This window comes from Pteropus medius, unplaced genomic scaffold, assembly GCF_902729225.1.
Source record: "Pteropus medius unplaced genomic scaffold, Ma_sr-lr_union100, whole genome shotgun sequence".
Classification (NCBI taxonomy): Eukaryota; Metazoa; Chordata; class Mammalia; order Chiroptera; family Pteropodidae; genus Pteropus; species Pteropus medius.
Genome location: NW_024346150.1, coordinates 1,181,993 through 1,254,081, shown reverse-complemented (window position 1 = coordinate 1,254,081; position 72,089 = coordinate 1,181,993). Strand labels below are relative to the sequence as shown.

Here is a 72,089-nt window from a genome sequence, read left to right as displayed (position 1 = left end):
AGCTCCTCCATGTGACTACTGTTGGTCCAGCCCACATTTAAAGAGAGAGGCCAGAGGAAACCAGAGCAGCAGGAAACAGCCAGGGAAGGCAATCACCACAACCCTGTCTCATGGCCTCGTTCCCATGCCATCATTTCCAGCCATATTTCAATCTTAACAAAAACCTCCATTCTCTGAATCGTTTCTTAATTATTGAGGGTTGGAGGCAACAAGGAAGCAAAAAAGAGGAAATCAAGAATGGGAAACAAGCAGGATGGGTGGGGAGAAATCTCATCACACATGTGAACTAGCCATAAGGAGGAAATATCAGAAGGAACTCACTGGAGGCGAGCAGACTAGTGTGGGAAACTAATCATTTCTGCCTAATAATAAAAGCCTCACAGCAATGGGAGGATAGCCCTAGCCAAGAGGCTTTGCAAGCGTGTAAGAGATGTTGGTGTACTGGAAGACACTATCATCTAAAGAGAGTGGAATGTATTCCTTCTTAAGACAGAAGGGCACCATCCCAATCTAGGCATCCAATGCCTAGTATATAGGAAAGTTTAGGTATTATGTCTATCTTCCTCCCACCTTTATTAGAAAAATTGACACTAAAAAGGACGCATATTTCATGGCAAAAAGTGAGGAACATACTAATTACTCGCATATCTCTTGGTTTAAAAAGTACTATCATAATGGAAAAGAAATATTAAAGAACTGGGTTCATTCAAACAGTTAATTACATGACCTTCAAATAAAAGATTATCTTTAGATACCTTACGGAGACCTTAAAAAGCTCTCTCAATTGTTAGGACACACAGGTGCTGAAAAAAGTAAGTCTAAATACTGGGAAACCATATACGTTGAATAAAAGTAGGAAAATAACCAACGGAGATAATAGTAAAACAGGATTATGTCAAACAGGAAATAACAGGAATGATGATGAGATCAACTCCTAGAGAGAACCAGAATATGAGACTAGAGTGGTGGCACTTGAGATGCCTGGGCAATTAATTAGTTTGAAAACCCAAGAGGAAAAGTGGGTAAGACAAGTGAGAGTGATGCAGAGGCAAAGAAAACCGAGATGTAATGCACTAATGAAAAAACATCTGAATATTTATTGCAATAGCAAGCGCTTGAGTTTACAAAGCGCTCTTAAACCTACACTGAAGAAAATAACTATGACACAACCAGATAGCAAGAAGCGGGACTGAGGAGAAAACTGAGTCCCAAGAATCTGACACCAAAACGTTCCAGAATAAAAAGAAGTAGAGTTGAACTATGCCTCCGGGTAAGCCGGGAAAGGCTAAAGAGCGCAGAACTTGGGCTCTGAAAGGTCCGGTCCCAGGACTAGCGAGCGACAGGCGTGAAAACGGAGAGACGGTCAGGATGGGGAGCGTCAGCGCGGCGCGAGAGCTCCAGCGGACAGGCAGGAAGGGACCGAGGTGGGAGAGAAAGCCACACCCTCCAGGGCAGAAACCCGAACGGGGGAAGGGATGGCGCCCCCTGGGGCTAGGTGGGGCCGGGCCGACTAGAACCGGAGTAGGCAAGAAGCACAAGGCAACCCGCACGCGGGAGGAATGAGGGCGCCCGGGCCTGGGCATACTGAGGACGCATAAAGCCGGCGAGAAAAGCTCGGCCCGGTCCTCACGGGTGGACACCGGGGCAGTATAAAGGGGGTTGGGGAAAAGAAGAGCAGAACCCAGGACTAGACAGCGCAAACCGCAGCGCCCAGGCCCTGGAACAGGAAGGCTAAAGAGAGGGTGCCAATTACCGCTGCTGTTCTCTCTGGACTCGGGACCCGCAGCCGCCGCCGCCGCTCGTTACCTGCCAATGTGCCTCTTACAAAGCGGCGGCGGCGGCAGACACGGCCCGGCCGTCACGTGACCTCTACGTCACGGGCGAAGGCGGAGTCAGCACGCGTTGCTCTTGCGAGGCTCACCTGCTCGCCCACCGAGCGCGTCGCTTATTCTAGCCACTCCTAACACCCACCCTGCGAGGCCAGCAGTGCTGACGCACGGTATAGAGCAAATAAGGAAGATTCTACAGGATTTCTCGTACTCGGAGTTATCAAGAAAGTACTATCCACCGCATCCAGAATGTCCACAACTGCAGCTCGTTGTCGCGCTGTGATGACCTCACAAGGCACCACAAGTCGCTTCCCGACTGCCGCCTTGCTCGCGTCACGTGATGTGGTCCAACCACTGAAGGCAACAAACGTTGCGCGAGAAGACTACGGTTCCCAGCCTGCTGTACAGCAAAGGGATCCAGCAGCGCAGCCTTTCCCTCGTGGGTTCATAGGCGGTGCATCTAAAACTTAGTGCCGATGGAAGGCCCAGACGGCAAGTGGACAGGGTTAACATCTGAGACTAATCCCAGTGGGTGCCGCCTGCCAGGTGGTTGAGCATGGTTCTTGTTGCGAGATGTAGTCCAGGCGAGAGAGTGGGTTTCCACACCCACATTCCCGGGCTCGCGCTCCGCCCCGCCTGCTGCGCGGGAAAACGCCAACGGCTCGCCGCGGTACCCGCAACACGGAGAGGGCTTCAAAAAGGACCTGCACAGGGCTAGGGGGCCGCGCGGCTTCCGTCTAGTTAAATGTGGGGTCGAATTCTGCATTCCTTAGCCCCTTCTGCGTGAAAAGATTAACATTAATTGAAGATATCAGCCGTTTATATGACCGTTTTTACTAACTCACATAATAAACCGTTTGAGGGAGGGATTGTCCCGGTTTTAAGGATGAAGAACGGCTTAAAGAGGTTCAGTTGTTACCTACCTCAAGAGACCCAAACCAGATTTTCTATCTCAAAATGAGTAAGCCTCTCGAAAAGATTTCATCTGCTTCAACTACAGGAATTAAGCATAAAGGAGAAAATGGCTTGTAGACGTACAATGTTTTAGAGTTTAAAGTATTTTCTCATTTACTGGCCTGTTTGATCCTCAAAGGCAGTATCCCAGACAGATTAGAAACATGGACTCTGGAGTCTGGCAGGCCTTACCTCAATTCGAGTTTTCCTTTGTGATAACACTGCTTCACCAGGTTATGAAAATTAAATGAGATTGTGTAAAGTACCTGATCGACTGGAGAAATCTTCAATAAATATTCGTAATTATTTTCACACCCTGTATACCCTTTGGGCATAACAGGTCTAAGTAAGGTGGGAAGGGAATTAACATGTAGTGCTCTTTGTGCAGGGCTCTATGCTAATTGCTATAGTTATTAGCATAGTTGCTATGCATAGTAACTTGCTAGTTACTAATAGACTAGTTGTAGGTTAAATTATGTGAGGAAGAACAATTGAAACCTTAACAGCCTTGCTCAGTTCTAGGGAGGCCTTTGTTATTCATCTAAATTAATCAAAGAATGCTCAGGCTGTGCCTTAAACAAATAGAATTTATCATGCCCATTCATGTGTAGATGTGTGTTTCTCCCCTTTTGACAGTGAGCTAGGATTGTGTCCAGTACAGTCTTCCCACTGTATTCCTGCTTTATAGATATGTGTGGAAGAGTTAGAAACTACCCTTGAGAGGCAAAAAATTAATGGAATGCACAATTCTGAAAGGATATATACAAACATTTCTTAGGAGTGGGAAAGATGGTTTGTGATTCAGGGTGCTAGTCAAAAGGGACTATAATCTATAACGTTATTTTTTACATGAAAAAGGTACTGCTGTTTTAATTAAAGATTAACTTTAAGGAAGTGGTTCCATAATGTAGCAGATAGCACATCTGCTTTACACGAAGAAGGTCCTGGGTTCAGCCCCAGTGGAGCCACAGTCCATGGTCTGCTGCCATGCCACCCTGAAAAAGCCTGATGTCTGATCTCAGAAGTTAAGCAGGGTCGGGCCTGGTTAGAACTTGGATGGGAGACCACCCAAGAAGACCAGGTGCTGTAGGCATAAATAAAAAAAATTTTTAAAAGATTAAGAAGAGACTTAAGACAGTGTGTTAGCTGTGTGACCTTGTATAAGCTATGTCACCTATCCAATTTCCTCTTCTGTTATTATATTTTTTTAAATCTGTCTTTTCTGAGCCGGGCATACTGTTCTGGGTACTTTCATTAAATTATCATTTATCAAGGGAGAAGTCCTACCTAGGACCTAGAATCAGAAAAAAAATAGTGGCATCAAAGTCCTAAAACCTCACCGATTGCCACCTAGATGCAATAGAACCATCCTCTCACAATAGTTTCCCCCAAGGGATATCACTAACACCCTTTTTCACCCAGCCTGACTCTGAGACATTGACTCTGAAAATGATTTCACATCATGTGACTGCAAAGAACATCATTCCTTTCACCATTTTTTTATTCGCTTAAGTGCTCTTGGCTGGACTAAAGTGAGAGCATAATGTGATGGAAAATACACTGGAGAAATTCTCAGAAGCCTGGGTTTTTAAGCCTATACACAGGTAGGAGGGTAAAATCAATCATTCTTAGATGAGACTCATCTCAGAATCAGTAATAAGTGGCCGAGATTTAGGAAAAGAATTAAGATGTATTAACTTCAAAGCAGAATTTTCACAACCAAGATAAAGCTGATCAAGGTTGAAGTCTAATCTACTCAATTATAGTAAAATGAATGATCATAATCAAATGCATTATGCCTTGTCTAAGGAATGTGATAATTGAGAGGGAATGGTTTGTGTTTGCATCGAATCTTAAAAAAAAAAAAAGTGAAACTTAAGCAAAAAGGTACACTGTGCCAAGAAAAGAGTGGCCTGGCCAGCACATGGAAGGAACATTTTGGTCCCTTTGGCAGATCTCTGCTTTAGCCATAAAGATCACCCAAAATTCCCCAATTTATGTTCTGTGTAATCAACCAATCACTTTCTAATTAGAACTTGGCTTCTCATCAAGATTTTCCTCCAGAGGCATGAATGCGTTGTTGACCACAAGACCATATGCTATTTTGCTTGGCTAAAAATTAGTACAGTGACAATTTCGACAATGACAATTTGGAATATATCATCGGTTCCTGAGATATGTTTATTCCCAAAGCCTGCTGAGCTGTGGGGCATGCTGACCTTTGGAAGCAGTAAACAAACAAATGATACTGCCACTGTATGAGGTGTGTGGAATAGCCAAAAAGACTCCCTAGTAACACTGTTGTGCCTCATTTCTTTGAAAGTCCACTTTCCTCCTAACTCTACTAATAGCTTTTATTTTCGAAGCCTGTTTCTTCATCTCTATAAAAAAGCTAAATTCTGCTTATTTTATAAGGCATTGTCAAGTTTATGCAAGAAGTTGCATATTAAAGTCCTCAGAAAATAATCATACTCTAAGAATTATAAAGAACTATTATTACCAGGAAGAACTTTATTTGGTTACATCAATAGTTGTATAGCTCTAGTCAGTGGTTAAGGTTTAAGTTCTAGAGGAATCCAGGAAGGCCTAGATTCTAGAACAAGGGTCAGCAAACTACAACCCGTGGGCCAAATCCACCTCTTATTTTTCTACAACCCACTAGCTAAGAATGGGTCTTACAATATTAAATGGCTAGAAGAAAAATCAAAATAATATATAATGACACACAAAACATGAAATTCAAATTTTAGGATCTATCAAATTCTATCGAAACTCAGCCATGCTTATTCATTTATGTATTGTCTATGACTGCTTTCGCACTATAATAGCAGAGTTGAATATTTGCAAAAGAAATGAGGTGGCCCAGAAACCTAAAATATTTACATTCCAGCCTTTTACACAAGTTTGTGAACCCCTGTTCTAGACGATTCTAAGTGTGTGACCTTAGGCAAGATACTTAATCTCATCCTGTTTAGTTTTCTCTTCTGCAAAATGGGGATAATAATAACCACATCAAAGAATTGTCTAAGAGATTAAGAGTTCAACTATCGAATTGGGCTTTTGTTTTTTGTTTTTATCCTTTTTGACAAATACTGAAATTTCTGTGATATTCTGAAATTTCACTGAAATTACCAGATAAATGAACATACCAACAATTCCTAAAAGAGGGAATATAGTTAATCAACAAACATGGAAACATGTTTGGCCTCACTCACAAATTTTTAAATGAAAGTTACAGCAATATTATGCATTTTGCCTATCAATAAAGAGAAAAAATGATGACATAGGAAAATACTTGCTTTATACTGTTAGGTATAAAAAGCCAAAATCAAATTGTTGAGTGAATATAACTATATAAGAACATTATGTGTAAGAAAGAAAAGTTATGAAAATATGTCAAAAATATGGCCATGTGTAGGTAATGAAATTATAGGTGACATTTTTCAATTTTCACTCCTGTATTTTCAAATTGTCTTTAATACTCAGTTCTTTCTTTTGCGATTTAAGAAAATGTTTAAACAAAATATTTAGAGGTGAGATATTGAAAGCTGCATACTTTAATAGAGTAATCCAAGATATATGAATATAACTTATCAAGAAAGATTGAATTTCTAAGATGGTGTTATGGGCCAAGTCATGTTCCCCTCAAATTCATATGCTGAAGTCTTAACCCCTAGTACTACAGAAGGTAACTGTATTTGGAGACAGTGTATTTAAAGAGGTAATTAAGGTTAAATGAGGTCATTGGGATGGACAGTTATCCCATACAACTGAGATCAGGACACAGGGAAACAGAGGAAAGACTATGTAAGGACAAAAGGAGAAGATGGCCACTTACGAACCAAGAAAAGAGGCCTCAGGAAAAAAAAAAAAAAATTCTGCCAACACCTTGACCTGGACGTCTATCCTCCAGAACTGTGAGAAAACAGATTTCTGTTGTTTAAGTCACCCAGTCTGTGGTGGAAGCCTAGCAAATTACTACAAATGAGATATTAAGAGTTCTATTAAGCATGAAGAATAGGGGTTGACAAAGAATTGTCTTCCCTCCCCTTGGAAGAGGTTGTTTTCATTCTAGTAATTCCATAGTTTGGGAAATAAAAAGACCTAGGACCATTACTGTAGAAAGGCCTAGAACCCTACCACTACCTTGTACCCAACCTTCAGTGGTCCTCAAGGTCAAAGACCTCACTTAACACATAGACGTTTCCTTAAAAGACAATTGTATATCTGTCTTTTATAGAGTGAGTGCATTTTTAATGTGTGGAGAAATCATATTTTCAAAATGTCACTTCTGTTCAAACATCAACACTGTACTTGGAAAACAAGTATAAAATTACTTGCCTACTTCTCTTAAAGTCCTCCATAATCTGGTTCATTCTACCTGTCCCACTTTATTTCTCTCTCCTACCCATTGGAGCCCCTCCACTCCTGCAACCCAGGACCTTCATGACTTTGTACCCTCACTAACTCCCCAATGCCTATCTGGACACAACACAGATCTCACCTCTTCTCCAAGCCCACCACTTCAGGGAATCCCAACCTTCGCTAACCCTCCTAAGTCTCAGTGTTTTTATTTCTTCAAATGTGTGGGTCTTGCTATTCAAACAGACTATAAATTAGCAGAAAAAAATCAATCACATCTTGTACGTGTACTAAACGCCCTCATGATCTATTCTTCATGATATTCTGAGAAAGACCTCAGTAAATGCTTATGGTTTAAAAAAAACAACTAATATTTTTGAACACGTGTAAAGTGCCAGGCCCAATGCAAGATGTTTTACCTAACAGTATAATCAAGTATTTTCCTAACAGTATACCTAACAGTATAAAGCAAGTATTTTCCTATGTCACAATTTCTTTCCCATAGCAACTCTGAAGTATTTTTTATCATCATCATCATCACCCCTCAGAAAGAGTTAACACAAAATCTTACTGCTACAAAATTTCAGAGTCATCCCCCACCCCACCCCTAGATCTTTCCTATTCTAAACATGGTACTTTATTTTCTCCAGCATTATTGGTGTTTTTGCTTGTCTCTCCCCACTATTCATACTATAAGTTTCTTGAGACAGGGATTAGGTCTTTTCATGTCTGTATTTCTAGCACCTAGTCAGGATCATAGTAAGCAAACTCAACAAATATTTTAAAAATGAAGAGTGATGCTTTTAATAATTATCTCATAAAATTCTGTTTTGCACTTCTACATTTGCTTACAAGGGAGATGTAGAAACCAATAAAAACCTACTTACATATCCAAATTAGAATTTAGCAAATTCTAGAGATGGAAGGAATAGTAGCCAAGTTTGATCTCAGGTTTATTGTATGTCCACTATGTGCCCAGCTCAGTTCTGGGTGTTGTGAACAATTAAAAAAAAAATCTCTGACAGAGTGCTACACGGAAGTAGGTGATAAACTTCTACTGACAAATGGGAGACAGACTAGGGGTAGGTGGGTGGCCGGATACTCTAGGCAGGCAGGCATTCTAGGCAGGGGAAATTGTGTGAACAACAGGCAGTTGCTCACAGACTAGTTTGGCTGAAGGGAGAGTTCTTTGGAGATCAATGCAGTGGAAGATAAAATTATAGAGATAGCATTCAATTGTATAGTGTCTTGAATGCTAGCCTAAGAAATTTATTTCCTCCTGTTACTAATCCTTGCTAAAATGCTCTTTCAGGAGGAACTGGAAAGTCAATAGGATCTTTAGAAGCAGCAAAGTCTCCTTGAGGAATTAAGACCCTGAGGAATTAAGCTCTAATGGTGGAATGACAGGTGGAGGAGTAGATATTTTAGATGAGGAAGCCACCCCCTCAGATCTTCTGCTGATATGGTGCCAGTTCTGCAAACTTGATGGTGGGCCAGCTGTGGTAGCTAAAGAAAGAATATTTTCATTGAGCGCTCACTTGCATATGATTCTTAAATTACCGAGTAAACTTAAACACAACTTTTTTGTTGAGCTTCCAAGAACATACACATGTACCCATGGTAGTTGCAAGGAGAAATCTGCTCTGATGAGGATGAGTATGATTCCCAGCCTGCCTGAGGAAGAAAGTGCCCCTCCTACAGAACTCTAGGGAGAGGAGGGGACTTAACAACCTGTCAGCCCAGACCTTCCCTGCATTCCCTCAGCCAAACACTAATCTTCCAGCAGTTTGGGCCCTGTTCTGAGACAAAGATAGTTCATCATGGCCTTTTGCAGGGACAGAATGGCTACATCTGTTGGCTTCTTAAACAGATGCCTTTGGGATGAAGGTATTGTGCCTTTTGCCACAATGCTTCTCAACATTTCTCTTGCTGGGCTCTGCTCTAGCGAAAATTGTAAAGTAGGTCATGGATCTGGGAAATGGCTTGTGAGCTCATCCTTAGCTTCCCAGCAGGCAAGGAAATATTATCCTTATTTTAAAGAAGAGGATCTGAGGCCCAGAGAGATTAGCTGTTATGCTTTCCTCTCCCTACGCTGCCCCTTTGATAAACAATTATTGTTGCTTACTAAATAAATGCTTGAGACTATATTAGGCGATGGGAGACAATCAGATTCTGTCTTCAAGGCTTTCATAATCTAGCAGGGAAACAGATATGTCAATTCTTTATTTCTCCAGCTTTATTGAAATGTAATTGACATTTAGCATTATGTGAATTTAAGGTATACAATGTGATGATTTGATACATATATATATATATATGTATATATTACTAAATGTTTACCATAATAAGGTTAGTTAATAAATCCTTCACCTCACATAATTATCATTTTGTTGTTGTTGTTATGGTGAGAACATTAAAGCTCTATTGTAATAGCAACTTTCCAGTATACAATACAATATTGTTAACTATAGTTATGTAATGCTATACTTTAGATCCCTGGAAGTTACTCATCTTATGATTGAAAGTTATACCCTTTGACCAACATCTCCCCAATGTAAATTCTTTAAGTGTATGGAAAAAGAGAATTAATTATGCCAGAGGGGATGGGGCACCAGCTAAAAGCTTAGAGAGGAGAAACTATGCAAACAGGATGTGAAAAGATGGAGATTTCTCTAGGTCAGGAAGGAGCGGGGCATTTCTGGTGGGGACTCTAGCTTGAGCAAAAGTCTGTAGACAGGATAGTGCAGAGCAAGTTCAAGGGAAGATTAATAGTTTGGTGAGGCCGGACATAGGGATATAGAATAAAGTGATAGAAATTAAGCTAGAAACATGAAGGGCCTAGATAAAATTTAGAATTTTATCTTGAAGGCTAGAAGACATGGCAAGAATATATAAGCAGAAATGTGTTTTAAGAAAGTAATAATTGTGATGGCATTGTGGAGAACGAACGAAGTGTTAATGTTATGGACATTCCCACTTCTCATACCTAATCTGGAGATTTCAGACCTCCCTGACCAATTTATCCTCTCTATCCAACCTGCTTCCAGATTTCTTTAGACAAGGCATAAGAGTCTGACAAAAGCTCAAATAGTATCTATCCCTGTCTTACTCCCCACACAGCTGCAAATTAATTTAGTCTGGCTTTTTAGGTGGCAAGGAACTAAATCCACTAAAATTACCTTCATTCATTTATTCAACATTAATTTATTGAGTACAAATTATGTGCCAGGAATTATTTTCATAATTAATAGGAGCTTATAGTCTAGTAAGGAAACCAAGGTATCCTGGAGCTAGATCTGTAGCTGGCTCATGAGAGTCAATTACTATATTTTCAAGAATTTTGCAATCTATCAAAAATTAAACTACATAAATTTAAAATTATGTAACATAGTAAAAATAAAGGTAGTAAACACTCAAATTCATTGCCTTCTAATAATTTTATTATTATCTATGCTATTGTATTCGAATGATGGAAAAACTATATAATGATGTGCTAATGTGCATTTCTTCCTAACTTATGCTTAGTGACATCATGTTGGTAGCTTCAAATAGGCAATGGTGGGAAATAGGCTATTTATGCTACAGAAATCAGCAAATGCTACAGGAAATCAGGGCTTATTTTATTCATTGTATTTTTTAAAGTGATGGAGAAATGTTAATAATGAAAATTATGCTTACAAGTGTGTCATAGCTCTAACTGTTATATTATGAATACCACAAAAATTAAATATTTTTCCAGCATTTGGAAGCTGTTATTCAATTCAGCAAGGAAGTTACTCTCTTCCTTAGTGAATGAGTGAATTTCCTACACTTTCACCTTACTCTATTGTATAAGAAATATATACATTTGGTCTCTGCTTCCTGGCACAGAGCTCCTAAAACCTTTATAAGAGGGGGAAGAAAAAAATAAAACCTTCGTAATTTTCTAAGTAATAAGAGTCCCTTTTGTTATTTATAACAAGCCCTTCCTCTCTCATCTGAGTTTATGCTAATGAGATGACATAAGGTGGGATCCCTACTCAGCTCAGGTTAGGGCTAGTCATCAGAAAGACTCAGTGATTAGAGGATTGGAACACTCAGCCCCACCCACCAACCTCAGGGAAGATTTGATGAGCTTCTGGGTTGCTGAATGCATCCATCTGCCAGGTAGGTGGCGCACCCTAGTCCCACTCCTATACTTCAGGATCCTTCTGAACCTCATCCTGTCTATCTCTTCATCTTGATGTTTATCTGTATCCTTTATAATATCCTTTATAATAAACTGATAAACATAAGTAAATGTTCGCCTGAGCAATTCTAACAAATGATTGAACCCAAGGAGGGGGTAATGGGGACCTCTAATTTACAGCCAGTCAGTCAGAAGTACAAGTGACAACCTGGACTTATAATTGGCATCTGAAGTGGGGGCAGTCTTTCAGAACTGAGCCCTTAACCTATGGGAATGACACTACCTCCAGGTAGATAGTGTCAGAATTTAGTTAAATTATAGGGCGCCCAGTCTGATTCACCTGAGAATTTGAGAATTGTTTGGTGGTGTTGGAAAACACTCCATCTATAAATAAAAATATCAATCAACATTTATGTTAGAACTGCATTTGTTACTTGGTTGTAGTGATAGAATGGTTATGGATATAAGAGTTCAAATAGCAACAAAAGCATTCAGTGAGAGTATGGAATTTATAATAGAGTATATCTTGTTGTTATTTGTAAATTGTGTTTTATACATCCTTTTATTAGTAAAATTTACAAATAAAATTCAGACTTTTCATAGAACTAGTTTTTAAACATTTTACCAGCACACTCACTGGGAGAAACAGATAATAAACAGATATACTATAATGCGAGGTCTTAAGGACTTAGGAAGAAATAATAAAGCAGAGTGTAGAGTCAGAGTGTCAGGGGACTGTGCTATTTTGGATGGGCAGTTAGGGAAGGTCTCTATAATAAGAACAACAGAGCAGAGACCTGAATGAACTGAGGGAGTGAGCCATATAAAGAAAGAGTGCCTCAGATAGGGGAACTGGCAAGGACAAAGGCTGCGAGGTAGAATTGCTTGTGTGTTCGCAGAATAGCAAAGAGGCTGTTTTGGCCGGATCCTGGTAAGCCAGTGGGGAGAAGTAGATTGAGATCCAAAAGATGGAGAGCTGAAAGTAGCCTCTAAGTACTCCTCCTTTCTCTACAGTATTTACCATATGAGGAAACAGGCTCAGAGAAGTTAAATAACTTGTTAAGGTCCCACAGACAAGTCACAGAGCTAGGTTAGGTGGTGATTCACATATCTGTGGTACCTGTGTTACCTTTTGGGGTCCCAGAAAGAAACAGATGAATAATTGAGGAGAGTTTAATAAAGGAAAAGAGATAAGAGATGGTGCAAAACCCCAGGACTAGTGAGAGTGGGAAAACTTGATCACTACTAAATCTGAGGGGACAACAGGGAGGGAGCAAAGATTATATGGAAAGGGCCACCTGACAGGGGTCTGCAGAGACTCTGCTTTTAAGAGGATGAGGTGTGTGCAAGGCAATAAATAATCTCACATCCCTCTTCTCCCTCCTTTTAGTCTCCATTGGCTGAACTTAACCAGAAACCAGAGGACAAGGAAGCTTGGCGATAAGATACAAAACAGAGGAACTGGGCAGGGAAGAAAGCAGATCTGGGGGAATACAAGGAAACATACCTATGATCATTTTATTTACTGACATTTCAAACCATGTGGTTTATGCCCCATAATTTGGCCTTAAAGTATGCAACACAGTGAGCTGCTGGGAACATGATATAAGAGGAGTCAAGAAAACTTTAAGGCACCGAGCTGTTATATACTGATGGAAGCAGAAGACCAGATGGGTAGATGGAAGTTTCCAGAGGCTGTTCTGCTCTGCTTCTCAGCCTAAAACTGACTCCACGCAGCTCTTCTAGAGACTGGGACTACAGCTCAGGCTCTGCCCTGAAGGAAACTAAGTCTAGTCTACAGAGGATGAGGCCTGACCATAGATGACTTTTCCAGGAGAAATTATTTCAGCCCAGAGAGATTCAAATGGTTGACTATGGTGATGGGCAGGGAAGACTTCTCCAAGGGGGCGACTTCCTGGAGGGTCAAAAGAGTAACAGTAGGAGAGGCAAGAGAAGGACTGGGGTCTTTGTGTCCTGAGATCTGTGAGGAGATAGTTTGGTGGAAGCTCAGGCATAAAGTTACCTCTCCAGGAATCTCCTGACTTCGCAGTTCCTTTTGGCAATATCCTGTCTCCTCCTCCCACACCCCTTCACCTCCCTTCCCTGAAGCCAGAGGAGTCTGGGGTGGAGTCAGGTCTCTTAAAAGCAAGTTAAACTAGTTCCTGGACTTGCCTGCTAAAGAATAGACAGAAAACTGCTGTCCCCACAGCCAGCTACAGATGGTGCAGATAGAGACTCGGGGAGGCGAAAGATCTCAGCAAAAACACAAATCAGACGGACCTGACACAGATGGACCCAAAATGGAACTATAGTTTCTGGGATCTTGATTGCAGGGCAAAGCTAATGCTCATCACCCCCTAACCCTGGTCAGCAGTGGCCAATTTTGCCTGAGAGGGTGTTTCCTGCAAGTACCAACGCCTCTTTCCTTGAGATCTTACTCTAATTTTACCAGCTCAGCTCCTAGTAGCATTCTTAGTGTTCTTTGAGAAGCTGTCTCCCAACAACATCTCAGGGAGCCCAGCTTTCAGCTTCTCTCTAGGGTTGCTTCAGTCCTGAGTCCAGGGGAAAGCCCACACAATGCTTCCACCTCCAGTGTGGGCAGCCTACCTAAGCTTTTCACCTCTCTGTGCTTAGAAGGGGAGGCTGCAACCAGGAGACGTAAAGAGGCTCCTGGTTCCTGCTTGGGTAAAGGCCTGGCTGTATACTTGAGGGCTTGGAGCTTTTTAAAGTTTATTCCAGCTAGTCCCCATGCTCCTGGCTGCCCCAATAGTCACGATTATTTAGACTGAGTTTAAGTGAGGATCTGCCATCTCTCTGGGACTGTAAAATCTCAACAGATGGCTCAGCCTGTTAAGCAGTGAGAATGCTTTACAGTTGTGCTTCATTTAGAAGCACCTTCACATCCTTTATGGCAGAAGTTCACCATCAGCCCAGAGAGAGTCAAACAGTTAAACAGGTGGTTAATGATTACAGAGGATTTAACTAGGAACATCAAACTCAGATCCAGTACTCTTTCTCCAAGCTGTCTCCTACCTCTTTCAACGAATACTCAGCTTATTGAATTTAGAGGTCCAATGGCAACGTCCTGTTTATTCCTTGCACAGCAAAGTCTATCCAGCTTTAAACAACACACAGGCACACATACTTTTGAGAAGTTGTGTGGATATATTTTTGTAAGTCAGATCTTCACATACATGTACAGGCTACCTTGGTTCAAGGGTTGCTACTATGAAAAGTTTATTATAGCAAAAAACAAAAACAAAAACCACCTTCAAGACTAACATTATACTACAGCCGTGCTATCCTGAACAAGCCTGATCTCATCTGATCTTGGAAGCTATGCAGAATCAGGCCTGGTTAGTACTTGTATGGGAGAATACATAGGAAGACCAGGTGCTGTAGGCATAAAAAATAAAAAAAAATAAGGGATTGTAAACTGACAAGGTTCCTTGCAATCTGTGAGGTCAACCAAGGGTTGCCTTGCCTAAAAAAAAAAAAAAAAAAGACTGACATTATAGTTCTGCCTGCCCCTTTCCCCTCCCGCTTTGATCATACTCCAAGTGGAGTTTATTTATGCAGGAGTTGTACCTCTGGAAGCTGGGAACTAAATTCTGGCTCCCCACTTCTGGCTCCCCCTCCTGGGTGTAGGATGCATTCATTGGCCCAAAGAAATTTACTCAGTCTCCCCAGAAGACTCTGGAAGCTCTCAGGACAATCCTGTACCTGCCCATGCTTGGAAAGACCCCAGAAAGCAGGGCTTCTTGAGGAAGAGCTTGATCATGGAAGACTTTCTATAAGAGTTAGGACCTGAGCTACACCTTGAAAGATTTTGACAGGAGGAGTTGGTCATGAGCAATTTCTCTTTTGGTTGAGGGCAATTTTGACAGAGTGCTGTGTGAGTTGAGAAGAATGGATGAGCTGGGTTGACCTAAGCAGAAGGTTTATGCCAAAGAAAAGGGAAGTGAGTAACTTTTGCTGTAGACTTTTTGAACAAAGGAGCAATCAAGATTCTCTGTCTACTCTCCTCCTTTATTATTATTTCTTATTCTCACATGTTGAAGAACAATTGGTTGGGAAGCATTTTAAGTGACACTACTAGAAAATACAGAAAAACAAGATTAAAAGGTACAATCAAAATTCTGCTGCCGAAAGACTCACTACTGACATTCTGGTGATAACATTTAAAATTTTTCTATACCTAAGTATAGATATGTATGAATTTTATGAGATGCTGCTTTAGAAGCTGGCTTATAAACACTTCATTATTTAATAATATATCTTAGCAATCATTCTATGTCAGTACTATAGATTTACCTGTATGTACCATTTAAAAAAGCTTTTATTCTGGAAAATTTCTAACATTACAAAATTAGAGACTAGTATAATGAGCACCCATACACCCACCTACAAACTTCAACATTTATCAACATATTGCTTTAAAATCATCTACATCTCTGGATTGTTTTAAAATAAATCCATAACATCATGTTGTTTCATCTGTAAATAAAATAAAAATACTTTTAAGAGCTAAGGCTCTAAAAAAAACCCAACATAACCACAATATCACTCTTCTACCTAGAAAAAGAAATAATTCTTTACTTTTACTTAATATCCAATCAGTGGTAAATTTTCTGATTATCTTTTTGGTTACATTTTTTTGAATCAGGACGTAAACACCATCTATGCATTACATTTGCATGATATGCCTGTCTCCCATCTCCCTTAAGCTGTAAGTTATTTTTTCTTGCTCTTTGTTGAAAAAGTCATTTTCCCTGGGTTTTTTTTTTGCATCCCTGCTATGCCATTAATATGTTCCTTTATCTACTGTTTTCTGAGAACTGACGGATCTAAAAGCTTGTTCAGATCAAGTTTGATTTTCTGGCAAGAATACTACTTCATAGGTAATGATGTTAACTTCCTGTGGCAATCCATCAAGAGGCACATAATATCTGCTAGTTTCTTTTTTTTTGTGATAAGACTGATCTGTGAATGTTTTAGATTTTTATTTAACCATTTCTTTATTAATAGACAGGATACTTCCAGGGTTTTTTTGTTGGTTTTGCTAATTAATGCTACAATAACCATCCTTACACTTTCATCTTTGCATGCTTGCCAAGAGTATTTCCTAAAATTCCCAGAAGTGAAACTGCTGAGTCAATAGATATAATCAATAATATTCTAACAAGTAAATGCCATTTTGATAGGCTAATGGTTCCTTATACAGACCACGGCCAACAGTTAAATAAATCGGTAGCCTAGGAACAATAAAGTCAATGCTGACTTTATCTGATGACGCATGCACCTTCCATCTTTGGAGATCCCTCTCACATCCTGGCTAGCTAGCAATACCAAGTCTGCACAGGCAGGCACAAGACAAATCTTATAGTAAAGCAAGTTTAGGTATCTCAGGCCTTAGCTAGGTCTTCTATTATCTCCTGCTATCAAGGGGGACTGCAGATAGGTGTACGTGTTATTGGCTAATAAATTCAGGTTGGGAAAGCATCCTAAGACTCTATAGTCTGTACTATGAAAAGATGATCTACAGTAAATGTTAAAAATATTGAGACAGTTTGATAGGTAGAAAAAAAACCGGAGATGGGAAGTTTGGGGGATTATCGCCTCAGTCTTGGAAGGGACAGAACGTTTTCCTAGGCAGAATCAATGCAAATGTGGTTCTGAGTTTTAATTATTGCTTTTAAAAGTCTTAGCAATCCTATGAGAGTACATGTCATCTTTTTATTATCAAAAAAGAAAAAAATTTTTCTTAAATCTCCAATGTGATTTTTTTGGCATCTGAAAATTCCTCAGAATACCCCTCCTATGTATTAGTTTGCCAGGGCTGCCAAAACAAATTACCACAAACTTAGTTTTAAAACAACAGAAATTCATTCTCTCACAATTTTGGAAGCTAGAAATCCAAAATCAAGGTGTTAGCAGGGCCATGCTCCTTCCCAAGGTCCCAGGGGAAACTTTCCTTGCCTCTTCCAGCTTCTGGTGGCTTGTAGTATCCCTTGGCTTATAGATGCATCTCCAATCTCTGCTTCTGTCTTCATATAGTCTTCTCTGTGTGTCCCTGTGTGTTCTTTTCTGTCTCATAAAGACACTCTCATTGAAGTTAGGGCCTACCCTAACCCAGTATGTTCTAATCTCAATCCTTACCTTAATTAAATCTACAAAGACCCTATTTCCAAATAAGATCATGTTCTGAGGTTCTGGGTGGACATAAACTTTTGGGGAACATTATTCAACTCACTATAATTCCCAATGTTTTATTGGAAGCCATTAAGAAAGTAAGACTCACATAACAAAAATTTAACAAACCCTGCTATATTTACCTGCTTTAAAGACAAACTGCTTGAGGACAGGGTTTATTTCCTATCCCTCTTAGATTTCCCTGTACCAGTATAGTTATGGATGTTAAGGATCCAGGAAATCATCTGTCTAATCTGAACTCCTCCTATTATTGCACAATATAAGATGAAAAAACTGATGTCCAGAGAGGGTGAAAGACTTGTCCCAAATCATATGGCCATGAGCAGCAGCAGTAGAACTTGAACTGAACGTATTATCCTCCTCTTTAGTCCGTACTTACCCTGAGTGGTTGGCACTGGTGGGTAGCATGTATCCCCTTACAGGGAATAAGCAATAGTATCTTAAATCAGGTAATATAACATTCCCATCTCCCCCAAAAAGGAAAAAAGATCTAATGGAGGAATCTTAAGCATGGTGATCGGGACAATAATTTGGTTTTAAGCAATAGGGCCTATAGAGGCAGAGGCGGTAAGGGGTGGAAAATACGAGGGATGTTTCTCAGATAAGCAACACGTTGCAGGGCCCAAACTGCCACACCTCAGGCCAGGATACCTAGCAGTGTTTTCTGCAATAGGGAAATGGCCTTGAACCTGGAGAACAAAGAAGCCTCATCCTTTGCCCAGGCTAAGGGAAAAGTAGCTATGAGTGAGGGATGTTTATTTTCTTTAAGATAGGAGTTGATCATTTGTTTTATTCCTGTCCACAGATAGCACTTGGGATGTTAATTACAGCTCTGAATACTGCTTAACGAGAAATGCAGTAAACATGTCACTCTGAACTCAGTTAATGAGTATTATTATCCTTTAAAAATTCTGACTTCGGCAATTATACCCTAATCAAGAGGAGTATTCAGATGTTCTCAACGGGGTGTGGGGGTTGGGGGGGAAGAGGAGGATTTGAAAGGACAGCTCACACCTCTTGTCTTCCAGAGTTGAATGAATCATAAGAGCTTAAAACCCCATCTTGAGTTCAGTTTACACCTCTCTCTCTCTAGTGGTAGTCTAGAAACACATTTCTCACATTCATTTTGTTGTCTCCCAGATACCAGCCAACTGAAAAGAAAAACAAACAAGCAAAACACTAGGGTTCTATGCTCTTACATTAACCGCTAATGCTAAGCCAAGGGTCTTGACACCATGACCTGTTATTTCTGGGTACCTGCTCTAGGAACTGTCTGGGTGGCAGCTGGATCAGAGAGCCCTGGACTGGGAGTCTTTGGTTTTATTAGAACACTGAGGGCCAGATCAATACTTTCAACTCTTGGAGTGGGAGGGGCAGGGAACCTGGAACATAAATGAGGTGCAAAAGGACCCAACGGATATTGGGAGGAGCCAGTAGGCCATTTGGAACGAAGCATGTGGCCTAAGGGAGAACAAGGAAGTTCTTTCATGGCCTGGGAGTAGGGACTCTTGGCAGGAAAAGGGAGTGTCCCCATAAAGTCCACAAAGTCCTTCTGTGATTCATACTTTGCTGGAAAGTCTGGCTGGAAAATGGGAGCAGGGCCAAGATTCCATGGAGGCCAGAGGCCCAGGCCAGGCCCACCCCACATCCCATCACCTTTCTCTGAGTATATTCCATGAACGTGAGTCCCATAGTAACCAAAAAATCTGAGGTTGTGAAGTAAAGAAGCGTGTCTGTTTTAATCTGTATGTCCCCAACATAATTTGACTGTGGGACATTTTGCAAATACCAATTACTGTTCCATGGACTGTGGATTCTAAAAACCTCACTTTGGAAAAAGCTAATTCTAGGATCTTTCCGAATGTGACTCTTCTGGGGAGCCCTCTCAATTCTTTCAACTCATTCACCAATCCCTTCCTGTTTTGCAGCCTTTAATCATATAGTTAGGTGCCTGTGTGAATCATGTTCAGAATCAGTCTCTTAAAGGCAGGTGCAAAGGACGGCTGTATCCAGTATGTCCTAGAAAGGAACAAGTGCATTGTGCCTGGGGAATAGGTTCTACTTTGCCTAGCTGTGGCCCTGCCCTGATGGGTTTTCCAGAGATGGCTGAGGAGTGTGGTATGATTTAGCAGTCTGCCTTTCTCTCAGCTACTGCCCCTAAACAGGCTCTGGGAAGAGCATCACTCACAAGGGTCCCTGTGTCCTCCGCTTACAAAGGGCAGCTAAGGATCTATGTCTTCAACTTCAAAAAAAATAATGTCCTGTTCCCAGAACACTGAGCAGCCACTTTCACATTCTCAGGGCATTCTCCAGAGGCAAACAGGTCCTATCATCAATCCTGGTTTGTGTAAGAGGAGCTGATCAACTTTCTCAGATCCATAGCCATTTAGAGGAAGGACTAGCATCTTCCCTCCTCATCTTCAGTCTATTTCTTTTTAAAGCACCACACTACTTTCTCTGGGCATATCCACCCTCAAGTGGATCCCAACTGATCTTGGGCTACAGCTGGGGACCAGGAACAAGGAGGTCTTAGTGTCTGTGTGTTTGCACTTGACCCATCTTTACTTTGAGGAACTCTTGTGTTTCCCTTATGCTCCAAGCAGTCCTAGTGCCCCAAGTTGACCTTCCAAATAGTCATTTAGGGCTTTTTTCCTGCTGCCTCTTGGCTAGACATACTCACTCAAACCAACCACTTTGCACTGGAATAATATTTATTTTTTTACTTGGCAAAAAGTCAAGTGCTACATTTTTGAGAACAAAAACTCAATCAAACGCATTACCCATCACAGAAGAGGGTCTGGCAACAGTACAAAACATCCTACTTAAGAACTTAAGATCTTTTTTTTAATATACAAGTTGGTTTAAAATGATAGAAGTTCTGTGAGAACTAAGAAATCTACAGCCTGTAGTTCAATAGAAAAAAAATTAAGACAATTAAAAGATCTACAGCATCCAGCATTTTGCTTAATTCCCTGTTTATAGCACCTATTTCTCTAGGTTAGAAGATGAGAATTCTTTAACTTGTGGTGTATGCATTACACCACCAAGACATGGTGACTTGTTGATTTCCTTCCCCATCAGCCCCCATCATCAAGGAGAAGACACTCTTTTTCTATTTCCCCACTTACACCCGGAGCAGAGAGGGATGACTGGGAGGCCAACTTAAAAACTGGAGTGCAGGAATAAATATGAGTTTTCCTTTCCACAATGGGCTGTTGACAGAAGCAGAGTATGTGCTTTGAATGGAGGAGGAATTTGTGGGTGGGAACAGCTGTTATCTGCAACATGATGCATAAAAAGCAAGGAATAACTGGACGTCATGGTCAGTCAGTTGCCTGCAAGTTTAAAAACCTCAGACTAAACAGAGTTCAAGGGAGGAACAAATTACTAATCACACCAATGCTTTCACATGCACACTGTTGCTGGCTGTAGGCCACTCCACACCATCCCAGAGCTGGGCCAAAAGAATGGGAGAGGCGGCTTCAACCCCAGCCCCACTGTACTAAGAAAACAAACGTTCCACACATGAAGCACTCACTACACACAGATAAAACCCCCGCTCGCCCCCACCCTCCTGGACTGAACCCAATTTAGAAAACAAGAGCAAAATCCATTGGGGAAATTAGAAGAAAGGCAAAGGAGAAGTTTCTCACCAAAGCCAAGGTGACTGAGTATGTGACTCTTAGCAGGCTTGACGTCCCCAGCTTCAGGCCCCTGAGACACCAGACCAGGCCTTGTTTGAGAGGGACGGGGAAATTGGGATGGGAATTCTCTTTAGCAAGTCCTACCAAGCCTTCTGCAGCCTCCAGAGCTCTATCTGGATGGAGATGTTGATGTTTTAGGGAAGTGGCCGCTGGCTAAGCAGATGGGAAGTTGAAGTGGAAGTGACACATACACAGAAGTGTTCTCACCTGGGGAACACACAGATGAGAAGACAGGTAGAGGATGGACAGCTTTGGAGTTCTGGCTCCAGAGTTCCCAGGAAGCCAGCAATCCAACTCAAAGGGTTCTCCTGGTGATTTGTTTTCCTTTCTGTTTTTACTTCCTATAATCAGTGTTGTTAGACTTCAAAAAACAAGATAAAGACTAGTCCCAAAGCTGGACTCTGAATAAAGTTGTTTCTTTTATAAATATTTTAATTACAAATAATCCTCACTCCAGGTAATTTCGATAACACACAGTACTTACAGGCACACAAGTTCACACACACATACGCACACATGCACAAACAGCCCTCAAACTTTCACAGAAAGTTTGACAGCAACCACATAATTGTAAAGTAGCCCTACCACTCAAGAGTGAAGTAAGGGTGAGAATGACTATGTCAGTCTAAGAAGCCAGAGTCTAGGGGAGAGTGTGTGTCACTTGAAGAAAAAATACAAATAGGAATTAAAAATGTTTGGTTGATAAGCCAGAAAGAAAAATTCTGATTAGCAAAAGGGAAAGGTAAAAACAAACAAAACTTTCAGATTTCTGTATAGCGCTTCTTCCTGTTAAGAGCCTAACCATAGGCAAACTCTGGTGTTCCCACTAAAATATGAGGGCCTCACACAATTGGAAAAAATCAAAAGAAGAAACAAGGAAACGAAGGATGGAAGTTAGTGTAAATCTCTGCATTTTGGGAGAGAGTTTTCATTAACTCCAGAGCCCAGCATAGTTTCCATGGAGCCCTGAAGGGAGGGGACCACCTGCCACAAAGAGTTTCGTTCCGGACGAGTCGTAGCAGTGGGTGTAAACAGCATTGGGGAAAAAATCAATGTCCGAAAAGTAATTCCTCCAGGTTTCATCATGATTCTATGGGAACAAAAAGAGACTCTGTTAGCACCTCTAGGCCATAGGGTAGGAAAAGGAGAAGAAAGAGACAGAAATGCTTTCTGGTCTCTTTAAGAAAAGAGGGTACTGTATCTGTAACTTAATGTCAGGAGATTAGTGCTCATGTGAAGAGGGGCCTTGTTATTTTTTCAACTGAACATCAGGAAGGAACTGAGCAGGCTGAAGAACTGCTATACAAACCGAAGGTCTTCTCATGACAGCTGGAACCAAACTCTTTAATAATTCACTGGTGGCCTCAGTGGGAGGTTCCTTCCCCTTCCTGCTCTGATATCACCTTGGGGGAAATCCTAGGTCAAACAGTATCTTATTAGGCCTGATTTCCTTCCCATGGACATACATAGACATAAAAGCAAAATCAAGGGAAAGTGTCTTTGGTCCAACGAATACCTCTTACTAATAAAAAAGTATGTGGGTGGGTGGGTGGTGTGTCAGTGGGGGAGAGAAGTGGGTGTGGAGAGCAGAGAATTTTTCTGTCATTCTACAGTAAGCATGTTGGGCAGGGGCTTACTTACCAGCCAGCCTTTGCCAGTGGTTAGTTTCAGATTCTCTCCTGCTAGTCTGGGTTTGGACCCGTAACAAGCTGAGAGCCTTTCTTCCAGGAATCTCTGAGCTCGGATGTCATAGAACAGCAGGGAGCCCTGCCCTGTGCCCACAGTGATGATATGCTCATAGAAGCTCACTGACCGGATCCCTGAGGGAGAAAAGTAAAGGGCAATGAGCAAGGGGAGAAAGCACTTGACAGTCTGCTAGTCTGAATTTCTCCAACACTGAGTTCACATGGTACCCCCGAATATCAGACAGTGCCTTTCCCATGGCAGGCATAGCTTATGCAAATGCACAGAACCCTGAAGCCATACTGTCATCCATATAACTAATAGGAACCTTCCCATAAGCCTCAGAGAAATACCAGATGCCTGATGATGCCCAAGATGCTTTTGGCCTAAGATCATAAGTGTTCCTCTGAACCTCCCTGCCTCCCCAGACTCACTCTGGAGTCATCTTTCATAACTCTAAGCTCTTCTTCATCATGTATTTTTAACCTATACTGAAACTGAAGGTAATCTGCATATATACAAATCATTACATTAATAAGACCTCCTTGTATTTGACCTAAAAGCCCTACCTTGGTACTGTAAGAGGTCTTTATCTGGTATTGTGTTATGAGGGTGGCAGACAGCCTAGAACTGAAGAACCCATGACAGCACTGTCTCTCACTTATAGTGTGAATTTTAAAATAAGTCACTTAAGCACTCTAGGTCATAGAGAAAATGCATCTGTGGATCAAATAAGTACATGGGATATGAAGATGTCCCTTGGCACATAAGAGTTGCTCAATAACATTTGTGGAATCGGTATTTCCTTATTAAGTATGAAGGCTACTCCTATAACAGTAACCAAAATCTCTTAGAACTTTTCAATGCAGATACCATTCCAGAGAAGCCTATTCTTTCCCTTGCTACTCTCATTACATACATTCTCTGTTCTGAAATGTGAGCATCTTAAGTATAACTGAAAACAAACAAACCCAAAACAAAACCACTTTTGCAATATCTGCATGAAAAGAAACACTGCAGGAGAGGTTAAATTATAATCCATATTGTGCCCTTTAGGGCTCTCAGGATAACACAGCCACATTTTTGCATAAGAAGGGGGACAAAGTGAGATGACAAAAAGCAAAAACAAAAACAAAACAAAACAAAACAAAACCCACTGTGTTAAGTTGGATGATCCAGATTCTGGTCCCTGGCTGTTCCCTGACCAACCTGTGTGATACTGAGCAAGTTATTTAACCATTTTGGGTCTCAGTCTCATCTATAAAATGCGGTTACTATTATCTTTTCCTACCTGCTTTCCTCACGGTTCTTGGAAAGATGAAATAAGATTCAGATAAAGGTATTCTGAAATCTTAAAGTACAGTACAAATGAGGGTGTTCTCCTACAGAATATGCTATTAAAGAAGGCAAGCTAAAGCCTAATTCATCCAGTGGTCAGAACTAAATGAAATATTTTCTTTGGTTTTATTGAGGTATTACTGCCATACAGTACACTGCACACATTTAAAGTATACAACTTGAGTTTTAACATATGTATATAGCCATGACACCAACACCACAATCAAACTAATGTACCTATTCATCATTTCAAGTTTCCTTATGCCCCTTTGTAAACTCCTCACCCCACCATGCCATTCCTTAGCATAAAATGAATTTTACAGTTTAAGCAGGGCCCCAGCAAAAAATTACTACAGGATAAAAAGTAGGACTCTGTGAAAGAACACGGAAATCACCAATATCCTGACTGTTGGCTTCCACCAAAGGCTTCTGTGGCTACACATCTGTCTGTGGTGTTTGAGGCTCTGCTGCCATATTTAGGTTTCCCTCTTGTGTCACCAAACATGTCTACTAGGTTCCATAACGATCGCTATACTTGTTTTGGAAACCAACATAGAAACTGAAGGTCAAAACTTACTGCAATGCAGCTATAAGCCTGAGGAGCACACTGGGACTCTTACCACTGCCTCTTTCCCTGGAGCAAACAGACTTGATGTTGTATGATGGCTGCCGTGGATCCAAGAAGGAGACATGAGCTTGGGAGCCTACTGCATACACTGACCATTCACTACCATAGGCCAGACACACATTCTCACGGCAATATGGCAGTTTGGTGGAGAGAAGCTGAAAACAGAGAAAAGAAATACACCCATTGCATTTCCAGAGAGCATACAGGAGGGCATTGTTAGATGCCCACCTCTGTGGGCTTTCCTCGTATACAAGCCACACAAAGTCAGAGACAAAAAGATAAGCCCTCATTAAGGGATTAACATCCTGCTCTAACCCAAGGCATGAGAGAGAAAGAGAAGGTAACTATAATAAACAATAAGATCTGAGTACTGGAGAAGACTGGGTAGGAAAAAAAAGTCAAGCTGGAATTAAATAATCAGAAGCAGAGAGAAAAGCCGAGGCCTGCAGGTTGTTTCCAGGGATAACCCCAGGGCACTAAAACCACTCTCTTCTCTCTGCCAGCAAGAGCCACCACCCTTCTCACTGCTCTTCAGATAAAGAGGCTGAATGCTGGCTACCCTCAGCCTAACTCCCAAATTGTATGGGAGTTGTACACTCTAGAAAGCACACTCATGGGACTCGTTCAAGCCCAGGCAACATCAATTAGTCTTAAGCCTGGATCCTTGTCATTCATGCAATACTCGGTGGGTGTCTATTGCATGGAAAGCACCAAGTTTATCAGAGGCTGCTCTGACATGAAAAATCAATAATTCCTAAGGCTCTACTTCCTTTTGAGAAAGAGTATCATAGAAGTAGCAAAGGACTCTGAGACAAGAGAGCAAATGATTTACAGGCAGACTTAACTTTATGCAAAAGTTGCTTGTAAATATACAAATTAAATTCATATTCTCATTACATGATTATTTCAGAGCTGCTTTATCTTAGTTTAATTGATCTTCAGTTGCCAATGGTTTCTAACCACTACATTTTTCTGCACTCACAACATACCAGAGTTAATTATCCATAAGCAAATGCTTAAATGCATTGTGGATCGGAAGACTGCTAGTTAAAGGAGCCTCTCAGCAAACCTTTGCAATGTGAAAGAATCACCCCTTCTGAACTCTTTAAAAAGACTTTCAAGAGAGGCACACTAGACTCAGGATTTCATGCACTGTGCAATCATATGCCCAGATCCTTGGAGCACTGATGCTTTAAGACAAAAAAGAAAAGGCTAATGGAGAATTAAACTATTTTAATCATAGGTGAATTTTTAAGTAAAACTACTAAGTCATATTCATCACACCTTAGACAGTGTATTTTCAGCCTTCCAGAGATGAAAGTAGCCATCCAGAGATACTGCTCCCAATTCCTACAAGAGCAATGACAAACAGGTTATACTGCAATCTGTACCAACTAACATACAACAAACAGTAAGCAGGGGAAGACCTTGAAGGTCAGGTCCTCCCATTCTTCATTCCTATCCTATGATGATCCCAGCATAGGTGACATAGATTATCATCTCATTATCAGCCCTATGTAATGCAGGCTGGACAGCTTATTAAATCAAGGGTGAGAGAACCCAAGGAGCAAGTCCGGTTTATAGCAATAACATAAGACACCCACAGTTCAAAAAGCCCTTACTATGCAATTATTCCCATGACATCCTGTTTGACAGAGCACACACATGAGGGATAGTTTCTTAAGTCTCAATGTAAGTGGAGAGTCTAAGCTTAGAGAGATAAGTATACCTCTAAGCCAAAAATATGGATGGGAGAGAGGAGGCAAAGGGAGCTACCCTTCAAATTGTGGCCTGATTCAGATTTTGAGAGAAGCCTATCTTCTCTTCTGGTTCTGGGTCTCCATCCCCACATAATTTATACCTCAGTTTCAGGAGATTTAGCTCAATGATTAGGTAAGACCTGGTGGCAGTGTTGAAAACAGGCAATGAAGAATGAAAAGAAACTGAATACCAAAGAGGAAAAAAAATGATTGCTTTCAGAGGCATGTATGAAAATCACACCCAAAATAGTAAAAACTGTCTAACATGGAAGAAATATCACCTCATTTGTTTGTAACTGCAAAGGCATATGCAAATGAGAGACAGTCAAATCAGAGTGGCCCTGGGGAAACTCTGGGAGGCTGACCCACAAATATGGACTATCCAGAGAAACATGGCAAAGCTCAATACAGAGGGCAGATCTCATAATGTTATAATTTCTCACTAGCATCTCTCGGCCTTCAAGACATGCTCTGTGAGCTCAGAACTGAGCTATGCAGGAAGCACTGACTTGGAGGAGAAGTGCATCTCCCAAGACATAAGCCAAGAAGTTGAAGCAAAAGAAATAGGCTTCAGGGACCTTTGGCGAGCTCATACCTTATTCTTGTTGTTGAAGGCCAGAGCACGAACTTTGCAGTTGTCAGGGTTTGTGTCCTCCTTGGGTATGTCCTTTAAGGCCTTGTGAGTGATGTGGGCATACACAGGGACCTGTGACACATTGTGCCTTGCATCGCTTCTAGTCAACACATCATCTGTCACCTCCCAGAGTCCCATAGAACCATCACGTGAGCCTGTAGGTCAAGGAGACCACAGATGTCAGACATACTCAGCTCTCCACGGGACAGTCCCACAGAAGCCAAGATGCGCTTTCTTAGTCTACCTCTTTTTGCATTATCCTCATATGAGCTGAAGCTTGGCCAGGTGGCCCACTCCATAACAGAGAGCAGCATGCATTTTAATAGCTACAACAAGAGGGTGATTCAACTAAGGTGTAGGAGTTAAAATGTAACATTGAAGCATAACATGGTTGGTGGGATTTTTCAAAAGAGGGTATTACACAGTTTGATAAAGCTCAGTAATTTCCCAAGCCAAATGCTTAAGTTACTGGGGCATGCACATACAGGTGATTTCTACTGAGCAGCAGGGTTATACAAACCTCCACTTTAGATCAGTGGTGCTTAAACTTTCCCAAGTCTTGTACTGCCCCGCCCACCCCTCCCACCCCCGATAGAAAAATACACAAAAACACTACATCATACATTTAATTTCAAGAAAGTTCATGGGCCTCCTGAAGGCTTTCCATGGACCCAGAGGGACCGCAATCCTTGTATTAAGAATGACTGTTGTACATAAAATGAATGCTTAAAAAAGATAGTTTTCCTTAGCAAACAATAATAAAGCACTTAAAAAAGTAAGATTTTTCCTTGAACTGAGTCCTGAATGCACTGCTGCTGGTAAGCTAAAATGGGATCACCTTTCTAGAGTACAACTGAACAATCTGCACCAATCTGCACCAAAACCCAGAAAGTTTGTGTTCTCATCTAGGAATAATCCACTATCGTAAGACCCATATACAAAAATGTTTATTTAGAATAATGTATAGGTCTAATAATACAGCTATGTTGAACCACTAAAAAAACAAAAAAAAAAATCAATTTTAAAATTCCTTTCTATAAAGTTATATGCCAACTCTCCTTTAAGACCAGAAGGTGCCCTTCCCTCATTTAAATCTCCTGAATGCTTTGCAGTAAAAATTGTCTAACAGGGAGAAATAGCAACCAATTTGTTTGCATCATAAGGCTTGTGGGCAGGGATTCAAAACATAGAGTTCATCATGTGTGAAATCTAGAAAGGGCCAGAGAGAGGGCACATCTGGAGAGCTACATATGGTTTATTATGCAAATTTAAAAAATAACACTCATAAATTTTATTATGAAAAACTTCAAACATCCTGAAATGTTGAATTTTATAATGAGTTGTATACTTATAACTATATTCTATCAACAACATTTTATTATTCTTGGTATATCACATTTGTACCCATATATCCATCTTCTATATGATCCCATTTTAACTAACTAAAAAAATATATTTATTAAAAAAAAGACTAGCAAGATATATTTCAGAATGTTAGCAGTGGTTATCTCTGGGTAGAGATGTTGTGGTAATTCTTATTTCCTTTTTTATTTATCTGTATTTTTAAAATTTCTTACGATAAACATGTATTACTTTTACAATAAAAAATTGAACTAATTTGGTAGCAACATAAAGATTAGATTGGAAAAGATAAAACTAAAAGCACAGGGAAAATATGGAAAGATATTGGGATAACTCAAGAAAGAGATAATGAGCAATCGAGTAGAAAAGAAATTGCTGGATCTATGAGATAATTTAGAAACTACTATCCACAGGGCTTGGTAATCTAAGGAGATTAAAGAGCCTAAGATGAATCTTAGCTCTCTGGCTGTGCACCTGAGTGGGAGGTGGGAGCATTAATCAATATATGTCAATGGGATGTATGTGTGAGACTTGAAAGGGAGATGACGCGTTTGAATATACTGATTTTTTGGCTTTATTGAAACATAATAGACAATTAATTGCTTGTATTTACTGAATATACTGATTCAGGGTTGATGCTCATCATCAAGTCTGAACATTAGCACTGGTTAAGAAGTACTAGCATTTTCCATATAGCAGCCGCTATGCATTATTTCATTTAATCTTCTCAATGACTCTCTAAAGTACACATAATCATTACCCATATTATAGATGAGGAAGCCCAAGTCTCAAAAAGCTTAAGTAACTTGCCAAAGATCATAGTGATAGGATCAGGATTCAAAGTCAGTTCTCTAATATCAGAGGCAATGTTCTTAAAACCCGCTATTACTGTTCAGGAAATGCACACTTGGGAGTTATCAGCTTGAAAACATAGGACACCGGTAGGGTATCTGAAAGAAGAGATGGGAGGCTCCCAAAGCCAAGGCCTGGCTCCCAACAACCAAATTTAGTGCAGGTTACCGACATATGAACAGTCCCCAGAGAAGTGACATGACAGACCCTATCTTCAAAGAACTTTCATTCCTTGGAAAGACAAAAGACAGGGATTCCAAAAGCTTCCAAATCACTCCTGGGTAATTTTGACCTGTGAATATGCTTGTTCATTGGATTTATTTTCCCGCCTGGCTGCTGTCTATTGCCTTACAAAGAATCTAAAGAAGAAATATTTATATTCCCTTAGCTTTGATAGTAGCAGTTTCAAGTATGGGCTTTGAAATCAGACCTGGATTCAGATCCTGACTATATCTCTCACTACTTTTATGGCCTTTGGCAAGTTATAGTAATAACCTCTCAGAATCTAAATTTTCTCATTTGTGAAATGAAGCTAATAATATAAACACTCTAGTACTGCTCTGATTATATTAACATGTAAGTACCTAACTTAACAGCTATCAGGGTTATTTTTATTTGGGAATCTGGAATGGGGGATTTTATTTTTACCTATGGGTATCCAGTAATAATAGTTAGTACTCTGAGCCTACTTCCTAAGCTATTGTGGGTATCCAGAAAGCATTTGTTTATCTCTAAGTTATCTTTTCTACATTCATTTCCATATTTTTTTTCTGATTGTTCTACCATTGAGAAAGAGATTCCCCCAATCCTATACAGCTTTTATCGAGAAACTTAATGCTATATAGTAAGTTGTACAGAAAATGATAATTGCTCCTAATACTTTATAGAGCACATCAACTTTCCAAAACACTTTAACAATCATTATTTTAATGAAGTCCCACAAAAATGTTTAGGCTAACATGCCATCACACATATTTTTTTGAAACAAAGCAGTACCTCCACTTTCCAGATCAGGAATACATGGTAAGTCAGAGAAACAGCCAACATTAGAAACAAGATCTCCTGGCCCCTGTCTGGTGGTCTGTTTACTGGGTTATTTTCACTGACACTACTAACTCTTTTCTTTTTATTTCCCCAAATTCTAGCCTCCTTCCCTTTCTGCCATACCCAATTCCCTACAAAAGGGCAATTTTACCAGACACGGCCATAGTGTCGTTGATCCATGCAATGGAAAAGATCCAGTCCTTGTGCCCATCCTTGGAGAGTAGGGAGTGACAGGTACAAAGAGGGGAAAAAAAATTAGTAAAATAAAGATTGTAACACATACTCTTGAAAAGCATACAAGTCTGACTGAAAATATTTTTGTAAAAATTATAACACTGTTCTCTGGTGATTTCAACCCATAGGTCATGATCCCACAATCTTTAAGTTCTGTCTTGAGGTGCTCAAAGTTAGAATGAAACTGGCATTCCTGTGGGCAATAAACATGTCTGATGGATACACAGCTCTGGCCTTCTATCTCTGGATGTCTTCTTTGGGGCTCCTACAATCACCCACCTCTCATCCCTCCAGCCTTGTCCTACCACTCTCCCCTGTGCTTTTTGGGACAACAGTTATAACTGACCTCTTTGCTGTTCCTTCTGTCCAGAACTCTCTTCCTCCAGACATAAGCATGGCTTGGACCCTCATTTCCTTTAAGACTCTCTGCTCAAATGTCATTCTTACATGAGGCCTTCTCTGATTATCTTCTGAAATAGCATTCTCTACCATACTCTCTATAGCTTTAGCCTGCCTTTACTCTACTCCATAGCACTTACCAACTCTGACGTTCTGCTGGTGAATATTTATTTGGTTTATATAGTTTACATATTGATTTATGTCTTCCTTTACTAGGATGCAGGCTTCAAGAAGATAGGGGTATATCTGCTCTATTCGCTGCTCTGCCCCTAGTGTCTAAAATAATGCCTGATCACAGATAGCTCAATAAATAGTTACTGAATAAATGATTTAATAAACCTTTCTCTCTGACTATGGGCAGCAGATGTCTGGACACTGACTAATCCACTGCTGCTGGGCCAAGGTGTGCTGCTCACCCCTGTCAACATACTTGATACTTCCTACAGGGAGCCCAGTCCCCATTCTGAAATCTCCTTGGCCCTGGAGTCAACGGAAATCCACAGGAAACTATCCCTTCCCAGGGGGCCTGTGGGAGGAGGGTCTATAGAACCTATCAAGCTCCGTTGGAAAATAAGGCTACCTCTAACTATAATTACAGGGGAAACTTACATCTCCCACACACACAGGATCTAGTGTAGGCAGCCGATAGATAGCAAGACTGTTGGGGTTGTCTCCTCCAGTGGCTAATAGTGTTCTAGAGGGATTCAGCTCGATGGCATGGATACCACAGCCCTGCTGGGTCACACCTCCAGGCTCCCGGTCCTTCAGAATGGGAATCTTGGTAATTTGGCTTGTCTGGACATCTACTACAAAGAGCTGTAGAGAAAAGAGAAACAGAACTGAACACAGTTTCTCTTAATGTGGCTGACCTTGAGTACAAACATCTATTCACTCAATTATCCATCAAACATTTACTTAATATCTACTACATGCTAGACACTGAGAATTATTAAAGGAATGATCAGGGCTATCAGTCAAATAAAATATGAAAATAAGAAAATATAAAATAAATAGGTGTAATATGCTATATGAATACAGTTTAAGAAGCAATAAATTTTGCTTGGGATTCAAAGACAGGTTCGAAGAGGACTTGCATTAGATTATGGTCCTAAAGAATCTGACTAAAGGTTTTCTGCCAATTTTGGCATATCTTATATATATCTAATTATCTACATATGCTTAGAAACAAAGCACAATTCCCAAAACACGTCATAACCACTATTAAGCATACCTATGTTACTAGATCTGGAGTGACCTGAGACATATGACAAGGTAAGATTATCTCACTGCTTGTCTCTATCACATACACCATTCTGTTCTATGCCTCCATGCCTCTGCTTATGCTGCTGCTTCCGCCTGAAATGCTTTTCATCTCTTTACTGATCCAGCCCCTTTTCATTCTCCAAAATTCAATGCTCAGGGAGAACCAGTCCATAGATTGAACTATGCCATTCAAATTCTTTCAGGAATGTAGAGCTGGATGGAGGCACTAGACTGTCTGGGTGGTCAATTCCTACCAAAGGCAGCCCCCAGAGAAAACAAAACAAGACAGGAAGCATGGCCATCCTTGGTTCCTAGTGCCTTTCCAATTCTTAGTTATTTCCTTCTGAATCCAGGACTATTTCTTGTTCTTCAGGTTTGTGAACTAGCCCTTCCAAAGAATGTGAATGGTTTTTTTACCCTTTTAAACAAATGGTCTCTAACCTACAGCCCTGCAAAATTAACTGCCCAATTACCCCTTTGTGTTGTGTGGGACAATGCATCCATAACATGTTAGCTTCTAGATGAGTGATTCCCAAACTGATTATTATAGTATAACCTGGAGAACTGTCTTTTTTTAAAAAAAGCTGCAAAACAAAAACAATTCTCAGGCCCTACCCTAAAACTCCTTCAATTAGAAATTACTGAGTTTGGGGCCAGAAAAATTGACCCTACCCCCCAGCCCCCTCAACGCAAGATCTCCAGGAAAATCTGTTGACTGTCCAGGTTTAATAACCACTGATTCAGACCCTTGCTATTCAAAGGAGTATTTGGGTGCTTGTTAAAAACAAAGAATCTTAGGCCCTATCCTAGATCTGCTAAATCAGAATCTGGAGTTTTCCAAGATCTCCAGGTCTGCTGAAGTTTGAGAAGCAATGAGGTTAACAGAATCTGCTCTATATACTGAGGGCGGTGACTTTGGTAAGACACAAGAGTAAACTGACCAGCAACCTGGAAATATCTGAGTTTCTCCTTTGGAAACTGGGTGCTGGCTAAAACTTCTAAGAGAGCTAATAAAATGCAGTGTCTAGCACAGGGCTCAGCACAGAATAGGTTCTTAACAAGTGATAGCTAATAAATAGTTAATACACTATTCTAACGTATGTTTGGTTTTACAAGGTGTAAGAAAAGCTTCTACACTCTATGAAAATATTTGATACAAGGGAGATGGAAAAATTGGTAACAGTTGGGTCTGCAGAGGCCCAAGAGTTTACGCCCAACCTCACCCCCATCTTTGCAGGGGAATGACAAAGCACCATGTGAAAGATAGAGCCCTTTTGCTTCTTTGAAGGAAGGGACAGTCTTGTGGAGGGGCTGCCACAGTACATCTCCCCAAGCTCTCTGACGAGAGGCCAAGTCTTCATACAGCTCCTATAACACTTCCCAGAATGGCACTACTCCACATTAACCTACTGGGATCCCTGCCAGAAATTAGCAGCATGGCAAGGTAAGCTTGAGGCTCAATGGTTCCCTGCAGTTTACATTCTAAGAGAAAAAAAAAAACAAAGGCCTTGTAATCAGGAAAACTGTTAAGACTAGTGAGTACATCTCTGCAAGCATGAATGTGGATGTAGACACACACAAATGTGTGTACAATGAAAGATCAAGGTGGCTTAATAAATTTTCTAATATTCAAGAGTGTTTAAGCTGGAGCCTAAAGGAGGAAAGAAAGCAAATCCACATAGGTCACACAGAAATTAAGATAAAGTATGCTGAGTCAGACAGTAAAAGGTAAGTGGGCAGCCTATGTTTGTTGAAAGTTGACGAAAGGAAATACAATTGAAATCAAGCAGATGAATCCATTCCCTATCCAAAATCCAGAAGATGGAGAGGAGTGAAAGGTAAACCAAAACCAAGAAACACAATAGAAAATAAGACTATATGTATCAAAAATTAAAAATGTATAAACTTTGTAATTCCAATTTTAGGAATTTATGCTAAAGAAATAACGATGGGTGAATAGTTTTAACTACAGTGCAGCAATTTTAAACCAGTGAAACACCACAGGGGATTGGTTATAGCCACATTCTTACTTCCTGAGCATTATAGCACAAAGACTTAAGGACAATATGGTTGTATATTTGCCCACTGAAAAGCGAGATCTCTCTGTAGGTGTTATTTTGAGCTCCCAAAAACTCCTTGTGTGACTGAGAAGGGAAACTCCTTTTGCTGTATGTTCCACCACTATATTTTCAAGCCCCTACTTCACTCTCTCTCCCTAGAGAAGATGTATAACACATAACTGTGTTCACTTTTTGTCTGCAAACAAAATAAGCAATGAATAGTAAATGAGTAAGGCCACTTTCACCATTACTTTAGGCTAAGAAAAAATAAGGTTCATCTAGCTGAAGTAATATTAAAAAAAAAAGTTTATTGATAATACTTTATCAGCAATAATGGAAATAAAAAATGCAAGAAAGATCATTCAAAATCCTGTCTCTTTTCAAATCATTTGTCAAGTTCCTGTTTAGTCCTTAACTACATGCATGTGTAATTGTGCATCACTATAATAAGCAGAAATAGAATTTTATATATCATTACACTTAACATATCAAATGCTTTGCATGTTATTACAGTCTTAAATGTTAACATCTGCATAATATCATGCAAATTTGATTTACCATAAATTACTCATGTATTCTATTGTTAGCATTTAGATAAAACAGCTTCCAATGACTGTGTTGGTAAAAAAAAGACTTTTCTCTTCCTTTGGATAAATTCCCTAGTTTGAAAATATTAGGTCCAATATTTTTAGGTAGTTCATTCAACAAATAATATGTACCAGGCTTTTGAAACATAATGCCAAATTACTTTCAAAAAAGGTTTTTGCAGCAATGTATATCTGTACTCATTCCACCACATCTTTATGAGAATTGGGTATTACTTTAATTTGCACACAGAAAAATATTTTGCTTTTATCTGTATTCCTTCTATAATGAAATTAAATATAATTTCCTATAATATACTAATAGTACTTCCTCTTGTATAAATTATGTCTAAATGAATTATTTTTCAATGTTTAAGCTATGTGACTGACAATCAAAAAGCAGCTATATGCAGGGTAGAGAAATGCTCACTTAAGTATACTGAGCTTGGCCGGAAATGCACCTAAAGCCTAGAACTATCAAACCACTGCCACCAATTCTGTCCTCATCCTTTACCACCACCATTAATTGCATCCACAATTTGTTAAGCGCATATTCTAGGTACTGTGTTAATTTATTAATTTTCTTCATGACTCTGCTACTGTCCATTTATTTTAAAGGTGAGAGAAGAAAGGCTTAGAAGATATCTGGCTTGTCCAAGGGCACAAAGCTAATAAGAAATGGAACCCAGACTCAACCCACAAACCTTTGAATCCAAATATACAATACAGAATGACTGAATCAAACTTGTTAGTATAAAAGCGGATATTTCTGACATGTTTACATATTACTCTTCTAGAAAAGAGATCAAAAACTTGGAAACTAATAGCCTACGATCTGACCTAAAAAAATAATGGGCAAATCTCTTATTTCATCTGTTCATGAGACCAGGAACAGACAAAAAATAAATAAATAAATAACCATTTGTTGAGGTTTCCACAGAGTGCGGAAATAAGATTTAATAACACCCTACTATCTGCTGGATGGATATCAACCAAGATGCCTACAAAGAAATTCTTCCAGGTCCATTAAATCTGATGCCTGCTCCTGTGCCTTGAGTGTGGTTGAGAAAATACAAGGAAGATTAAACTACTTGACTAGATTTAACAAGGTAGCAAAAAAATTATTGCTATATAAGAAAGTCTAAGGCAGCGATTCATATAAAAATATTCAGTTTGTTTAAAATGCCAATTCCTAGTTTCACTGAAGGAAATCCTGAATTAGTACTGGAAGATGAAGAAACTACATATTTAATATGTATTTCAAATGATTATGATGCAGGTGGTTCCTGAGTCATGCTTGGGAAACAAAGGCCTAAATGATCAGAAATCAAACATGCATCTATTTAAAAGAAGGTAGACTGGCTTAGCTCACGGAATTTTTAAAAAATTCTTTGGCATTATGGCAGCCATTCAAGTGATTAGGCCCAGGGTTGAGGAGGACAGGTTTTTAATGGAAGGGCCCAAGGAAAGCAGGAACCAACTGAAGTAACTAGACTGTGTTATTATTATCTATTCCCAGGCAGTTGGCCTGCCAGGCACCTCCAGCAAAACTCTGCTCTTGGCAACCCAGGTTCTCCCATCTTCCAAGGCTACAGGGCTGCAGAACAGGCCCTAAATTCACCAGGGACCAAGTGAGTATGAGACTCAATTCTCCAGATGAGAAAGATGATTAACAGAATTATTTGTTATTAAAGGCTAGATATGAACCAAAGGGAAAATAAAAAAAATTACCTAAGGAAAATTTAGTTAGCCTTGCCATCCAATTCCTCAGTAACTGAGTCACAGTACTTCTTGATGGCTGGTGCTCTGCATCAACCAAATGGGTCTATTCACAGTCCCTCAACACTCCTTATCTTCCTGACTCTGCTATGGAATAGACACCTCTGTTTCCTTCCCATCAGTTGAGGCCCCTTTCTCCTCTAGGAAATCCTCTCTGAATACCCTAACTATGAATGACTTCCTTCATGGAGCACTCCTGATTGGAGCTACTAATGAGGCATTTATGTTGAAATTAACTTTGCACGTATCACATCCCAGCTAAGCTAAGCAAAGGTCAAGATCCATGTATTATACATAATGTGGTAGTGTGCTTTTTACAGAAAAAATTGGTACCTCATCTTCCTGGAACATTAATCAGGAGACACAGAAAGATCTCCACCCTCCCTGAACACAGTATTTTCATATTAAGAGAATCATGATATATTATAGCATAAAATGCACATGAATATTTAAGATATTCTTGGAACTTCAAAGAAATTTCACAGTTGCTCAATACTGTCCAATCACCGAGTAGTCTTCTGCCATTAGGGGTATTTCAGTGAAAAATTCTGAGGAATACTTGGTGTAACATAAAGAATTCTGACAAGGAATAAGGAAAATTGAGGCCCAAACTTAACTCTGCAACTATCTCATTATAAAATCTCAGGCAAATCACTTTTCTCTTTTGAGTTTGTTTCCTCAACTATAAAAGGAGAAATAGAGGTCAGTGGTTAGGATTCCATTATTTTTATTATTTTATAGTCCCTTCCAGCTCTTCCTGGGATTTTTTATATCACTGCAACCCCACACTGGGTACAGTGTTTTGCTACACTGGAGAGATTCAATCAATGTTTATGGATTTAATAAATGCAAATACAAATCCCAAAGTTGTCCCACTATATTCTAGCCAATGAAATGTAGAAATATTACCCCAATTCCTTTCATTGTCCTGATGAGAATCACCACACCTAACAAGGGAGAGGGACTGGTGGCCTCCCTGAATCCAAAGGCAAATAAGGCCATTTAAATGAAATCAGCAGCCAAATTAAGAAACCAAATGTTAGCCCAATCATTATCCTGGATTCAATCCAGTTGCCAATTTTGGGTCAGTTTCTTCCTTTTATCTCCTAGACCAGGAAACAAACACGTGAATAGTTCCCTACTTAAGAGTCACGCAGAAAAGCAATACTCCTAGATATCACTAGGAAAAACTCATATTTCTCTACTCTTATCTTGAACCAGATTCAAGCATTGTTCCCATTCTAAAAGAAACTGTCCATATGTCAGCTTGAAAAGAAGTAAGACCTTGAAAAGACCTTTTTCTCTAACTGTACTGTCTATCAAGGATAGGGAAAAAAAAAACCCAGAGTACAGGAGTCAATCTGTTCACTCTCCAATGTCTCTAGTTTAAAACAGACTATACCTGAAATAAATGGCTCAGGTAGAAAAACTGCTTGCCTCAAGCTCTGCGGCAGTTGTCAACTGGGGGCATAACATTTAAAAATGCATGTGCCTGATTGTCACAATAACTGAAGGTGCAAGGGTGTGTGTGGGGGGTGGGGGTATTGCTGGCATCTATATAGCAGAGACCAGGAACGTGAAATACCCAGCAATATGAGGTGAAGTCCTAGACAAGGAAGAAACCATCGAAATACCATCATTATTGTTGAGATAGCTTCTCCAAATAAATATTTTTCCCCTCTTTGATTCCACGCCCCCACTTCCACCCCTGGTACCCCTGGGGTATGGTCCGTGGCTCTACCTGGGGCACAAACCCAGACGTGCTAACTATATTATGGAGCCACCCTCTTCAAATAAATTCTTTAATCTCTCCATAGAACTGCTGCTTAGGTCCTAACACTTTTTTTAAAATTAAAGTATAGTTGACATACAATAAGACCCAAACATTCTTGATCATTACTTTCCTCACATACAGAGAGTGACCTAAAGATTGTAACACACTACAGGAAACAGATTCCTGGGGCCCACACTCATGCCAATCTAAGCAAGGCCTTCCCAAGATGAAGACAAGTCAGAAAGGGGTAGCCAACTCTAACATCATCAAATGTGAGAGGCATAAACTTATTCCTACTACCTCTCTTCCTAAAGTCTTATAACACCAATTAAATCTGTAGAAACTTAGAATTTATGAAGCATTTCCATAATGATTTCCAATCTAGAAACACTTCTGTACATGTGTCCCAGCAGAATGAACTTGCCAACAGAACAATTCTATCACTTCTACATTTAAAAATCTTCCTCTCAAAACAGCAAAATATTCTGAAAATAAGATAAAGACTAATTCTGGGATAAATCTGAATATTTCCTACTAGATAGAGGATAACTAAATGCCATTAAACAATGGCTAAATAGCAGGTTACTGTCCTAAGTAGAAAACATAGATGGATCATACAGAAAGGCATACTGTTAACCTGAGATGTATATCTAGCAGGGCACAAGGAATTCTGCAAGCATTTTAAAGCATTTTCTAAAAGGTTGTAACCCCTTGGAAAAATAAAATAGTAAAACAAGGGGAATGAATAAAAAATCTGGCCAGAGCAAAACCCCACACTTCACCATATCTCTTTTCCTTTTGACTCAAATTGAGTTTCATATTCTGCTTTTACAATTTCAGGAATCTGAATATAAAACCCAGTGATATAACATTATAGCTATTCTCTCAACCCTAGTATCTACCATTCCACCCTACCCCCAAAATTTGGCTTCTCAAAGCTCTACTTCTCATCTGGCAGCAAACTGCAGCCCCAACTTATCTTGTCTGCTTCATTATGATCCACCAAATCTATCTGTGAAGTCAGGAGTATATCTCTGGGAGATGGTGAGAAAGAGAAAGGAGCCTTAACATACAACTTGGTACTATCAGCTAGCCCTTGGTGCCTTGGTGAAAATTTCACAAGAAATTTTCCTGTCAAAGTCCCATTTCCTTAAGCCTTCCTCCAGATCACCTTTGTAAAACCCAACACCCTCTTACTATGAGGTCCCATGGTTCCCTATGGTGTAGGTTCTCCCTAGGGGCAACAAGCAACTGTATCTAAGTCCCCGGGTAGTCTTTGGCTGGAGGGCATCAATAAACGAGAAATAAAATAAGAGTTCATATCTAAAATTAAATGCCCCAAACTCTGCACACATTATCACTCTGCCTATCACCATCCTTATCCTCAAATGGCCCCCCTCTCAAAATATCCGCTTTCTTAAATGGTTTTTGGTACTCATGTGGTTTTCCTCTAACTTGGTTTTTGGTACTCTCCTGGTTTTCCTCTAACTTCCCTGCTCCCTGGGTAGCAATTCTTCCTGGTCCACAAATATAGGTGCTTTCCAAGGTTCTGTTCTTAGCCCCTTTTTCAATATCAATGGTTCTTACTCATTTTTGGCTCACAGTATTTCTTTTGAAAATCTAAAGAGAACTAAGGACTGCTTCCTACACCACTCTCCCCACATCATGCCCCCCAAAACATATTTATAATGAAAAATTTGCAATTTTATGGAAGGTTTATGGAACTCAAGAGTGCCTTCTCTACCCTCTCTCCCATGGTAATATAACAATAATCCCGTATGTGATTCCCAAACCACTAATTTCAATCTTTATCCCTCTCCCAAACTTTAACCAAGTGAAAGCACAAAACTAAACTCATTTCTTCAAATCTGCTCAATACTTACTCTGCCATCCTCCCAGTTACCCAGGTTCAAGACAGCAGTATCAATTCCAACTTATTCCTTTGAATGAATTAAATCTGAGCATGTCATCATTTATAGATTCTGAGATGTCTTATATGTCTCCTCCTCACCTTTTCCCCAACATCCTGGTTTTGCACTCATTACTTCTTATCTATACCATAGTGCTACCATCATATAACTACTCTCTCTAAAAGCATTACTCCAACCGCGTCGGTCCCTGCTTCAAATCCTTGGGCCTTGTCTCTCTCCATTCCCCACAGAATAAAATCTTAGCTTGACATTCAAGGGCTTCCACAATTTGATCCTAATGAACCTTTCTAACCTTTCTCTCACAACTCTCTTCTAGACACATAAAGCTCCTGTCACAGCAGATTCTCAATATTCCTCATAAATGGTCAATACTTTTTTCCTTAAAAATCCAGACTTCCAGTTTCCTTTAAAAAGAAAAAGGAAAATCTACTAATTCCTAAATGGCAACAACTGGCTGAAGCCAAAAATGCCTTCTCTGGCTCTTTGCAGTTCCCACTACTTCTGTTTCGTGCCTAGCAAGCTTCTTTTACTTAGTTTTTCTGTCTGGCTCTGCACATAATCTGAGCTTGTAACCCTTAGCCAGGAAAATATATCTACTCATCCTGGTTCCCAGACCCATGTTCCAATTAAGGTTATACTACTTCTCCTTCTTTAAATAATTTAGTAAAAACATGGCCATACTTATATTATCAATGATTAAAATGTAAGCTGACCATCTTTGCCATTATTCCTGTGCTTACTGGCCTCCTAGTTTGAGTATCAGTCCACAGCACAGGGCAATTCCCACCCCAGGAATCAAGCTAAAGAAAAGTTTACAGAATGCTGTTTTTACTAAAGAGGATGACCCATTGCCTTAGCAGAGATTTCAATATTATAGCCCCAAGCCAGTTAACGTGGAATTAACCTGGCTTTAGAGCATTTGTGTACACTCAGTTAAATGCTGATGAATACCAACCAGCCAAGATAAAAACAGCTTCCAACCTACGGATACATATCAATAGGTTATTTTTAGAATATAAATGGTCAGGGCAAATTTTCCTACTGAATACATTTATACCATTTTATTGATGGTAAAATTTCAATACATTAAAACTTACTATTGAGACTCCAACTTGAAATCCTCCTCCCCTAAAATCTTCACATATTATCCAAAGACAGTTCTAATTATTTAAATAATTTTCCTTTCGTACAAACTGAGGGAAGTCCCAGGGAATGCCAAGAGCATTAGAAAAGGCTTTGAATTCACACTAATACTATTTTTGAATAAGTAAATATTGCTAACTTGAAGTATTCCCCCAAGATGTCCAGAGCCACCTTCTCGCACTGGATATTACCACTCCCATTTCAGAGATGGGAAAACAAAGGCACAGCTAAGAAAATTATTTTCCAAATCTTCAGAGAAAAGCAGTGTTCTTGATTCCCAGCTTTGCTTCTGGAAGCTAAGCAAAGAAAAACACTAACTATAAAAAGAAAACAAGCCCTTGCTTAAGCTCATGAGGACACAGGAAGACAGAAAGAGGTAGGTACTAGCATTAGGTTAAATTATTACTTAACATTCTCACCTCAAAACAGAGTCAATAATAAATGCGAGGATACTATAACAATTACTTCAGTTTACAATTCAGTGAGTAATATTTGCTGGGAAAAATACTACGATGGTATGTGTGGGGAGTGGAATGAATTCCTCCAAATAAGAGACCCTTTCTACTCCAAGCAACAATAATGAGTTCTCTTAAACCAGGAATGGCGGCCTGAGAGACTAGGAAAATCAAGTTTTGTACTTCCCGCCACTACTTAGTTTTGAAAGGCTCTGTATGACAAGCAGCCTTCAACAGAAGAGGAAATGAAAGCTTGGCCCCAACCACCATGGTATTATTTCCTTCCTTAAAACTCATGTTTAAATTTTTGCCTATATCCTTTACTTAACACTTCTCTTAATACTTAACACTTTCTTGATCTAGAGCAACCTTCACTCTTCCACTGGATCTAAGATGTGTTTCTGTCCAAAGGAAATTTACTCAGCCCTTATATTGCATACATACTCACATAGGGTGAGGTGAAAATGGGGAGAACAGCTAGGTCTACATCTGATCTTTTCTCACACTTCATTCAGAATCATTTCCCACCTCCATGTCCTGCCTCTTTTCACTTGCCATTCCTCTGACATTATGCTATTTGTTCCAATCCATATTCGATGGATTGACTTATTTTATCCATGCCTGTAATCGTGCTGGCTATATACCTTACTGATTTCCCCCTTCATTCACTTACAATTGTCTTCTAAGTCATTCTATGTAAAAATATTCTCCTACTCACACTTAATTTTTCTCTCTTCTGAATCCTTTTCAAGGAGACTGCTTTGCAAATAACAAACATGTATATACTGAAATACACCAAGAGGCACACATTCCCTGCCTTTTCTTATAAGAAATACACCTTTAGATTCTATTCCCTAAAAGTGTGCGTTTGCCAAGTGTTAAGAATTTCTACATATGTAGAAATTAGGCTAGCAGATAACACCAAGGTTTTCATTATCATGTAGCCTGAATTGTGCCCTGAGCATCCTTCTTTCTTAAGTCTTTCCTCTGAGGCCTCTGACTTAAAAAGAAACATGAAAAGATGAAGCCTAAAAAACTCTAGAAGCACTGGCATATCCATATGGCAAGAGGCCTAAAAAAACAGACTCCTCTGAGATTTGTCAGAAAAGAAATGTAGAGGTGAGAAAAGGAGAAGAAAAAGAGACAAAGAAGTCATCAATAGAAGGAAAGGAAAGGAGAGTAAGGCAATCTCCTTACAAGAGAAACTGATGGAGAAAACAAGCAATGAGAGGTTCTAGAGCAGACGTTCCCAAACCCCAGGCTGCAGACCGGTATGGGTACTAGTCCGGCAGTGGCCTGTTAGGAACCAGACCGCACAGCAGGAGGTGGGCGACAGGCTAGCAAGTGAAGTTCCATCTGTATTTGCAGCTGCTCCCCAGAGCTGGCTAGCATCACTACCTCAACTCTACCTCAAATGATCAGGCATTAGATTCTCATAGGAACACCGGTCCCAGGCACCAAAAAGGTTGGATATATGGCATGTGTAGCCATATATCCAAGACCTAGGAGAAAGCTAACATCCCCACAGATGCTTACCGTGTTGCATTTTGTGCCACACACCACTTGCCTATGATTCAGCCACTGAGATGCAAACACTTTATTAAGGGTCCCAAGGTGAAATTCTCTCTCCTTCAGGAGACTGGGAAGTTGCTGTGCTGCATAACCATGCAACACTCGAGAGTAGCTGGTTTCATTCTGTAGCCTGACTTCTCGGTTCTTCAGGTAGTACACTAAGGATCTCTTCACTGGGGGGAGTCTTTTTCTTTTGTGAAGGGAGTGATCCCAGCCAAACTGTAGAAAGCAACATTAGACATCAGAACTTTGGCTACCTTTCTTCAGAACAAGGGATCCTACTGTATCAGAGAAATAACCAAGAATTCATCCTGCGGGATTTGCATACAAAAGAAATACAAATACATTAAAACAGGAATCGCAACCCAGACAGTCCAGTTTAACTCTTCCAACATTGAAAAGATGCTGTTCATAGTCAAACCTACCTATGAGAAAAAAAGGAATGAAAAACAGGGGAATAGAAGCAGAGAAGAGGATAAAGGTTTACTAGGCCTTTAAGGAATGAAAAGATTCAGATCCCCCGAAGTTATCTTTGACAGGGAAGGGAAGGAGGGGCCCAATGATTACCATACCGATCTGGGCTGCATCTCTGCCCAGCTCCCTTCTCCCTCTCTGCCTGTACTCCCCCCGGAGCTTGGAGGATGCAGCCCAAGGAGCCAGACTGGGGTTCCAGGTCTTCCAGGATGCACTATCAATGGCCACCCCCCTGTCACCAGGCCCGCGCTCCAGGCAGTTGTAGAATTCGAAATATCAAACACCAACGGGGTGGGAGACATGGTAAATCAGAGTCTTCATTAGCGTCCAGCAAGGTTTTCCCCTCCAAAGAGGAATGGATAGGGATGATATCTGGGAACTACTGTTTCTTCTAGGGGTCTGAGTGCCAGCTCAAGGCTTGGGTATTCATAGGGAGACTCTTTCCCATATTAGACGCTATCATCCACGCGGGAGCCCCTGTAAGGAGGACTTCACTCCCTCTTCCCTTATCTTTAGGGAGGTTTTGTTCCCGATTCCCCTCCACTTCGGTTTCCCTTCCTTTATATCCCAGATTCTGGTTTCTCTTCAAGCCCCAATCCTGGTTGCAGGCCTTCCCTGGAATATGCCCCATTTTCAAGTTCCCCTTTAGCTCCTTATCCCTTCGGCCTATCTGCCCTATAGTGAACTCCTGATGGCTCAGCCCTGACTCTACAGTCCAGGGCTCTGCTCTTGTGCCCTCTGACTATAAACCTTGGATCTCGGTTCCGGTTCTCCGATCTGCAAACTAAACCCCTGTGGGTGCCTTGGCCTTAAGACCTGGATCTCAGCTTCTCAGCTCTCACCTGCGGGCCCTGAGCGTCACTCCCAGCTCCCGGCGAGGCTGGCGCTTTCCGCTTCCTGCTAACTGCTTTCCGGGCCATAGTGGGCAGCGCCACCGCGGCCCCGCAGCCACATGGGGCGGGGGAAGAGAAGGATAGCAGGACAGCGGGTCATATACTGGGCCCCGGGGCCGCGCACTTTAGTGTGCCCGGCCCGGAAAATGGCCCGGACCCGGGGCGGCAGTAGAAAAAGGGGAGGCAGGCAGAAGGGAAAGAGGGAGGGAGGACCGGGGCTGGGAAAGGGAAGGGGAAGGGGAAGGGAAAGCAGGAAAACAGGAACGAGAAGCTTTCCGACGACCAAGTCTGGAAAGGACGGCGAGCGGCTTGAACCAAAACACCCCCTCCCCCTCGCCCGCGCTTCGTCACTTTTGCGCAGGCGCACTTCGCGGCTTTCGCCAACGAGACGCCCCCGGAACTAGAGGGGCAGGCTTTAGAGCTTGAAGGTTAGTTCGCGGCTGTTGCTTAAGTACCGCCCGCCTTTTTCCAACGGTCGTCTGGGGGCCGCTGGAGGTGAGTGACCTGGGGCCAAAGGAATCTGGGTTCTAGCCGCCGACCTTGAACCCCTGCCCGCCCATGGGCCTCAGGCACCCGGAAATGAGGACGACTAACCCCGCTCAGGGAAGGAATCCCTCCCAAACACATGCCTTTATCTGCCAGCCGCCACTGGTTATGTATCTCTCTTCTACCGCCGCACGTTTCCCCGAACCCGTCACACACCCAGCCCTGGCCACACACCGAGCCCTGTCGCCAAGGGATGGACACTGTGGGAGGAGGCAGAACTCTTTCCCTTCATACCCTCTAAGTGGAGTCCGGCACAGAATCCATGCCAGCCTGCCAGATTTAACCGATGCATAGAACCTGCCCTTCCCAGCACGGCCAGCCCAGGCCGCACCCACCTTTCCACCTCCCTGCTCGGCGCGGCCTCTGGTCGCCCTTTCCCCACCCTCGAGGAGCCCTGAGGCTTGTTTTCCACTCGGTCGCCTTTCTTCCTCCTCCCCCACCTGACCATCTCCTGCCCTAACCTCAACAGCTCTTCAGTCTATTTTCTCTTAGCTGCTACTACCTCGCCTCCCTTTAGATTCCCATGACCTGCCGGCAACATTGTCTTTTGTGCTTTATAAAATAGCCCCAACACATAATTTATGTTTCTTACATCTCCCATGCAGTCCTAAGCTGAGGACTGGAACAGAACTGCCACTGCCTGCCTCTCCCTCGGGGCCCAGGTTGTCTTTCCATCAGGGCATTGGGTAAAATTCTGAACCATGGAGAAGAGAGTGGCCATTGGATTCTTAGTCCAGTTAGGGCTGGCATTGGTCACTAGACAAGGGGGCTTCTTCAGGATCACTCTTGCCTCCATCGTCAGAAGATCCTGTAGGAATTTGAGTTCTAGCCTCTACTTTCCTCAGGGAAAATGAAAGAAAAACCTATGCTCTTTCTTGTGGTTGACCAGCTTCAGGCTGTAGGGCCGAGTTACCTGCTGGTCCCTTCAGGCTTCAGGCCTCATACCTCCAGGGAGCTCTGTTGGCCCATCTGAAGTTCTGCCTCCAAGGAGATTTGGATTTGTTTTCCAAGTGGAACCAGAGACCAGTGACCAGATTGAGACAGGATCCTCTGCCATCACAGATCAGCACTGCCTCTAACCCCTAATACCACCTTGGGAAAGGCAGCCCCATCTGACTTGGTCAGGCCTATCCCTTCAGAGACAGGCACACAGTGAATTGGTCAGAAGTGGGTCAGCTTCCTTTTTTGAGCCCGTTGTTCCTGTTCTGTCTTGCCTCACAATGCCCTGGGTGACCCAGGAGTCCATTGGGCAAGAATCTGGAATTCCTTTGAGAATCTCTAGGCTCATCCTGGGCTACACTTGGATTCTGGTCTCCTCTGCCCATGTTAGAGGCTTCAGGCACATAAATCCTCGAGGTTGGTACATTTCATCTTGACATCTCAGGAGCTATCTCACCGCACCTCACTGCAGAGCTCACCATTTCTGTGGAAATGAAATAGAACGAAGATTCATTTGGAAGTTTAAAAGCTCACAACTGCTTTTAAAAGACTGATAATACCAAGTTAGGAGGTAGAATGATTGGAACTCACACACATTACTAGTGGTCATGTAAATTGGTACAAACAATTTGGAAAAATTTATGGCAGTACCTACTATAATTAAACACGTGTAACTTATGGTCCAGCAGTCCTACTTCTGATTATAAACCCAACAGAAATCAGTGTTTATGTCCACAAAAAGTCACTTATAAGTATTTATAGCAGCTTTATTCTTAATAGCCCTAACTTAGAAATAGTCCAAATGTCAACTGATAGTAGAAAAGATAAATTTCCCATGACCACCTCATCGGGATCGATAATTTGCTATAATGGCTCACAGACCTCAGGGAAATACTTGATTTGCTATTACCAGTTTATTATAAAGGATATTATATGGATACAAATAAATAGCCAGATTGAGATACATAGGGTGAGTCCAGAGGGTCCTAAGCACAAGAGTTTCTGTCTCTGTGGAGCTTGGCGTGTACCACCCTTATAGCATGTAGATACATTCACCTATTCAAGCTCTCCAAACCCCATAATGCAGAGTTTATCTGGAGGTTCTGTTACATAGGCATGATTGTTTAAAGCATTAGCCATTGGTGATGAACTCAATCCTCAGTTTCTCTCCTCTTTCCAAAGGTTGTGGGTTGGGGCTGAATGTTCCAACCCTCAAATCATATGGTTGTTTCCTTTGGCAAGCAGCCCCCATTCTGAAGCTATATAGGGGCCCATGTTGAGTCACCCCATTAATATAAATTCAGGTATGGCTGAAAAGGACCTATTATGAATAACAAAAAAATGCTCCTCACCATTATCACTTAGGAAATTACAAAAGTTTTAGGAGCTCTGTAGCAGGAACTGAGTACAAAAAGCAAATGTATATATTTCTTATCCTATCACAATATCACAGTACTAGAAGTCAAAATAGTCATTATTGGTGGATACTAACTAGGAGAACCCAGGGAGGCTCCTGGTGTACTGGAAATTTCTATATCTTGATGTTGGTGATGATTATACTAGTGTGCACATATCTAAAATTTCATCAAGCTGTACATTTAAGATTTGTGCCGTTTACACAAGTATACCTCCATTCATGTTCCCCTTAACAACGACTATGCTCTGAGAAATGCATCATCAGGCAATTTTGTAGTTTTGGAAATGTCACCTTACACAAATCTAGATGGTATAGTTGCCTACATACCTAGGCTATATGGTATAGCCTATTGCTCCTAGGCTACAAATTTGTCTACCATGTTACTGTACTGAATACTATAGGCAACTTCAACACAATGGTATTTGTGTATCTAAACATATCTAACTATAGAGAAAGTATAGTAAAAATATGGTTAAAAAGATAAAAAGTGGTACACCTGTATAGGGCACCTACCATGAATGGAGCTTGCAGAACTGGAAGTTGCTCTGGGTGAGTCAGTGAGTAAGTGGTGAATAACTGTGAAGGCTTAGGACATTACACTACTGTAGACTCTGTAAACACTGTACACTTAGGCTACACTAAATTTATAAAATTTATAAATTTTAAATCAAGCACAAGAGAAAATGATGCAATCAAGAGAATGTAATGAACATGAGATGTATGATGCTGCTGCCACCATAACGCAACATATTGTTTTGCAGCAAACTTTTTTATGGGTAAATAGATTTATTGGGGTAGCATTGGTTAATAACATTATATAAATTTCTGGTATACAACTTTATTTTAAAAATTTAAAAAATTTTATTATTATTTTTTGGTGAAATTGGTTAACCAGTAAGTTTCAGGTGTACGGTGTACAACTTTATAATACAACATCTCTATACTGTATCATGTGCTCACCAGGCAAAGTCTAATCTCCTTCCATCATGTTGACATAAGAAATGTTCAAAACTGTAGAAAATTTTTATAAGAGTTTAAGTAAAACTGATGACATATGCTAGGGAGTAAGGTCTCAATCGCTCCCCAGAGTAAGTTTTGCAACTTCTTTTATGCACTTGAAATTAAGGAAGGGACCTAAGGAAGATTGGAGAAAGCAATTTGGTGATCAGATTACAGGATAGTTAATAAGATTATGTGTTCTCTTAAGGGTTAATACCTCCCTGCAGGAGTATTGCTTCTGGTATTTCAAAGGTGTGTTAACCTAGATGCACAAGAACAATAGACAATGGATGGGGCTGGTTTAAAACCTTTCACTAATAGGTTCAGGACATGACTACCCATGTGACTTGCCCAGTTAGGAATTAATTATCAGATCACCCTGTGTGGTTACTTTCCATAGGACCTCTTTTTTCATCCACAGTCACCATATATTTGATCCTCTTTACCCCCTTTGTCCTCTCCTCAACCCCTTCTCCTTTGACAACCACCATTCTATTGTCTGCATCTATGAGTTTGGTTTGTTTGTTGCAAAACTTTTTTTATAAGTGAGAAGTGTACACACTACAATGACAATAAAATGTATAGAATAGTAAATACACGAACTGGTAATAGTAGTTTATTAATCAAGTATTATGTACTGTACATAATTGTATTTGCTATACCTTTATGTGACTGGTAGCACAGTAAGTTTGTTTACACCAGGATCACCACAAACAAGTGTGTAGTATATTACACTACTATCTGCATTAAGACAGCTACCACCTCACAGCTATGACCTAGGTGATAGGAATTTTTCAGCTTCATTATGTGGGACCACTGTCATTATATGCAGTTCATTGTTGACCAAAATGTCATTATGCAGGGCATAACTGTATAAAGAAACATTAAAAATTCTTTCACCTGAGTTCTTCCTCTGTATCTTTTAAGAGACAATCAGTCTAGGAAGAATGAAAATTTAAAATTGTAGTCCTAGGCTGAAGTAAACCTGAGAGCATGTTGAATTCTTTACTTCACCCTTACCTATACAAATAAAACAAAAATACTCTCCAGGCATATGAAAGCCTGGGAATCATGCTTTTCTTTCCCAATTCTCATACTATTCCTCACACACACATACATCTATTCTACCACCAAATCCTATTTATTTTACTTTCTAAATATCATTTTTTATTAAAAATGAGGGTGACATTGGTTAATAAATAAGTTTCAAGTGTATGCTATTCAACAGTATGTAGATATATACTGCATTGTATATTCACCACCCAAAGTTAGATTTCCTTCCATCACCAAACATTTGACCCCTTTTATCCCTATCTACCTACCTGCCTGCCTTCCCTCTGGTAACCACTAGTCCGCAGTCTGTGTCCATGAGTCTCTGTTTATTTGTTTGTTGCTTTTAGTTTTATATCCCACATATGAGTGAAATCATATGGTTTTCAAGTTTTTCTGTCTGACTTAATTTCGCTTAGCATGATTATCTCAAGATGCATCCATGTTGTCACAAATGGCAGTATTTCATCTTATGGTTGAGTAATATTCCATTGTACATATGTGCCACATCTTTATATAATCATCTATTGTAGGATACTTTGGTTGCTTTCATGTCCTGGCCACCGTGAATAATGCCGCTATGAACATTGGGGTGCATATATTTTTGTGGATAACTGTCTTCAGGATTTTTGGGTAAATACTCAGAAGAGAGGTTGCTGGATCATATGGTAATTCAATTCTTAATTTTTTGAGGAAACTTCATTCTGTTTTCCATAGTGGTTGTACCAATTTGCTTCTCATCAGCAGTGTATGAGGCCTCCTTTTACCCTATAACCTCTCTGATACTTGCTATTACTTGTCCTGTTGATAATATTTCTAACAGGTATAAGATGGTTTTGATTTGCATTTCCTAATAGCTAGTGAGGTTGAGCATCTTTTCATATGTCTGTTGGCCATCTGTATGTCTTCTTAGAAGTATCTGTTCAGGACTTCTGCCCATTTTTTAATTGGATTGTTTGTTTTTTCATTGTTGAATTGTATGAGTTCTTTATATATTTTGGATATTAGGCCCTTATTGGAGGCATTGTTTGCAAATATATTCTCCCATTCGGAAGGTTCCCTCTTTGCCTTGTTGATGGTTTCTTTTGCTGTGTGGAAGCTCTTTAGTTTGATATAGTCTCATTCACTTTTGCTTTTACTTCCCTTGCCTTTGAGGTCAAATTCATAAAATCCTCTCTAAATCCAAGGTCCATGAGTTTAGTACCTATGTTTTCTTCTATGCAATTTATTGTTTGAAGCCTTATATTCAGGTCCTTGATCCATTTTTAGTTAATTTGGGTGTGTGGTGATAGACAACAGTCTAGTTTCATTCTTTCGCATGTGGCTTTCCAGTTTTCTCAGCACCATTTATTGAAGAGGCTTTTCTTTCTCCATTGTATGGTTTTGGCTCCTTTGTCAAAAAGTATTTGCCCATACCTTCTAAATATCTTGAGTCAATTTACATCTCCGACTACCCTAGTCCAAGATTGATTGCACCAGTTAGGTCTCCTAGGTGGACCACCTGCTTTCACTCTGATCTCTTTTGTTATTCTGTTTTGCATCCTTTTATCTTTTTTGAATGCAAATTTTATCAAGTCTTCCCTACTTTCACCTCCAGATTAACTTTCTTCAGAGTTTTCCTCTTGCTCTTTGGATAAAGATAAGAGATAAAGATGAAATCTTTGGGTATGAAGAGAAAATTTCAGGAATTTTCATTAAAATCTAATCAGCTCTCTGTTCTGCTTCTGTAAATACGCTTGCTGCATGCAAGAGCTCATTTGCACAGCTCCCTTGCACCTTGTCCTACTTACCCTTTGCTGGAGGAATGTAACTGTTTGTACTTTAGCAGCTCTTGCTTCCTGTAATAATTTATATTCGCTGGTTACCCATAGCAACTCTCACTCTTCTGCAAAGTTACTACTTGCAATCCGCATAGCAACTCCAGACCTTTGTAATGGTTTGAGTTCAAACTGACCAATCAGCTTGTGTAAAATTCTTGTATATAAGTAATGTTGCCACTGAGCACACTGCCCAGATCTTCAGAGCATTAGCTGCTCTGGGACCACGCCTAATAAAACTGAGTTTTCTTTCTCTCCGAGTTACTGCTTGGTTTTTCGCTGGTCTGATTTTGGAGCTTTTCTGCAACAGGTAAAGATAAAGATAAAATCTCTGGCCTATGAGACCCTGTATGACCTAGCTCCTTACTTGACTCCACCCATATCTCATACCATACTCCTCTTTTCTCAGCTCCAGCCATACCAATTCTCTTAAGATCCTTCCTAACCAAAATGCTCCCTTCTATTACAGGGCCTGGGCACAACTTTATTTCGTTTTGGTTCACTCTTTCTGCCTCTCTTTGCTATTGTAATACCTAATCATCCCTTAGATCACTTAAAGCATTACTTCCTTAGGAAAGCGTACCATGGCCTCATTGGTTAGTTCTAATTCCCACCCTCTACTCCCATTATTCACTTTCATAGCACCATATGTTTCTCCTTTATAGCATTTACCGCATTAGAATTTTATATTTATTTGTATGATTATTTGATTGTCTGTCTTCACCACTAGAATGTAAGCTCCTTGAGATCAGGGACTATAGTTTTGTAGATGAAAAAGGGGTTCCACAGAAAGTAACCCCACATGGTGATTTGATCATAAATTTTTAACTGGGCAGATCATTGTGGGTAGTCAAGCTCCAGGCATATAACTTCTTTAGTAAAAGGCTTATCTTTGCCTTAAGCAAGCCATATCCATTATTTCTGTGCATCTAGGTTAACACACCTTTGAAATGCCTCTTTTTAGAGCCCTCCTTATAAAGCCTGACCACCCTCCAGAGAACACATAATCCTGTTAACTATCCTGCAATCTGATCCCTACCTCACTTTCTCCTACCTTCATGTAATCTTCTTTAAATTCCCTCCTCAATTCCAAGTGCATAAAAGGAACTACCAACTGTTATTCTCTGAAGCATTTTTCTGAGTGTTTTGCTCAAATAAATTATAAAAATTCTCTTCAGGCTTTGACATTCTTATTTCTCATGTTGATAACACTATATTGTAATGGTCTGTTTCATTTCTGTCCCTCCCACGAGCTTAAGAGCTACTTGAAGGTAGAGGACACCCTTATTTACCTGCAAATCCCTAGTGCCTGGGAAGGCACCTAGCATATTTTATGCACTCCCTAAATGTTGAATGAGTAAAGAAAGAATAAGTCAAATGTATGTTTTATGAAGTCCTATAGGTAAGTTCACAGTAGGGGTAACAATCACTATAGGGAAGGGATTGTGTAATGAAAATAATGTTGCAATAAATCACTTCCATAATCTTGGGTAAATCTTTTTTACTTATTTAAAATAACTGTTTTTCTAATTAAAAAATAATACATGCTCAAAATATAAACTTAGAAAGCAAGGAAAGAAAATACACAAAAAGCAAAAATCACCCATAATTCCACCTTCTCAACTCCTGTTTACATCTTGATGAGTGATCTTCCAGTTCTTTTTTGTATGTAACTGTATGTGTCTATATATCCATATATAATTCTTTTAAAAGATGATTTCAAACTATAATATTTTGTAACATTAAATAAAAACCACAACAGTTACCATTTTCTTCACCCCTACCTCTCCAAATCAGTTCTTATAACCATTCCATCATAATTCAGTGCAGCAGGAGGTCCATCAACAGGCAGGGGACCCAGGACCTGCTCATCTCTTACCTTCTCTTTAGCTTGGTGTTGCCAGAAAAAATAAATCACAAGAAATACTATAAAATACGGAAAAATTGAATTGTATTATACATGCTTAGTAATTCCTTTTGTTTATTTGCATAGATTTCCCCTTAGAACAAACAAAACATATTACTACTGTTTTCTCTATGACTCTACCCTTAATGTGTTGGAGCCAATTAACTGTCCTTGCTAGCAAAGGGCTTAGGAAGAAAGCATTTCTTTTAGGAAAAAGGATTTGGATTTTAATTCATAACACAGGAAGAAAAAAGAACGGGAGGACATAGCATGAACTGGAACATATAGTATGCCCTCAATAATTGCTCTCCTATGATGTTAAAGATTTTAGAGTTTTCTGAGGAATCTAAATAGTAATTATTTCACCTTCTATGGAAATAGTTTCAGATCCTGGGGCATAGATTATTAAAGGTAGATGATATTATAGAGACTGCTTATCTCATTAAACTCATACTTTTACGGGAAACAAACCAAAAAAAGTCAACTCGTACAGTCAGCGGATGACTGAGAACTTTGGTCATCCTTATTTTCTACACTGCCACATGAAATACCTGGGTTCATTTGAAGTCGCAAGTGGTATTTTAACATTTTCCTAGTACTCCCATGTTTTCCCTTTTTTTCAGAACCTGAAATATTTTATCTAGAACATCAACTACTTTGAGAGAAGAAATTCTATTTTAAAAACTATTACCAAGAAGTAAATGCAGGAGCATTTTAAATCTTGCTCCCCAGCACATGTCATCAGTTTGGGCTCAATTAAACTCATAAAAAAGGAAATAAGTGCAATAAATATTTTTGAGATTTTTGTGCCATATGTATGTGTGTATTCCTTCCATCTATGGGTGTGTTTATTTTTTTAAATGAAATTACAGACATAAATTCCCCCTGCTATTTAAACTTAACATATTATGAGAACTTTCCCATGTTCTGTATATATCTCTTGAAAACATGATTTTTAATACTGAAAAATAATTCAATAAAAGAAAGTACCATAATTTATTAACTATTTCATTATTCTTGGATTTTAGCCTGTGTATCAGGAAGGGTTCTCTACAAAAAAGAAGCAGAAGGCACAAAGACTATATACACCCTTCTGATGTATATGTGATATATATATATATATTTGTAACTCTATGTATTTGTAACTCTATATATTTGTAACTATATATATAGTAACTCTATGTATATATCAGAGAGAGATATGTAAGAATTGGCTTATGTGATTGTGGAGGCTAAGTCCAACATCTGTTGTGCAGGCTGAAAACTCTCAGGCAAGAGTTGATGTTGCTGTTTTGAGGCAGGATTTCTTCTCCAGGAAAACCTATTTTACGCTTAGGGACTTTCAACTGATTGGATGGAGCTCACACACATTATCAAAAAGAATCTCCTTTACTTCAAGTCAACTTATTGTGGAATTAAAATTTTTTCCAGTTTTATTGAGATAAAGTTGACATATAACATGGTGTAAGTTTAAGGTGTACATCATGATGATTTGATATACATATATATCGCAAAATATATGAAATAATAGAGAATATGTGTATTGATCTCTGCTCCTGGTTCCTGATACACCGTTCCTAAATCTCTTAGAATTTCCTGGGTGATACCAGTGTGTTTTGTTTTAATGAGGTGACTCTTGGTGGGCTCCTGAATGGAGGTTCATCATCAGGAAAACCAAGCCATGATTAGAAGTGCTCCAAAGTGGTGGACTGGAGTCAGTCTCAGTGCTTGAAAATAGGGGCTAAGTTAAGGAAAGAAAGCTGAAACAAGCTGCTGCCTTCTGCTTCCCGGATCTAGTTTTTGTAATCCAGGAATGAGGCGGACACAGACATAGCCTCACAACGAGGATCTATGCCAAACTGTACAGGGCTGTGACTGGATCCACTATGTTCCCTCTCTTCCCATAGCAGGAGTCCCTAGCAGCCAGAGTACTGGGCACTGGAAGAGAGTTAAGGAGGAGTGAGAACAATGAGAAGAAAAGCCAAAACAAAAACAGCAACGCTTCCCATTCCAAGATGAGTTTGCAAGTAAATTTCCTAAACTCATTCAGAAAATTAATTGTAGAAAAGACAGACCCTCTCACCAAAAACTCCATAATTAGGAGAATAATTTATTACAAATAAAGGAAAATAAAAGAATAATCTTTAAAAGACTTTAACATAGTTATGCTTTGGATCCTCAAAGGAACAAAGGAAAGATAAATTGAAGAAAGCATAAAAAAGAATTAAAAATTGTGAAGTAAAAGCAGGCAAAAATAATATATGAACAGGCATATATAAGAATCAATTAGAGGACATGTTAAAACCACCACAGTCATTAAGATATACTATGGTGGTTTTAATAATGTCCACACATTCTTTAATACTTCTCCCTGTAGGCATAGAGCTTAATTTCCTTCTTGAGTGTAGGCTAGACTTACTCAATTTTAATGCATTGAGAACAGGAAGGGAAAAATAGTAACCTTTACAGAAAAGATACCAACTTAACCAAGTGATCAAGGTTAACTTTAATAATATTAAGTCAGAATGATATTTTATACTCCCTGACATAATGTGATAAGAAGAGCACTTAATCTCTGAGGCATTCTTCCCAAAAACCTATAACTAATATAATAGGCAACATCAAAAAAAAATTTGAGGAACATTTTACAACGTACATGTTTAATACTCTTCAAAAAAAGGTCATAAGAGACAAAGACTGAGAAACTCGCAGATTGGAGCAGACTAAGGAGACTTGATAACTAGATGTAATATGGTATCTTGGATTGAATTCTGAATATAAAAAGGATTAGTAAAAAAATTGGAGTAATCTGAATAAAGTTAATAGTATTGTATTAAAGTTAGTTTCTCAGTTTTGATTAATGTACCACAGTTTTATATAAGAGAACATTAGGAGAAAGTGAGTGAAGAATATATAGGAACTCTCTATCTTGTAACTCTTATATAAATCTAAAATTATTTCAAAATGGAAAGTTAAAAAAATAAATGAATCAATTAGAAATTCTGAAAAGGATTTTCTAACTGGAAAAATATAATTATCGAGAAATAAGAAATCTCAATAAACAAAATACACTATCTTAAATGGACACAGTCAAAGAGAGAATTAGTGAATTAGAAGATGGTTCCAAGAAATTCACCTAGAAAACAGCATGAAAAGATAGAAATTAAGTATAATAAAAAGGCATGGAAGATAGGAGTGGCATCAGCAAAAATGGCAGAACATGCAGCCCATCTCTCCTCAGAAACACTGAAAAAACATGGCAAAAACTGTCTCAATCTTACCAGAACTCTGAGAGCTAGACAAAAGTTTACAGAAACCAAGTGAATGCTTAACCAGAAGAAAGGCCACTGAAACATATAGGAGCTCTTTGTGTTGTTTTTACTTGCCCTAGCACCACCCTCTTCACTGGTTCAGAAGCAGTCTTAAAGATGGCAACCTGTATTCTTGATGTGGGTACTTGCTTCTGGAAGAAGCAGAATGGACCTTGTTCCAAAGAATATAGTTTGTATTTTTGACTTAGCTGTGGTTTCCCTGAAGGGCTGATGCAAAGGGCTTCCTTTTTTTTCACCCAACTGAAACTCAGTCAAGGCAGAGGGGCTACACAGAGTATTTTTTCTAAAAACATTGAAAGGCAAATGAAAAAACTGCTTTTCCCTGGGCAAAAAAATTATCAGTTTGGGCAAACAATAGACACACCAAAAGCCTGGGAGGAAAATCTAGGAAGTGATTTTGAGAGGAATAAAGGCTTTGAAAGGTTCCTGTGTCTACTGGAGAATCTAGAAAGCCACATATGTGAAAAAGGAAGGACAAATCCTTAAAAAACTGAGAAGACCATAGCTTTTACCTCAGGCTGATTTTTAGGCTCAGGTCAAGCATGAAGTAGATAGAGGTCAAGGTAGAGTTTCTAATTTTCCAACATTATAATAATATTTCCAACTTACTCTCAAAAGATCCAGAAAAGAGAAGAAGGTTCACTAATTTAGTAATAATTTCTTAGGCCTACTCTGTGATAGGTGTGGTGGACAGCAGAAGTCAGATTTGGACCTCATCCCTGTCCTCGAGGAACTCATAGACTGGGGGGCACCCATCTAACTAAAACACCAGACAATTTAAGGGCCATAAGATGTGTAAAAAGGACAATGGAAGCTCAGTGGAGGGAAAGGTTCAGGACTGGCTTCTTAAAAGAGGTCACAGAAGCTAATTTTATTTTATTATTATTTTTTAGATGAGGCAACCCTTGGTTGACCTTACAGATTGCAAGGACCTTGTCAGCTTACAATCCCTTATTTTTTATTTATTTTTTATTCCTACAGCACCTAGTCTTCCTCGGTGGTCTCCCATCCAAGTACTAAGTAGACCCGACCCTGCTTAGCTTCCAAGATCAGACGGGATCAGGTTCATTCAGAGTAGCATGGCCATAGACTAATTTCTGAAGAATGTAGAGAGTTTAAAGGGAGAGAGTTGGGTAGAAGTTGGCTTTGATTGGAAGGGTGGAGAGTGACTGCTCCATAACATACCAATCTTTCATTTCAGTTAGTGATGAATCCCCTCAAATTTAGCTGAGTACTTGGCAGTCAGCTATTCTACTTTTTAACCTCTCTTGCAGCTATGTATGACAATGTGACTACATTTTGGCCACCAACAGGGAAGTGAGGCAAGTGATGTTGGCAACTCTCAGGTCACACCATTAATAGGAAGCTGCTTGACCTTCTCTTCCTCTTTGTGATGTAGTAATGGTGAGTAAGCTTTGGCTTTGACCTTGAGGAGGAGTGTAAAACCGTGGGTGGAATAACAAGTCGGACAGACCTAAGTCCCAGGGTACAGAGCCCTGACCAGCCCTGCATGGACTATAAGCTCAGACTTTTACCTGAGAGAGAAAAAGAACTTGTATCTTGATTAAGCCACTGATATTTTTATCTTCATCTAGTCAATAACCTAACTAATAAAAGCAGGAATAAGAGAAGGAAGACAATGAGAATATGAAACCTGCTTAGAAAACCAAATTGTCATCTTTTTTCCCTTCCTCTTTTCTAATCCATTCTCCTTTTCCTATAGTTATGTATAAATGACACACACACACACACACACACACACACACACACCACAAGAAAAACATACTGCTTCTCCAAATCCCATTGGTTCCAGATTTTTAGCTTCAGATATATCAACAGACTCACATGTTCTGTGTTTTTCCTGCTTAATCCAGCCACCAATGAAACAGCCCTAAGGATGGAAATCATGTCCTCCTTCAAAGGCTCTCCCCAGAGCACAGTGAGGCAGTAGGCATTTGTCCAAGCAGTGGACAGGCACATCTCTTTGGTCACAGTGGGCAGAGGGTATAGCTTTCTTTGTAGAATTGGATTTGTAGGGAAAAGAGGAGCTGTGTTGTTTCTCAGAAGCTTTCTCTTTTCATAAAAGGGCATTTTGAGGAAGTCTTCAATGTGGAAATCACAAATGCTTTATGTTCCCCCTTTCCATCAGAACTTCTAACTTCTCTACACTACTTTACAGGATATATATTTTTTTAACACCTACAGCACCTGGTCTTCCTAGGTAGTCTCCCATCCAAGTACTAATCATGCCCGACCCTGCTTAGCTTCCAAGATCAGATGAGATCAGGCACTTTCAGGGTGGTATGGCCACAGAATACAGGATATTTTAAGTGTTGTTTTGGTCTTCCTAGTATCCATGCTTCTGGTAAAAGAATTTTGATGAACTTCTAACTTCTCTACACTAGTTTACAGGATATTGTAAGTGTTGTTTTGGTCTTCCTAGTATCTATGCTTTTGGTAAAAGAATCCTGATTTTACTCTTAATTTTTGTTCATGTGGTATGGCCTGGGGCTGACCTAGCCATTGGACCCTAGGATTGAATATGTGATCTAGTCTTTGCCAAAGCTGGAGGTATTAAGAAAAAGGTTTTCAAAAGGCTAGAGTTACTACACTAGAAGAATATAAAACTAAAGCTGCTGGGATCAATTTGCCATCCCCTGAGGGGAGCCTATCTAAGAATAAAGTCAACACTAAGGAAAATAGAACCAAAGGGTAGAAGCCAACCCTGATGACTTCGAGAACTTCATACTCTATTCTATTTTATAACCTTTTATGCTTCTTAAAACACAATCATAGCATTATCCTGCTTGAGCTTTTTGAAAACCCTCAGAAGTAGACAGTGTCATCCCCATTCTACAGAGGAGGAATTTGTGATTCACAGACATAAGGCAACTTGCAAAAGCCACATAGCAAATTAGTGGCAGAGGCAGGACTAAAACTATATTAATTGCTACCCAATCCAACAGTCTGTCCCCTACATCACACTGTTAGGGACATCATTTACCCTCTGTAGTGGGAAGATCAGTACTCAAAAAAGCCCATTGTGCTCAAGGAAGTTAATTCTAGGCATAGGTAGCTCTGTTAAGTCATTTATCCCTCTGGTCCTTAGTAAAGCCCCCTCTCCTTGGCCAGAGCCAAGGAGTCTCTCTTATATCAAATCCTGCACACCTGTTACTATGAGTGTATAGTCAGTGCTAATGACAAAAGGGTTCCTTCATCCTTCACAACTAAAGTTGAGGTCAGAATCAAGTGGTAATCACCATCCCAGGCTCCCAGGTCAAGTCTTAACATAAATGAGTATGTTGACATCACAGTTTTTCTACTATTAATGGAAATACAGCTGGAATAATCCATAAGAGAAAAATTTCTGGCTGCAGAAATATTTCAGCCAATTCTCCTTTATATATGAGCCAGATGGGAGAGGGTGGAGCCAGAGGAAGAGGTAAAGGATAAAACATCATTAAGGAAATTGTAAAAGAGGGAGATGAGGAACCCTAGTATTTCTGGGAAGGAATGTCAAGATGTAGCACTTAGCCTGTGCAAAGATTCAAAGGGTCTTTCACATCTTCCGTGTCTTCTTTCTTTCCTTTTACTTATTTGTTTATTTTAAAGCAGTCTGGGATTAAAAAATGCTGAGGATTTAACTTCTTTAATTACTTGGAAGACCATCTGTGCCTTGCTTTGATGCATGAACCCCTGCTCTGGCAAAGGAACCACATGCTAAGCTGGCCAGTTCTCCTTTTTTTCCAGCCTTCCCCACTCTCCATCCCTACCATCTGGCTATGTGATCATTTTTGTCAGAGAGTAGGTAGCTGGAGCTCTAGGCAGAAATAGTCCCCCACCCAACTGTGCCCTGATACCTTGGGGACTGGCAAACATCAGAGGACCATTTGACATCAGCCCATTCTTGGCCACCAACCAACATTCAAGCATTGCATCTGGCTGGAAACCTACTCTAGCTGAAGAAGTTTGTTTTTCTTCTTCATGGAGACTTTTGCAGCTTTATCTCCCTTTCACAGACCTGACTTAAGTTCAAGGCTGAGTCATCAGGGTGAGCATGGGAATATCTTTTCTATACTTAAATAGAGGCTAAGGACATTATATCAGAATTCTAGTAATAATATATATTGATCTGGTTAAAATTTATTCCCTATAATGAAAAATCATGAGCAAAAATTGATTTTTCAGATTTATATTTGCCATCTAGAATGAGACTGTTCTGGGCTGTTTGGAAAGAGGAGTGGTTTAAATTATTGCCTTTTTTTTTTTTGCCATCGAGCAGCAATTTCCATTCAACTTCATCTACTCCCTACTCTCTCAAGAATATGGGGAAGAAATAAAATAGAGCTAAATATGGGGGCAAGAGAAGTAGAAAACGAAGAAAGTTGTCTACTTTTCTTATCAACTACTCTTTGTTGTACATCACTGTTCACTTTACCCAGCCATTTCTCAGACTGATCCACTGCCCACTTCCCCACCCCCAACTTTACAGAGCGACCGCTTCTTTACTGGAAAAAGCCACGCCTCTTGGTTCAGAGCTCCCGGCTGGCCCAGCACCAGCACGAAGTCCATTAAGTGGACCTTGCTCATCATCCCTCTGTCTGTGTTTGTCAAGGATCTCAGTGTTTCTGAGTGTGATATCTCCAGGAAATCAGCATGAACTCAGGGTTTTTCTTTCTAATCTCTCACACGAGTTGGAAATGCTTCTCCTTTTCCTGGTAAATCTTCTGGTCTGAGTTAGAATCACAAGAGTTATGATCACCTGACAGATAGCCTGTTTCTGGAAGCCGGGAGATACAGGGGCAAGGACCACTAAGGTTTATGGAATTAATGTCTGAAGCACTCGGTAAAGCGCTGTACTAATGTTAACTTTAGGCAATCGTTTCAGGTGATTCCAACAACACAGAATTTGCTTAATACAGAACTCAGCTCTTTGCCTTGCCAGTGGAAGCAGAAATCAGAATTAGAGGGACTGGCAGAGATAAGAATATCAGACTCCCTTATTATGTAGGTGAGGAAACTGAGACCACCTCCTCTCATTGAGAGTGGTGGGCAAAGTGACAGTCCTCTGGCTTCAGTGCAGAAAAGGGCACAGAGCTCCACGTGGGTTGTGCAGTATAGTGGTTTGGAGCAACGGTTTTGGAGTCTGAAGGACTTTGGGTTTGAAAGCCAGTGATTCTGGGCAATAACCTCTACTCTCTAAACCTGTTTCTTTTGCTGTAAATTCAAGTTAATAATATTGTCTGCCTTATGAGACCATTAAAATAATTAAAAACAAAGATGAACATAAAACACTATATAGAACATATTAAGCATTTGAAAAGTGGCTAATATTGTGTGTTTCATTGCAGCATGCTTTTTTCCCTTCTTATAATCAATGACAGAAGAAATGAAGGAACTAGGAGGCTACACACTTTCAAGGCCATGCTCTGCAAGCATAAGTTAGCTGGTATGTCCAAGCTACCAAGGAGACCCACAACAAATAATTACTTCTTTTTACTGATGGGAAAACTGAGGAATACTGGAAATTCAATCTTCTACCATGGTGTAATAGAAAGAGCATCAATTTTGAAAGCAGAGTTTTGACCTGAATTCAAATGCTTCTTATTCTGCCTAGTTGCTTTGAGATCCCGGGCAAATTCCATAACCTCTCTGAGCCTTTCTGAGAGATGTTAATACCCATTACAGAGGGTTATTATGAGGAGCCAAACACATGTTAAATTGTGGTGGACTCCATTGTTTTTGCCTGTTCTAGTATCCAATATCCCTTTTTCTAATAGCATATTTTGATTTCCTTTGGGGAATTACCATTTCCCTGCTGCATTCCAAGCATGGATCTATCGATCAAGGTGCCCTATTGCCTAGGGCAACTGGGTTTTTCGCCTAACTTTGGCCAGTCAGACCCTCGTTTTTTGTAATTTGAATCCTTTTCAGAGTGAAACAGAGATGGAGAATGGTTGGAGCAGATTCATCCCAGGTGGCACCCTGAAGAGAGTCTCCAATAGTTCTTGCCATCTAGATCCCTGGTTCTTGTCTTTTCTAAGGCTTGGAGCTACAGCTGTCCTTTCAAGGCTCTGAGCACCCCCATGTCCTCCCAATGACTTCTTTTTTCGATATTATGTTAGCCAGAGTCAATTCTGTTACTTGCAACCTCAGAACTCTAATTGCTGCACAGATGTTTAATAAATATTAGTTTTCTTTTAACTATCTACCTATTTCCAGCAATCCCCCATACTCTCGTATTCACCCAACATATAGAATATTCTCGTGTTTCAGGACAACCTAAACAGTGGACTTCTGTTGTATTTTGATTGGAATCAGGTCTAGACTGTTGATTTGGTTGTTGCCAATTCATTAGCAAATCTTATCAGGTCTACATTTAAAGCATGCAGAATCTGATCACCTCTTTCCTCTACCACTTCACTAGTGTAAATTACACTCATCTCTTGCCTAGACTATGTAATAATTTCTTAACTGTTCTCCATGTTCTCATTCTTGCATTTTTATCCATTCACTACCCAGGAGGCAGTGTGATTTAAAATAAAAAATAAACCACACCCCAGCTCTCAACCTTTCAAGGATTTCCCATTGCACTTAAAATAACATGAACTTGTAAGACTTTGCTCTTGTCCTCCTCTTTGACCTCATTCCTTTCCACTCTCATCCTTGTTCACTGCTCTTCACCAACATTGGCCTTTCTGCTCCTTAAACATGACAAGCATATTGTTGTCTTAGATATTTGTACTTGCTATTCCTTAAGTGTCCCCTCCCTGTGTATTCGCATGGGTCTCTGCTCACTCACTAGCACATAATGGATGTGCAAAAGATAGATACTTGTTGAATTAATGAATGGATAGAGTTCTGATATATCAATGAAATGGGATACTCTGAAGCTGTTAGAAAAGAATAAGGAATAAGGTATAATGTGCTAATATGGAATGACCTCTAAGAAATACACAGTAATAAAAAAGAAAGAAAGAATAAAAAGTGTGTAATAGATAATAGGCTTCTCTTTGTGTAAAAAAGATATATTTCTGGAAGTTTACACAAGAAATCGATAGTATCAGTTGACTCTGGGGGTTAGGGCTGTCTGTGGGAAGACTTACTTTTCACTGTATATCCTTTTGTATTTATGATAAAATTAATTCTTCAATAAAAACTAGTAATCCAAAAGTAATCAGTAGTAGACTAACAAAAAGAAAATAAATATTAAATAAACCTAAGACAGTAATTGTTATAATTTGGTACCATTAAATTCTACGTCTATTTTTTTGGTCTGTTTGAGCTCATAGTGCTAACTCTATTAAAATGAGCTGACCTACAATGTTCCTTCAACACTCTTTTCTTTCCATTAGTTCTAATGTATTTAAATATGGTGAAAAACTTAATCTACAGTAATATAACATAGGTCAAAAGTAAAATTAATCAAGAGCGCAGGTCAGAAACACTTGCATATTTTTATAGTACTTAATAATTGAATTATTTAATTTAAGCCAATGATTAAAAAAAATAAATTTGACTTAATAACGATTTTATGAAAGGAAGTAACTACTTTAGGAACAAATGAACAATTTTCTTAAAACTTCTATAGGTCTTTCTTGCTGCCATCCATCTTGGCCGCTGCTCTTGGTTGGGGGCCATCCACCAACTAAGTCAGGGAGATGGTGGCCACAAAGAAGATGAAAAAGTTGCTAGAGTCCATCAACTCTAGGCTTCAACTTGTTTTGAAAAATGTAAAGTACGTGCTTGGGTACAAGCAGACTCTGAGAATGATCAGACAAGGCAAAATGAAACTGGCCATCCTTACCAACAAACTGCCCAGCCTTGAGGAAATCTGAAATAAGAGTGCTGAGCCATGTTGGCCAAGACTGGTGTCCTTCACTACAGTGGCAATATTGAATTGGGAACAGTGTGTGGAAAATATTACAGAGTATGCACCCTAGCTATCATTGATCCAGGTGATTCTGATATTAGAAGCATGCCAAGCAGACAGGTGAAAAGTAACTCATGCAAATTTTTTCTTTAATAAAACTGGCCAGAGCTTGTTTTGAAAACTGCAAAACAAAACAAAACAAAAACATGTAGATTTTAGTCAATGATTTTCCTCTTCAATTTTTTTATGCCAAAGTATTTTAATTTTAGACATTCTTAAATCTCTTTTCTTACATAGCAAAAATGATCTAATTCTCAATTCTCATTCTAAGTTCTCTATTTGTACCAAAAATGACTTATACAGGTAGTCTGTCCAAAGCAGGATCCAAGCACAGACCACAGTTTAAATCTTTGAATCTGTTATGTTTCTTAAACCTTTTTAAATTTAGAAAAGCATTTTTTAATAGGCGTTATGTATTAGAGCAGTTTTAGGTTCATGGCAAAATTGGGCAGAAAGTACAGAGTTGACATATAGGCCCTGCCCCTCCACACACACCATCTCCCCAACTATGAACATCCCACACCACAGCAGTTTTTAAAATTTTTATTTTGGTAAAACGATAACAATGAAAAATATTTATGTATAACATAAACATTTCTGTTTTAGTATTTTTAGGTGTATTTCTCCTTTCTTTTCTTTTCTTTTTTTTAAATGACGCTAGCTTGCTAAAGAACCTGGGCCAGTTTTTCTGTAGAATGTCCCACTTTCTGAATTTTCCTGATTTCTTCATTGAGTTGTCATTTAATTTGTTCTTCTTTCTTATTTCCTATAAGTGAAAGTTAAATTTAAAGGCTTGATTAGTTCAGGTTGAACATTTTTAACCAAAATATATCATGGGTGATGCTGTATATTCCCTCTCCCCACCTCTTAGGGAAATACATAACACTGGTTTGTCCTACTATTAATGAGGTTTTTCTCATGAGCCCACAGGGTCTTTATTACCTTCAACTCAAAATAATTTACATGCCAAAGTGGCACTTTTTGGGGAGGCCTGTTCCGAAACCCTATAAAGAAATACACAACACAAGGAAATACAAATTAAAATCCAACCAAAAACCGTTGATCACTCCTCTGGCAAAGTCAAAAAAATTGATAATTTAAAATGGTAGTAAGGACACAGCAAAACAGATACCTCCATATACTTTGGTTCTAGCTTAAATTGATTAAATCTCTTTGATAGGCAATTTGGGGAAAAAGGAAAGCCGTGGTGAATGGGAATCCATGCTGTTGGATCCATGAAAAGCCTCCAGTCCTGCCACTATGACTATTTTGTTTATGTGCCCATTGTGCCTTCTATGGGGTGGTCAATGACAAAGGCCTTCTGTTATCAACTGGTCGAGTCATTTTCTTTACTTGGTTTTGTAGTGCCTCTTATGTAATGGAGTCTCTCTGATATGCGTTAATATGTTATGTACTGAATTATGTCTCCCCCAACCCACACCCCCATTTCATATGTTTAAGTCCTAACTCACAGTACTACAGAATATGACTGTATTTAGAAATAGACCTTTAAAGAGGTGACTAAGTTTACAGTGAGGTTAAGGTAGGCCCTAATCCAATCTGACTGGTATCTTTTATACAAAGGGGAAATTTGGACAAAGAGACACCAGAGATATGCAAACACTGGGTGTATCTGTGCACACAGTGGATTAATTGTGAACTGAACTTGGGTCAGGACTCCATTTATTATCTAGTCTTCACGTGCCTCCATTCTAACTGGGGACCACTAATGCTGTTTTGGGTCCTCTAGAATCAATTTCATCTCAAACTCTGTGTCCAATAGTCCTTGAATTGCTGGGATAATATTCTGCTTTCCCTGGTGTATGGCTGCCCAAGCGAATGATAGTACATCCTTTTGGGGAAAAATTGGGGCTATCTTTGCCATATGTACTTGCCATGGTGTTGCAGGGTTCTTCCTTCTGAAGACCTGGCCTATTCTTCAGTCACTGGGTTCCAGGCCTAAACACTGCTTCTGGTCCAGGAACTGGGCAATGAATGACTTGGCCCCTCGATCTTCTAGCCTGGATTTTGATTGCTAGGTTGGCCATCTTGACCTTAGGAACATCGTATACTATTAGCCATCTCTATAGCTCTCTGCAGATCAGGCCCTTAAGGCTGTCGTTTCAACCTCATTGCTTATTATGATAATTGCATCTAAGTTGCTTCTGATGGTTAAGTGCTGCCATCTTGCCTCTATTATTTTGGGATCCTATCATTCCCATTGCCACCAAGGAGCTCTGTTTGAAAGTGCAGAGGCAGCTGCCATTGAGCCAATACCTCTTTCCTCAGATAATTCCTTAGGGCCTTCATGTGGAAGAGTCATTTGGTGAATTTTCTGGTTTTACCTGCTGTACCCACTTCAACTTTTCTCTTTGCTGAGCCTTTTGATCTCTAATTTCACCATCCTCCACAGCAGTTCTGACATTCCTATTTTATATATTATGAAATGTACTGTGCTTTCCCCAAGCTCTTATAAACCATCCTAGCAACATGTTAGTACTCTCTCAGGGTCCTTGCCAGTGTGTTATATCCTGTGTCTCAGGAGAACAACCCCATATTGATAACCTCTTCCTCCAATTTTAGGTTCAACTTTTCCCCACTTTGATTGAACCTCAGAATTCTCAGAATGCAGTCGTATTTATATTCTCCTGGCTTCTGTCGGTACATATTAGTTAAGTTCTACTGCTCCTTTAGGTTCCTTTATAGTCCCTTTCCCCCCATATCAGGTCCTGGCCATTTGGGTTGTTACTTAATCCTAGTTATTGGTCTAATGGCCAGGTTGGGATGTTGGGGTAGATCTAGATGGGGAGGCACATTTCTTATAAGGCAGAGATTTCTCCAACATCTTTAAGCAAGGGGGAGAACTAAACTTTAACAAGAATTGAGCAACTTATAAAGGCCCAGAGGTACAGAGGAAACTGGAGATTCAAGATTTTCAAGTAGATAGACCCAGATATTGCCATCCCATGTCTCCCATTTGCAATCCTTCCCAAGCAGGTCTCTAATCTGGGTATAGTCAATTTACTACGGCTGAGAATTCAACCTCTCTGGAGCTCTGCAGATCTTATAAAGTCCTAGGCCTGATCTTGATCATCAGGTTTTTCTGCCATCTGGCTGCAGGAGAAGAAAGTCTCTTTATATATTGCGAAGAAAGCCCTTTGACTTTCATACTTAGCATTTATAGTCTTTCTCCAACCTACTACTCTCAACGAAAAACATCCTATTACTTCTCAGAGCTTGATACATTATGCTGTCCCACCCCCCATACATTCCTTTCCTTGGGCAAAACATACCAATTTGCCACAAGTGAAAATTTTATTACTATCACATGCTAGTGTCTAACATGCTCCACCTACCTCTAGTGGCAGTATCCTCATTGCCAGCAGGTTGGTGAGTGATCCAACTCTCAAATCCCATTTCAGAGTTTGCTTTCTTGGCTCACTCCTGGCACCAATTATTGTTAATCAGGTACTCTAGGAAGCAGACAGATTTGAATCCTGAAAGTTTATTGGAGAGTGCTTTCAGGATCATTGTGGGAAAGTGAAGGGAACAGGATTGGGCAGGAGAAGTTAGGCTGCAATGCATTCACAAAAAAGCTTCAGTCTATTCCATGTAAGGTATTGGAGCTAGGATGGCCCTGCAGAATTGTCCCTATTTGGAGCCAGGGTAACCAGGTCTTTGAACGTGGGCTGCCCTAGGGAAGAAGGCATGATTTTAAATGAAGCAGCTTTTCTCTGGTAAGTAAGTCTGTGTGGGGTGCAAGCTATCAGCTATTAACACTCCCAGCAGTTGGGGGAATGAATGTTTCAGTTTTGAAGGGTGGGGATCTGGGGAGCACACCGTAATATACTAAAATATACTTCCTATTGCTTGAACCATTTACAATGGGAAACTACTCATGTGTTTTGTGTAATAAAAATGTTTAAAAGCATTTTTAAATAAGCAAGCAAAAAGAAGAAATTAGAAATTACCCATAATCTTTCCAGCAAGAATTAACCACTGTGAATATTTTGACATGTGTCCTTTGGAACTTCAAATTCAAAATTATGTTGTGTATAATTTTACAAAAATGAGACCATCTTGTGTATACTGTTAGTTTTTTTAACAGCAATATTTAATAAGCACCTTTTCATATTTACATACTTCTATAACATCGTTTTTTTAAGACTTTTAGAACGGTTTTAGATTTACAGAAAAAAATTGAGCAAATAGTAAATAAAGAGTTCCATGTATTCTCAGCCCCACCAGTTTCCCTTATTAATACCTTGCATTAATTTAGTACATTTAATGTTACAATTAATGAACCAGTATTAAAGTCTATAGTTTATATTAAGGTCACTGTGTTATACAGTTCTATGGATTTTGACAAATGCATAATGTTATGTATTCATTGTTACAGTATCATGCAGAATAGTTTTACTGCCCTAAAAATGCTCTGTACTTCACCTATTCATCCCCCTTCACCAACCCCTGGCAATCACTTACTGGGCCTATAAGTTTGCCTTTTATGACATCTTTTTTAATGGCCACAAAACATTGTGTCCTCTAGCTGGATAAATCTACTGATGCTGTTACCTGACTTAAAAGACTGGAATGGTAATAACAAACCTTGGATTCACAACAGTAGCAAATCAAACTTTGCTGAACCTCCCCCTCTCCCGCACAGGATTCACTTGCCCATGTGCTCACACTTAACTGTGTATTTATGTTTTATTATCTTTGGGCAAAAGAACGTTTTAAATCTCACATACTATCTTGGAAACCAGAAGAAAACATCTGGCATTCACTCTAACGGGAGAACCAAAGCAAAGCTATAAACACCATCTGTCAATTTTTCCTTCCAAAGGAGCCTTTCCAAATTTTCAGAGGTTCTCTTTGCCAACTCCTGGTCACAGCAGCATCAGAAGCAAATAAAATCATTGAAGTTTTAATCATGTTCTGGGCTAGGAGGCTGGGCTCCCAGAGCGTCCTGCTGCACAGGTGCACATCTTCATAGGCCACTGCAACTCTCCTTCCACAGGTGCCAGTCTCTACCTCCTCATGCAGGGCAGCCATGTATGGATGTGTACTTTGTGCTCTGCACAAAAGTGCCTGGCTGAGGGATCCAGAGAGGAATGAAATTCAGCTGCTCTCAGTTTGACAAGCTGTATACGTTGGCATTGCATCTACTCAGGGTACATTTTTCTATTTTGCACAAAGGTACAGGTTAGATTAGTAGCTGGTCTTGTCCTGGAGCTCACTGAGATTATTTAACTTTATTGTGTTGTTACCATGTTTGTCTTCATCCTAAGGTTCTTGATGATTGAAATGTGGTCTTATTTAATCTTTGTTCCCACTGCAGCATAGGGGTAGGTGTATAGTATACCTCAGTATATTAGCTGAATAAATTACTAGGGACAGGGTTCTTTTAGCTCAGTGCCAGGACAGTCTCCTCACACCATTTAAAAATAATAAAATTAATTATCTTTTACTATTACTATTTACTATTGACTAATTGGCTTTTATTCTTTTACAAGATGGCTCTTACCATACTAGTTCTCCATCTAAACTACTCAATAACTTTTCGAAGTTGGTTATTACATATTTGTTCTCAAACCCCATTCTCTGTTCTTCTAAAAACTTCATTTCCCAGCTCCTTTGCCAACTGGATACTAGCTAGATTCAGTCAATGGGAAGCACTGGCAGGACATTGAAGGGTGGGAGGAAGAGAGAAATCAGGGTAGTTTTTCCTCTTATGGCTGAGGGAGCACTTTCCAGCAGTAGCTCCCATCTTCTACATGGTTTCTACTTCCCCTCCTTTCTTGGTCCCAAGTTCTGCTGCCCACCCACCTCCAGCCAAGTCCTGCTCTCTCCAGAGCCACAATTTATAGTTTGGTGTATATCCCTTCAGTCTTTTATCTGTGCTTAAACATACATACATACACATATATATGTGTGTGTGTGTATATATATATATATATATGTATATATATGTATGTATGTAAATATATATGTGTATATATGTATGTAAATATATATACATATATATATAATTTTTTTTACAAAAATGGATATAACAGACATTATTCTGCAACTTGCTTTTTAACTTCATAATATATTGTGATAGTCACTGCCAAATTGCTCTATAAAAAAGTTTCACCAATTTATATTGCCATTAATGCTTGCTTCTCCATCCATGCCAGCACTGGATGCAGTTAATCCTTTTTAGCTTTTGCCAATTTGTTAGGTGAAAAATGGGGCCTTATTTCATTTTTTAAAATTATCAGTGATGTTGAACAATTTTTATGAGCTATTTGTGTTTCTTCTTTAGTGAACTTCCTCTTGAATAAGTTATATCCATATTTTTCTATTGAATCATTCCATTTTTTTCTTAATTATTTGTAGAGGCTCTCGTGTATTGGAGAAATTAACCATTTTTCTGTTATATAGGTCACTAATATTTTTCTTTCTAGTTTATGTTTTCACTTTGTGTAGATTTTTTTTTTTTGGGGGGGCATTATCAAATCTATCAACTATTTCTTTTATGGCTTCTGAATTTAGTGTCCTGATCAGAAAATTTCTTCCCACTCATGATTCAAAAAATATTCTTCCATATTATCTTCTAACATTTTTGAGTTGTTGTGTGTATGTTTATATTTTCATTCTTTTGGAATTTGAAATCATCTTTATCCATTCAGGATAATTGCATCTTCATATGATAGTCATCACATAGGTCTTAACATCAGAAGGAACCTCAGAGGCTACCCAGAGACCTGAGTCCTTAATTGTAGTCTTGTGTTTCTGAGAAAGGGCAAAGGATTTCAGTCTCACCTCCAAGGTTCCAGTGATTCATCCTGACTTTTCCATTGGATTTCCCTGGAAAAAAGGTGCCAATGACTTTATTTATAGCTTTAGAACTGTTAAACCCAAGCCATGCTTCTTCTCTCTTGGTCTCGCCAGCCTATTTCCCTCTGCTTTTCTACATATACCCTTTGTACTACTTAGTGATTCTGAATTTTCCTGGAACTTTCTTGCATCCATGCCTTTGCTCAAACTGCTTTGTTTTAATTGCTTTTGGC

At 39.7% G+C, this 72,089-nt stretch overlaps 2 protein-coding genes and 3 pseudogenes across 4 annotated transcripts in view; 1 reads left to right on the top strand and 4 right to left on the bottom strand.

Annotated features, from left to right (window-relative positions):
- Positions 1–2,111, bottom strand: part of UBAP2 (ubiquitin associated protein 2) — a 99,830-nt gene extending 97,719 nt beyond the window's left edge. The window contains exon 1 of one of the 3 annotated variants that reach the window (XM_039875555.1): positions 2,041–2,111. The gene's annotated coding sequence lies outside the window, so the exon portion shown is untranslated. Of the gene's footprint in view, positions 1–1,753; positions 1,868–2,040 lie in introns of those variants that run through there. The other 2 variants (XM_039875553.1, XM_039875554.1) reach the window with 2 other exon arrangements.
- A 1,649-nt stretch (positions 2,112–3,760) lies between these two features.
- Positions 3,761–3,876, top strand: LOC120612986 (uncharacterized; annotated as a pseudogene).
- A 16,343-nt stretch (positions 3,877–20,219) lies between these two features.
- On the bottom strand, positions 20,220–45,402 carry DCAF12 (DDB1 and CUL4 associated factor 12). The gene is made up of 9 exons (XM_039875549.1): positions 45,042–45,402; positions 43,690–43,944; positions 31,774–31,980; positions 30,683–30,743; positions 27,235–27,428; positions 26,164–26,229; positions 24,872–25,034; positions 22,872–23,050; positions 20,220–22,320 (listed from the first exon to the last, which is right to left on the bottom strand). Exons 1-9 carry the CDS (start codon positions 45,117–45,119, stop codon positions 22,162–22,164), a joined length of 1,362 nt encoding a protein of 453 aa, XP_039731483.1. The 5' UTR covers positions 45,120–45,402; the 3' UTR covers positions 20,220–22,161.
- A 12,668-nt stretch (positions 45,403–58,070) lies between these two features.
- On the bottom strand, positions 58,071–58,189 carry LOC120613051 (uncharacterized; annotated as a pseudogene).
- Positions 58,190–59,294: 1,105 nt separating this feature from the next.
- On the bottom strand, positions 59,295–59,413 carry LOC120613019 (uncharacterized; annotated as a pseudogene).
- Between the last annotated feature and the right edge of the window lie 12,676 nt (positions 59,414–72,089).

Bases quoted from the DNA above. Each gene is read 5' to 3' on its own strand.
- DCAF12 (XM_039875549.1), bottom strand. From the start codon at position 45,119: ATGGCCCGGAAAGCAGTTAGCAGGAAGCGGAAAGCGCCAGCCTCGCCG. The intron at 26,230-27,234 runs GTATGAGCTCGC...TTGCTCTTGTAG, and splicing joins CCTTCAACAACAAGAATAAG to GAATTGGGAGCAGTATCTCT. The intron at 23,051-24,871 runs GTAAGAGTCCCA...TTTCTCCCTCAG, and splicing joins CTCCAGGGAAAGAGGCAGTG to GGATCCGGTCAGTGAGCTTC.